This window comes from Caloenas nicobarica, chromosome Z (genome assembly GCF_036013445.1).
Source record: "Caloenas nicobarica isolate bCalNic1 chromosome Z, bCalNic1.hap1, whole genome shotgun sequence".
Taxonomy (NCBI): domain Eukaryota; kingdom Metazoa; phylum Chordata; class Aves; order Columbiformes; family Columbidae; genus Caloenas; species Caloenas nicobarica.
In genome coordinates, this window is record NC_088284.1 from 71,418,281 (window position 1) to 71,490,369 (window position 72,089).

A 72,089-nucleotide genomic window follows, 5' to 3' on the forward strand; every position below is an offset into this window, starting at 1 on the left:
TGGCCCCTTGTATGGATAGTGAAATATAAAGCCAAACATGAGAAGTCTACAAAATTATGGACCTTAACAGGATTTTGATCAAATGTGTGCTTTCCTACGGGCTTTAGCTGGCTTTAGATCAGACTCTGCATGTACTCAAAATGAAGACATATTTTGGAAGGAAAATGTAAAAATCAGCTGATACTGAGTTGATTTTCAGACAGTGTCTTGCAGCTTACTGTGTATTTGATGCTGGAGAAGTCATGTGTCCTCACTTTCTTGGCTAACAAAATGGGAATTATACCAACTATCTTCCCAGCCACCCTCTAAAAGTTGTGTAATGCTCACTAGAGTTCCGTGATGAAAGGTGTGTATTTGTAAACAGTGGTCATTTAACATTCTTATTACCAGTGATTTAATAGAAAGTATAAGACAAAATGATGTAGTACGTTTTTTAACTCAACAGTGACTCAGACATGATGGTGATCAGGCTGTGTGGTTTGTTGTGGGTTGTTTTTTTAGTGGTATCTGCATGGGTAGGACTGGTTTGTTATTTCCATGTGTTGACTTGGTATACCCGATATTTAGACTGAGTTGCTGTCTCTATATGTGTGTGTTTCTGCACAAGGCTGGGGACAGCATTGATTACTGTTATACTGACACCATGGATGAAGCTTTTGAGGGCCTGGTTGTCTGTTCTGAGGTCATCTCCAAATCTGTGGTTACCATCCTCAGTCATGGCTCTGCTAGCAAGGGAATTCATCCAGCTTCATTATTCATGCCATGGAGTAGTTGCTCGGGAAAAGCTATTGGTGGGTGTCACATGTCTTCAGAAATCCATTGCTCAGGAAAGAAAGAAGAGGAGCTGAAGTGCTGGAAGAAGTTATCTGAGCTGTCCATACCAGCACAGACAATATTAAGCATCTAGTTCAGAAGGGCATCCAGAATATGGGCTCCCTATACTTTCACACCAAACACCATGAGCCACAATGCCCTGTTGTATAATTAAGACCTGTCATAAAAGATCAGAAGCCAGTTTCTATCACCTTTGACACAGGTATAAAGAAGGAGCAGTTCTGCTGGCATTACTATGAAACGAGAGGAGACTGCAAAATATCTGTTAGCAATAGTCAAATTTAATTTTACGTGGAAGGAAGGTGGGTGCCACTGTACTACAGATTTCGAGGAGTTATGATCCAGTGTAATACAACAACATTGTTCAGTGTTTTATCTGTGAAGCAGCTCTCTACAAGACCAACTGAGATTATGAAACTGACAGCATTTCTCGTTCTTGTCAGATGAAAATTGTCATGGAAGTGACAGTGATGGCTGGCCAGCCAAATTACATTCTCAGTGCTTTAAAAATATAGGTATTTTGCTCACCATTTGTTGTTCAGGTTATCTGATGTGGTTTTGCTAATGCTATGCGATTTTGAAGCAATTGACAGTACCTGCTCTGGGATGGAATGACAAACCTGTCATCACTGACTGTTGATTCAAACACAATGGAGCAACACGTTGGAAGTCTAATGGTGAATGAGTTCCTGCAATGCCTTAATGATTCAGTCCAAAGCAGAGGAGTGGCCACCCTACCATTAACTACCACCACTTCGTTGCCCAAGCTGTAAACATGCTTTTAGAGCCCACAAACTCTGGCTAGAGCTTTCCCATTAGTTGCAGCCTATGAAGGATCTAAACCTAAAGCGTCTATGTTTAATCTCTGCTGAAAATCAGGTGAGCGTGTTCTTTTGAGAGTAACGTGGAAGCTTCTTTGTTCCAGGGAAGCAATGGTTATGCTGTTGGTAAGTGTTTAGAAAAGCCTAACTGAGCTGGTTGCTTGAGTGGGGGGCATAAGGGTAGCTGTGTAACCTGCAGGAAAGGAGTCTGTTTCAGAAGTGAGGGAGCAAGTCTCAAAATTCTTGTTTATTTCTTCATTCATTTCTGTTAGCTTTTGAGTGAAGACAAGGGTTAATTAGCAAGTAGGATGCAAAAAAATATTTCAGAGAGCTGATTTGTTGCAGTATTTCTGTGAAATTCAGGTCGTATATTCTATTTTTGTATTCTTGCACATGAAAATGCACGAGAAAGCAAGTTCATCCATCCCCTGGCTTTGCGCAGCCTTCGGTCGTATTTTGAGAGAGGAAAAAAAAATCAGCTCTTAGCAGAGCTAAGTCTTGAAGAGAAGTTAAAAAGGGAGTTTGACTTCTGCAGCCCAGCTTTGCAAAGACAGTATGTGGTTCTGTGTTGTGTAGACTGGTAGGAAGATGAAAGAGTAAGAGCCCTGGCTTTCATTGCAGGATGCAGAACAGAAGACTCTCCAGACAGGAAATGTATAGGAAATTCTATTCTGCCCTGGTGCATTAAAGACCATTTTCATCTGGCTGCATAGTAATCTTTTGGATTAGTCCTTGGGTTGAATTTGACCATGATGTATGTGTGCTTCCACAGACAATTTCAACCTGTGACTCCTGGTACACGGAAGATTTGAGATAATGAGTTGTTTGCTGAATGTTTTGGTTGCTTCTTCTCTGCGTTAATTTGTTTTATGCAGACTTACTGAGTGTATGGAGATGAGTAGGAAAGAGTACATATTCAATATGATTAATTATGTTTGCACATTCATTAGAAAATAGCCTATAAAATAGGGCGTCTTCTGTTTTTCTTGGAAGAGGTTTAACAGCAGTGAGTACTGTGCTTCAAAATGTGTCCTTTGAAGATGAGTTTTATTTGTTGCTCAGCTTGTTGTTTTAAATAAAAACTCCTTGCATGTTCTGGTGAATATTTATAGGTGAGGAAGAGAGTCAAAGTAGCCACATAAGAGCGCCAGGTATATTAAAGTGGCGAAAAAAGTACTTACCTAAACTATGAAAGCCTGGAGCTAACATCCATATTATTGCAAACTGGTACATTGGCTCCATGCCATCTCAAAGCGTGTCAGTCACAAGCTCAGTCTGAGCAGTACTCAGCTATTCTTTGAAAGGCTTTTAAATAAAAAGCTGACTGCCACGGAGCATATGAGAGATGGAGGTTATAGGTCTTAGTAACAAACAACAAACTGTAGGGCAAAAGTTGTCTCTTTCAAGTGCCTTCATTCCCTCCCAATGACACTTAACTAAACTGTTCCAAGACTAGTTTTGTTTAAAGTCTTCTTTCCCTGACCTTTGTCAGGTTTCAGGGTCTCTGGATTTGAACATTCAGGATATCTGTGTTCAAACATTACTCCAAGGGTCATGTCAGATATGACAATAGTCTCCCTGGAGTTCATCCCTGAACTTCTCGTATTTTGCTGCCACAGAATGAATGACTGTTTATAAACTCATTGTTGGAGTATCCCTCCATCGTGCCGTTAGTAAAAGGAAAAAGAGGCACTTCTCTGCTGGTTTTGTTTAGCTGCTGCTTGCTTGCTTATTGGCTGGATGATAATCTTTCATCTGTTTGGGAGAGGATCTCTTCTTGGCACTTACGTTCTATTGTGTGAGTATGGGGTCTAGCACACCAGATTCCTCTTTGCTTACAGATGTGTTACCTGTGGTGCTTTAAAAAAAAAAAAAAAAAAAAAAAAAAAAACCCAGACAAACACACCCCCCACCCCACCCCCAGCTTTTTTCTCTTCCTTTCTGCCCCTTAGCAAAGCATTGGGCAACTGTCTTCAGAGGAATTTAATGCTTTCCACACACAGCCTTGTAAAATTTTCAGGGACATTATTTCTGTTAAGGGAAACAGTGGGGTGTATGTAATCCCATTATGAGAATTCATCAGCCACTGATAAGGTAGGATTTTTGTATCACTGTGCAAATTCAAAACATATTGTGTTACTTAATTTAAATAATGCATAGCATGAAATGTTTACTCCCTGTCTTTAATCATAAAACCTTCGGTACTAAAATAAAAGTCTAACTGAGATAGCTATCTATCCTATCACCTACTGATCACCTACGTTAAGTGATGATAATGTTCTTCTGCACGTATATATCCGAACAAATCAGAACTAATGCAGTGATTTATTTTTTCAGCAAACTGTCAAAACCATTCTTTCTTGACAGAGTAGGTTAGATGGAACAACACAAAGTCTATGCTCTTCCTTTGTAGGAATGACAATGCCAAGTATTCCCTTGTAGAGAAGATGAATAGACCTATAAAGTAAGTGGCAGCTTCACCATTGCTTTCTAATCTTTCTGCATAATCCAATAGAAAATTAACACCACTACTGAATTCCTGAAGATGGGTCAAGAAAAATAACAATATCTGTACAGTTCTGTGGGAAACAGGAATTATTTCTGTGCAGTACTGTAGCTTTCACTTTAACTAGGTTCTATGAGGTTTGAAAAAAACAAATAGCTCATTAATTAAAAATAGAGAACAAATATGGAAAAATCTTGCTCAGAGATTTTTTTCCTTCAGAGAAGAGCACTAAAATTATGGTGGATGCTTCAAGGCACCATCAGTCACTTTAGGAGCAGTTAGATAAGACTTCTAAGTTGTCACATAGTATTTTGTCTACTAAATTTGTACGTACATAATGCATGGTATGCAGTCACTGTAAAAATGCAAAAAAAATGAAAAGGTTGATTTAAAAATTATCTAAAGATGAGAAGATTATAAAAGATTTATTGAATTCCCGTCTTTTTGATAAGAGCCTCTGGGTAGATATTTAAAACGAGCAGAGAATTTAATTCCTTAATACTTCAAAAAATGAGGCTTTTTTTTTAGTATTCATCAGGTTAGGGTTAGACAGTTTTTAAGGCTAACTTGTTACATATTAGCTTTTCAGCTCATAATCACTAGAAAATGATGGTAAGATGGTAACAAACTGACAGGCCTAGACTTGGGCTTACCAGTAATGAATATTGTTTCCATATCCTTAGGGACATGAAGCCTTTCGGGAAGGCTTTCAAGAGGAAGAGTTATTAGACTTCTCTGAAGTTGATAAGAGCTTCTCTGAGAAGACAAGAAGGGCCTGGAGCACCTGTGATAGGAAGCAACTGTTTTCAGGTACCTGCACGAAATTTCAGCTCTGCTTTTCTGCCAGCTGCTGCAGAGCCAAGGATTAGCAGACATGTCCATAGCACTCAAGCAAGTCTTTAATAAAGATAAGACTTTCCGCCCAAAACGCAAGTTTGAACCTGGAACCCAGAGGTTTGAACTTCACAAACGAGCGCAGGCCTCTCTGAACTCAGGCGTGGACTTGAAAGCGGCTGTGCAGTTGCCCAGCGGAGAAGACCAAAATGACTGGGTGGCTGTCCATGTTGTTGACTTCTTCAACAGGATCAACCTCATTTATGGAACTATTTGTGAGTTCTGCACAGAGAGGACCTGCCCGGTGATGTCTGGAGGCCCCAAGTATGAGTACCGGTGGCAGGATGATATGAAGTACAAGAGGCCCACAGCATTGCCAGCACCCCAGTATATGAATCTTCTCATGGACTGGATCGAGGTGCAAATCAACAATGAGGATATATTTCCTACGAGTGTAGGTAAGTGTGAGGAAGAAGCCCTGAAGCATGAACTGCTTCTCATTCTGTGTACTAAGCATGTTCTCTTCCCAAACTCCTTTTTAAGGACTGTGAAATTCAAGTCTTTAATCAACAGGTGGGGAGGAAGAGGCTATCTTGCAGGAATAATGTGAAATGTTAACTGTGGATGCTAGATATGGTGGGGTTCGTTAGCCTAAAATGTGTTCATTCTAGCCATTTGTCTCTGGTAGGCCTCCCTGATTAATCACTAAGGTTGGTCAGCATTGCATTATTAGCTTGTTGAAAGCTGATCAAATTTGCTTTGCTGTGCATTTTGCCTGGCCACTTAGGCAGATACAGAATGGAAAGAAAGCAAAGCCTAATTAGAGTGATATCCTCCCTTTGAAGTGTGTGCAGCTATGTGCAGTGCAAAGCAATGGAAGTCAGGAATGCAGTGGACTCTGCCCTCCCACCTTCTCTTGACTTTCCATGCAAAACTGACGAATTGGAAAGCGAATTATTCTCCAGATCACTGTTTCTAAGATTATATATAGCTAAAAAGCTTTGCTGTGGTTTAAACAGAGAGCTCAGATGAGAGAGCTGTTAAATGCAGCAGAATTTTCCTTTTATAATACTATAGTTAGTTTTCCTGAAGAGCGGGTCAAGTAGGTGGAAGTATCTTTGCTGGAATAGTTCCCTCTGGATGTGGAGGACTTTGCAGAAGAGCACCTTGTGGAGGCTAGGCAGCCTAAATCTTTAGCTATGGCTGCAGGTAATAAGAACAGACAGGATGTTATGCCTTACAGATGTCACTTCTTGCAAGCAGGAAACCGGGAGCTTGCTGTAAGAAATGTATATGTAAGTACTTGGCCCAGATAAGTAACAAACAAGAAGAACGCACCTACGTTAAAATTAATTCAGCTGAATATTTCGCAGGTTACATGCAGCTGGGGCCTGTGGCTAACTGGTAGATGATACATCAAGAGGCTGTGTCTATTAGTATTTCCTGACCTTTTAAATACCTCATTCTTGGCTATGATAGCTAATTGTCTGTACAAAGTTGTGGTTTGTTTCCCAGTTCCTATCACTTTTCTATACTAACAGATAGAAAGAAGGCAGTAAATATATCTTTTAATCTGGACTTTGCCAGCGCAGTGAGAAGAAGGAAGATTTCAAAGGAAGCAGTACTACGTATTTTGTGCAGTGAAAAAATGGCTTTGATTTCTCAAGCACTTGTTGTTTTATGTTTCTTCAGGGTGAGTGATTTTTGGAGTTGAAGGTGCAGTGAAAGATATTATTTTGCTTCCATTGGCATTTCTGCAGGCTTTTGTTATACCAAGTTTCCATCTTGGAGTATTTCAGTATTACTGTGTGGTCTTACAGTTTGCACATGCAGAAAATATGGCCTGTCTGCAAGCATGAGGAGCAGGTAATGCACTGGCATGCTGATGGGCTTCACTGAACCAACAATAAAATCTACAACGTACAAGCTTTCAGCTCTAGATGCTCCCCCCTTATGTTTGTAGTATGATACATCTGGAAGAAATTTTATCCTAAAGGCTTACCTATTGTAAGCCTAAGAATGGAATAAGTAAATACCTTCAGTCTACTAATTTTCTTCTGCAAACAGCTCCTGCTGTTGTAGATCAAATTAAATCTGAAGAAACTGAGGAAGGGGAAGGAGTAGTGGTCTCTAAAATGGGACTTGACTCTGATACAACTTACAACAGGAATGCTTGATGTCTGTGAAAAATCATCTCACTCTGAATTGACCCAAAGGAAGGGGAAAAGTCTGCCTGAGCCTTTATGGGGCAGTGGACTGCACCATGGTTGAATTACAGACCAAAATGACTGGACAGTCCCATAAAGAGATTTTATACATACCCTTTGGAGCATTATTCCATAGAGCAGCACATTCATATGTATTCTATCCTCCCCTCTTCTTGAGTCTTTGTTGCAGATACCATAGTGGCCACCTGCACACTTCTCATTATCTTCTTCAGTAACCAATTTGCAGTATGAAACTGTTGGTACAATTGCGTGGGAGGCCTTAGATCTTACAGTTCAGAAATAGGTGCTGTGTTGAAGTTGTTGTTCTGGGTATTTCTTCTCTTACCAAGTCACTACTTAGGCACCCAGAATGCTCAAAGGGAAGTTTGAGTCTATTCCTGGATAAGTTACTTTCCTTTCAAGGAAATCTTTGTGTTTTATTTGCACATCAAGTCTGTATCTGTAAAATGGAGATGATACTACCTGCCATCCTGTCTTGAGTACTACTAATAAAACTGCTGAATGGAATGCAGTCACTCAGCATGTATATTATTACATGTCTTGCTTTTTACAACTGATCAAAGAGAGCAGATTTGTTATTGTGTTGGATACTGTTATTGTTCCTACCTGCTCTGCAGCAGCCTTTGGTTAGATGCACCATAGACTTAGTATTAATGCAAACCTCTGTTTTCGTTCGGAGAAATGAATGAAAGTGAAAATGATGATTGTTCATTTTTCAAAGCAATTGAAATAGATCTCAAAATATGATATACTCAGATGTGAAAACAAAACAGACTTACGTCTTTAGTAATAGTACAACAGTTTTAAAGTATTGAGTGGCTTTAACTTAAAAAGATTAATTTATTGCTTTGTCTCTTTGTAGCATATGGTCTACAGAGAATTGTTCTGGAAAAACTGTCTGTCCAGTGGATGGGATTTGGGCTGACCTTTCCATTAGCAAATGAGTTTGGTGAAGAGATCCAGACTGGGGTTCATAGGAGCTGTCCACAGAACCTTGAACACATTTTCTCAGCTTAATCCTATTAAACATGTCCTCTTTCATTTGACATATGTCATGAAACTATCTAAAAAAGGGACTTCAAGAACTGTGATTAAAAGTACATCTTTCATTGAGGAGTTACTTTAAAGGAAAATCATTTCAGGATAGGGATAGCCAGGCTTGGTGGCCTTTTTTTGTGTGTTGTTGTTCCTCTGTGGTTTAAAAAAAAACATGAATGCAGTTGAGTTATAAATTGTTCTGAATGTTATTTTTAACCATCTCGGTGTTTACGTTGGCACAAGAACCTCTGGCCACTTACCAGTCTCTGTATTTCCTGTAGCCTGGTGCTATTTCCTCTGCTTTCTCAAGTCATTCTGGTCTATTCATTCACTGGTAAATACCCTCTTCCTCTAGCCACTTTCCTACTAACACTGAACTGGCTGGCAGGAGAAAAGGGAGCTGGTATGAGAAGAGAAGAGCTGTCAAGTATTGTATGCAGGTGACAAAACCAAGTGCTGAATATTAGGAACACTTCTTTGTATTGCAAAGCTTTAAGGACTGTCTTTATAAAATGGCCTCACAGCCTGTAGAGGATTTTAGACATCATTATGTCCTTGTTCTTATTTCCATTATTCTTGGTCTCATTTATCCATTTTAAGTGGGTTTAAGGTATGTAAGAGGCTGACAGCTCTGGAAATACGTTCTGTATGTAACCACAGATGTACCCAGACCTGTCTCAGCCCTCACTGAGTGTGAATGCAGGAACAGAACAGAGTTCACTGTGTACTCCTGCTTCACTCTGGTGAAGCTATCGCCAGCATGATTTTTTTGTAGTGTCTTGGAGTTTTATTTAGCTTTAGGGTAAACTCTTTTTCTTCAGTAAATACTGGTTGCTCCAGGCACCTAGTGGTCTCACGATTTAAGCACATTTCAAAGGGTGTATTTCCCAAGCTAATATGGACATCTTAAATGCTCCATAGCCTCAGAAGTGTACCCCAGTCCCCCTACTTTTTTGCTCTCTCTGCTCTTTGGTAAACAGTCTGAAGAAATCAGTGGGAGTGGGATGCAGCAGATCATTGGGACGATTGCAGGTTTTGGTGAACCGCAATTGTCAGCTTTCATCATAGGTGTTTGGGCAGTGTCAAAAAAGGAGCTAGGAAGGCGAGTGACTCTATACTGCTGTGATCCCTTCAGGCCGTGATTCCCAAACAAGACAAGTTCAGCTGCCTTAGGTTTTTTCTCCTCCTCATTGCAGCCTTAAATTGGGAGTAATTCTGCCTTGTTTGGATTTTCAGTGAATGGAATGTTGGTTTGTTGGTTTTTGTTTGGTTGTTGGTTTTTTCTGTTGTAAGGGTTGCTAGGAAAGATATCCAGATATTTAAGGCCATGGGGGATTATTTCATTTATTCTAATCTGACCTCCAGCATAACACAGGCCAGAGAACATCACCACATGATTTCTTCATCAGGTCCATGGTTTGAAGTGAGAAGACAGTCAGAAGACAGAGTTCTGCTGAAATAAACAAGAACGTGAACTTCTTTTCTGACTTGACATAATGAAAAACGTTTCCCAGTTAGGACAATAAAGCAGTTGAGAGGGTCACCAGAGAGGTTGTGCTGTCGTCTTCCTTTGCGGTTTTCAAGACCAGGCTGGATAAAGCCCTGAGCAACCTGATCTGATGGCTATATAATGCAGAAAGCTGGGGTGCGGACCTCCCAAAATCTATGCCAGCCTCTATTATCCCATGATTCTTAATTCTAATTTCAGCACTGACAGACTGCTTCAGGAACAAGAGCTAAGTTGATTAGAAACTGATTAAGCAGTTTAAGAAGCTGCAATTTGGCATTCAGTGGAAGTTAAAAATTGCTTTTAAGCTATGAGAGTTTTTGCAGAGGATGATTTCAAAGGTTATTAAGTTACTGTCATGAAATAGCCTAGTTATGTCTGATCATAATCAAAACATACTTTTAAAGCGTTTAAAGCCTAAGAATTCAGCTGAAAAGTTAAGGCATCTTTAGAAATACACTGCCTGGTCCATGCTTAACTAGTAGGTTTTGGTAGCTGACAGCTTCTGAGTTTTTGCACAGAGCATGTGTGTAACGCTGCTTCCAAAAGAGGAGCCCAATATGTCACCACAATGAACCTACAAAAGGAGACCAAGACTGTGGAGGGCCCTTGTGGATGTGCTTCAAAACAACTACTAAATCATGAACTACAATTTTTCAATTGTTTCTTGCTAATATTGTGGTAGAATTTTTCTGGTTCTCTAGCCAGTTATAATAGTTACCACTTAGGGAACTTTTCTGTAGAGGCAGGGGAGCAGCTGACTGATGGGTGTGAATAGAGGCTCCTCAACTACTTTTACTGAGCAAAGACCTCTTCACAATACAGCCTGTAGAATTGTGGGGAGAGTGACTGACATCACTGACTTTGTCTTACAACTGTCCCTGTTTTATTGCTCTTCCGAAGTATGAGGAGGTGGCCATGGTGTGAGCAAAGTGGTGTTTGCTGGCATTTGCTGCATATACTTTTTCTTCATTCTTTGCAGCCATTGCAATTGCAACATCCAGGAACCACCATTGCTTCATACATACCTGCCCTGCAATAAAAAATGTACAATCTCTACAGCTGGTTTGTTTCTTTCGTTTTAAGACAAAGCTTTGCCAGAGGCTGAAGGGAAGGGTTAGATTACTGGCTGTTAACTGGTCATTCAGTCACCCAGTGATGAATTCACATAGCTGTAGGCTGTCAGCTGAAGACCATTGTAAATTCCAAACAATTGTTTCTGCCTGATCTTTACATCTTCACACTAATGCTGGGTTTGGGCCAAAGAAAAGGTTCATTTTGTAAAGCTTATCTTCTTTTCACTGTTGCTGCCCTTCCTTAGTCTCTCCTTTGGCATGGATGTGCTTGCCAAGAGTTTTGAGTTAATCTCTTGTGCAAATTAAATAAAGAATATTCTGCAAGACATGGACTATTGTATAACTGTAGCTTTCCTCTAGTCATAAAACTTTGTGAATTCTGTGCGTATATGTATGTTACAGCAAAGTTATAGCAGCATCACAGTGATTCTCTTAGAAAGTTTGGTGTCTTGAAATGTGCCTGGAAAATATTAGTTAGATATTTTACAAGTAGTTATGTGTCAGAGCTTCCTCTTTTCTCTCCCCTTTTTCCTGTTGCTGTGGTTCAGGATCTAACAGATGCTTCTATGTAAACTAAGCTGGCAGATGAATCAACCCACAAACCTAGTACACTTCAACATTACCATCAAAGAAGATTGATAAAAATTGTGTTGGCACCATCTGTATAGTAAGTGATGCAATTTACTAGATAGCTATCTATCTGACCTTCTTAGCTTTGCATTGCTTTCTCACCAACTGATTATACTTCGGAGCAATTTGCTTTCCTGTTTTTGTCTGGTGCCTGAAATGCCTTGATGAGTCTGGGTATCCTGCTTGTACAAGAATAGGGACTGAAGCTTAGCAGTAGTCTAGACAATCCTCAAGTCCAGTCATTGTCAACTGACAGGTGACTGGTCCCAAAGCTTTCTTCCCCAGTGTGCCCTCTTGGTCTGATGCTAGATGTGCCATTTGAGGAACATACAGGTCCGCTTCCAGCTCAGACATAAAAATTAATCCATTCTTTAGCCTAGTTCTGATAATAATAGAAAATATGTGCAATAGAAAGGAAGTGCAAATTCTTTAGCACATTCTTTGCTTTTCCATGAGAAGGATTTGGCACTGCTAGTATTGTTTGGCACTGCTGCCTCACCTGGAGAATGCGTGTTAGAAGGTTGATGCCTCGTATGCCAGGTTTTCTGTATTATGGCAATCATTAAGGGCTAAAAAGCATTTTTACTAACATGTAGAAAGGCAGGTCTCAGCAGATGTCTTCTTCCATTCTCCATGCTACAGAAACTTGAAAAAAAACAACCACACAACAACACCACAAAAAGAATAAAAAGTGGTAGCATGAATGGTGAAGGGGAAGCTCAAGTGGAGAGGGATGTGATAGCTGGCTCTGCAAAGGCTGGAAAGTGTCAGGATCTCTGCTCACTCTGATACTGCTTTAGGAGGAAGAAAGAAATGTGGAACACCTGCAAAAAGCAGGTCCCAGGTGGGAACTAGAGTAGTCTGTGGTGTAGCTGCCAGGTCCCTTGTTCTTAAGGAATTTAGGTCTCCAGAACACTGTGTTTGCATACACTGTGGGACATTACTTAAATTAGTCTCTCAGAGGATCTGCTACTCCACAACCAGAGCTTCTACCCTAACAGAACTTGTAATCCCTTCCCTTCAGCTGCCTTCACAGCTTGGCTGGTGTCTACAGATTGTGAAGTCTCTGGCATACTGGGGTTCAGCTTGTGCCCAGCTCAAGTGTGGGAAATTTGATACCTTGAACATGGTTTTGCCTTGGAAAGTGGGATTGTGTGAACTGAGTGGTCTGCATTCCTTGGTGTTGTGTGCATTCCTTTCCTTGATGAACAAGGATAATAGTGCCTTGTTTGAAAACTTATGAAACAGACTTTGTCTGATATGCTGCAAAGCAGAATATGTGTAGGAGTAACATTTACATATCATAATGACTTCAATGGTTCATTTTTTGGAACCCAAAATAAGATTCACAACTATCAGCATTCTTAGGGGCTACTTTTTGCCTGTGTTTATTTTGCTAAATTTCAGTTGTCATTTAAGCTCAGAAATATTGTAGAAAATTCATGGTAGTCCCTACTCCCATAAATTATTTTCATCTTGAAGGTCAATGTTTTGAGGACAACGCTGGTACTTTGAGGTATGTTTTATGCAGAATCTAGCCAAGGGAAGAGGCATATGTCAGTGGGGTCTTCAGCTGCCCCAGATATATGGTGATAGTCATCAGAATAAAATGTGGTCATAGAGGTATGAAAATAAAATAATTTAATCTTGTTTAACATACAGTCTCAGTTTAACTTCACTGTGGAATGGCTGCAGTGCTACAGTAGTGTGGTTCTAAGGGAACTTCTGAAAAGCCTAAAGCCAAGGATAAGGCCTTTGCTTCAGACAAAGGTATGTGCACAAATACTGCCTTTAACTTTGGTCACCTTTTTTCAAATAGAATTTTGGCCTTCTAGATTCACATAGAGTATATAAATTGAGCAAAAATAGAAACCTTAACAGGGAAAACCTGATTAGTATCTTTTAAATAAGGTCCTCATGTCCTTTGTAGATATTTTTTGGAGGAAAGTCAAATATGTACTTAAAAATACATGGTTCTAAACCCCTTCTGTTGATAAACGCCATATGTGAGCCTTTGTATCAAAATAGTGTGGCCAGCAGGACCAGGGCAGTGATCATCCCCCTGTACTCAGCACTGGTGAGGCTGCACTTCAACCACTGTGTTCAATTTCGGGCCCCTCACTACAAGAAAGACATGGAGGTGCTGGAGAGAGTTCAGAGAAGGGCAATGAAGCTGGTGAGGGGTCTGGAGCACAAGTCTGATGAGGAGCGGCTGAGGGAACTGGGGCTGTTCAGCCTGGAGAAAAGGAGGCTGAGGGGAGATCTTGTCACTGTCTACAACTACCTGAAAGGACGTTGTAGCATGGAGGGTGTTGGTCTTTTCTTCCAAGCAGCAACTAATAATACGAGAGGAAATGGCCTCAAGTTGTGCCAGGGAAGATTCAGATTGAATATTAGGAAAAAATTCTTCATGGAGAGGGTTGTCAGGCATTGGAACAGGCTGCCCAGGGAAGTGGTGGAGTCACAGTCCTTGGAGGGGTTTAAAAGATGCATAGATGAGGTTCTTAGGGACATGGTTTAGCGTGTTAGGTTTACACTTGGACTCAATGATCTTAAAGTTATTTCCAGCCTGAATTATTCTGTGATTCTTTGCTCTTTGAACACAAAAGCAAGAATGACATATTCAGATAATGTGAAGCATTTGCAAGCACAGTGGTCACCCTGATAATGCTGCAGAGAAAACCACCAAGCTTTCTTATCAGTATTACTTGTAAGTGTGATTAATTTGTGTGCTTGTAATTGAAGACAACTGTAGTAGTAGATTTCTGCCTAGTTATGCAGAAGTTCTCTGCCTTGAGGACCTTACATGCTTAGAGAAATAAAAGTCATCAAGATATTATGGGATGAAAAATTATTCCCAGAGAAAAGCTGTTTAGCATGGCTCCTGCTAGAACTGATTTTTCTGCACTGTATTAGCTTGACCTCTGTCTTCAGCTGAACGCTCACTGGTAGTGTTGCACATGACATGACTAGCCCTTGTCTGCATGGCTGCATCTTACAGTTTATCTTTTCTTCACATACCATTGCTAGAGAAGAGGAGAAGAAAAAAAGCAGAGGTCAGTCTTTGCACCATTAAGGACAACGTTCGTTTTGTTAGAACAGCTTTTCTACAGCATACTCAAACCTCCTGCTTATTCACTGTCCCTCTATGCTCAGTAGAGGGGACCAAGGCTTGTAGCTTCTGTTCCACAAGATTGCATTAGACTCATCCAGACATTTGTTAAAATGGAATACATTTAAGCTTGATTATCTTCTGCATTCAGGAAATGCTGAATTATTATTGAAAGCAGGTTCAAATTGTCATAGGCTCAGTAATGGGGATTAGTTTGTGAGTATGTTTTGTCATAGGTAGCGAGCTACCATCACCACACAGGATTCACAGTTGGTGGTCTCTGTTATTTTGCCTAGTAGTCATACTTAGTGGTAATGTAAAGCATCCTTCTTGTTTTTACTGATATTTGTGTACTGAGAGTCTTTGGTCAGAACATGTATAACATGAACGGACCTTACTTTACTGTGTCTAACTATCATGTAATATACCTTATAGCTTTTTATCCAGTTAAACCAGGCACGTGGTGCTGATGCTAGCTAGCATCCAACAGCGGTAAAGCACGAAATACTCCATGAAATGGTTTGGGAGAGTACACAAATATTAGTTAGCGACACTGCTGTAAAACATGTTTCTTCATTTTATATTTCTGTATCGAGCAAGTCATTTTTAAATGGATAATTGTTTTCCTGTCAAAAATGGGGTTTGAGCATAGAACTGTGCATATTAGCCAGTTGTGCTGTCATACTCCAAAAACATGTTTTCTGCAATATCCTTGCTAGTGGAAAGCTTCAAAAACCAAGGAGCACAAAAGAAGTTTTTGAAGTGTATTTGTGTGTGTATAGATCCACACTGAAAGGAAGAAAAGACTTGAACAACAGAACAAAAATGGATACTTACGAGCTTATGCCCTATGATTCAATGGGAGTGTATGTGTGCTGCGATTCTAACACGGCCAATGGTTACATGCTGGGCCACCACCTGACTTCAGGAGAACTGAAACAAAAATTAAAAGCTTTGCTAGGTTATTGCTCTCTGTGCTTCTATGAGTCCATCCAAGCAGGGATAAAATGCTTTCCTACACCTTTGTTAATGTCCTGGAGAAATCCAAGCAGAAGTACTGGCTGCTGGCCTTCCACAGCTGCAATGCAAACACTTCTGTGGATATGACCAACACAAGGCATGTCTGTAGGTCGTGAGTGAAAGAGGTTTTTTTCTTCCTTGATAATTGTGAGCTGTGTTTTTTGGTCCACTGGTGCATGCAAGCTTGTCTTGCTGTGTGACTTGCCCTTAAAACAACTGTCCTGTGGCTGTACATGTGACATACAACTTTATGTGTTCATGGTTTTTCAGCACTGTGGAACTCCATCAAATCTCCCATCTGCCCTCAAGGTACATCTACACAGTGCTGTTACCCCTCTGAAAATCTGCTTGCTATTTGGCTGTTGGAATTGCACAGGTATACAACAGAAGCTGGAATTTCATTTATGTTCTCTTTCATTCTGCTCTTAACATATGTAGCTGCTGGCATAATTGTTTAGATTTTTTTCCCTGTAAGCTGGGCAGTTTTGCCTGGAACCGGTAGCCAACATAGTCCAGGAACTGCTTGCAGTGAAACAGGAAACAAAATGTGCGTCCTGCGTATGCCTGTTGGTATTTGAAGCCAAAAGATGAAGGCCAATCTTATCAATGTAGCTGTGACAGGACAAGCACTTGTCCCGTGAAGAGATCTGAAGAGTCACAGGAGTAACGTGAAATAGTTATCTTCACTTTTGCCTTCTACCAGCTGTGTGAACAGAACTGGGTAAGCTGTCTTAATTAAAGCAACAAACTTCCCTTCTCCTCCACTGATGATTAATGCAGCTTCCATGTGCCTAAGCAGTGCATTATGAGATTGCCAGACAACTGTTATTAGGCCGTAGCTCACATTAATGACAGGATCCCCAGAGAAAGGCTCTGCAGCCCGACAGCCATTCTCAGGCCGACTCACAGGGATGTGTCACAGGGATGAACAACTCTTACAGTAAAAATTCTTTGGTTATAGTAGGCCATGTAACCTCATCTGGGTGTTCCTGCTCTGGCAGGGGAATTGGACTAGATGATCTTTTGAGGTCCCTTCCAATCCCTAACTTTCTGTGATTCTGTGATGTGCTACAAAGCTTACATGTGCAGCATAGGGACTGTAGAAATATCAAATAATTTTCAGTGTCTTGTTACACATTTAACTTCAAAGAATTGTTTTCAAGTAGAGAAAACCACAAAGCCAAGGTCTAAATTGTTCCATTTTCCTTGAAGACTGACACAAGGTGTTGTCCAGCAGATGATGCACCACAGCAGTTGGTGCCTTCACGTGTAAATGGATATAGGAATTTCTTAAAACACAGATTTTTTTAGTGTTTCATTAGTCTCCCTTTTCAAAAGTTTTGGTTTACTTGGAGCATCCTTTGAGCCATGCTTAGAATCCTTGGAATAGGGGTAAATGCAGGCTGTGGTACCTGATGGGTGACTGTTTAGTATGACTGAGCAGAAAAACCCACTTACAGTGAAGTCAAAGATTAGAAAAGACCTGACAAATACTCAGAGTATCTCAGCAGCACAGTAAAGAGTGAAACAGGCTTTACCGACAGTGGTGACACAGAAGATTCTTTTCTTGTTTCCATCTCACAGTTAGTCATGTGTCTGAGGAACCAGGGAGGCTGTGCCCTTTCATATGCTTGAAAATATTATGTACAGTGGAAACTTGTATGTTCGTGTCATAACATGAATCAATGGCACTTTGACTCATGAGAAACAAAAGGAAGGTTACCGAGACATCTGGAATTGGAGATGGTCGAGAAAGGAATAATCAAAATCTGGTTATAGTTATAAAGGGAAAGGGAAGACAATTAACAGCTTATCTTTGAAAGACAAAATTCTCATCTAGATTTGAAAAGTAGTACCTTTTCTTTTAAGAAGCAGATGTTCAGCTGAACTGAGAAACATTATAGTTTACCAATAAATGTATACTGTCAACATTAGCATGGTGAAATAACAGTAATTGTTCATACACTGTTGGCTCAAATGAGCCTTAATAGAAAGAAGTCAGCCCTGTAATAGACAAATACCTTAAAGCTTGAAGCTATAGTACTCAGCAACAGAGACACTTCCCAACCACACACTGGATGACGTCAGACCTTTTAGAAAAGTGCCAGTGGATATTTTGGCATTAAAACAATCTGTTTAGAATTTATGTGCTTTAAAATTAGATGCATGCCATGCCTGCCTTTCTCTTGGAGTTTTAGAGCTTGGTTTTGCTACTTTTTTTTAAAGATCTAGTTGCTGAAGAGCCTTACAAAGCATGGTTAATGTTACTATTTCATTTGTCAAGTAAAAGACCAAAGCTCAGGTAATCCAAGTAGTCTACATGATGTATGAGCAGCTATTCAGATAAGAAATTCTAAGTCGAAGTGATTTTTCTTGGATTATGCAGTGGTTTGTTGGTGGATTCAGAAACTGGTAATGTCAGTGGTTCCAAAAATACTCTTGATCTTTTCCTAAACCCCTAGCTTTGTGTATGCATTTGGAGTAAAGGAAATGAAAACTGAAAGGCTTTAGAAGGACTCCAATCCCATACTTTTCTAGCCCTTCAGGAGAATGCTTGACAGAGTTTCTGGAGGAATCAAAACTGCAGCTCAAACAGAGGAAGTTTTTGCCTTGGTGTTTGTTTACTCAGGACCCACAAGATTACAGTCTTTTGAATATTTGGCTCCAGATCTATGACTTTTGAGCACATGGTTTGCAGAAGAAAGGATGTAAGGTTCAAAGCAAGTGTCCATCCAGCCCAACAGAGAATGACTATTGGAGAAGAGTGTAGGAAAAGGAGAAGGTGCTATTTCCCACCTTCCAGCAATACACATGGAAGAGGTTCTCTCAGAGGTGTCAGAACATCCTTTGATGTGAGGGATTCTGGCAAGAATGATGATCTCAGAAACAGCAGTCCCACTGCTTTGTCTACATGGTGACTCCCTGTTCTGCTCATTTCAGTTTTCTACTGGTTTGGGCTGCATTGAGAGTTTTTGCTCATAAATTTTCCTGCTGAAGAAAAGAGCAGTTGGAAGGTTTGTGCTGAAGATACATCCTTCTGTTCTCCTTTGAAGTGAAAATAAGGGATGTAAACCTTTATGCCCGTTTTGTCTTTCATTTACACTTGGAGATCCTTTAAATAATCTATAAATTGTCTTTGGACAGGCATATTTTCAAAACTCTTTATATCACAGTAGCCATCACACCCAGACCCAAAATCAGTGCTCATTTTTGTATTCAGGTTGGGTTGTAACATGAGCTAGTTGATTACCTGTTAACCAATTTTTGCTACAGAGAACATAAACATTTGTAACTATCCCAAGGCACAGCAGACAGATGTCAAGGAACTGAAAAAAAAAGAAAAATGGTGCAGTAATTTAATTGCTTCTGAGAAACCAACAGCAGCAAAAGAGAGGAAAAACGCCACAACTGATGCTTGTTGATGCAAAGAAATCAGGTTTATTCACCCATGTGGATGTTTGCCACCAGGATTGTGATAAAGTTTTAGTTGGGCATAATCCATGCCTCCTGCAGACAACTGGGTTGCAGGACACTGAGGACTTAATTTTGAAGCTGCAGCTGCTTGCATGTGAGCTAAGAAGCTTCACATTAAAGCAAGCAATGATGTAAATATTCAAGATGAAAAAATTGTCACATGGAATGTAACCTTCAACTAAAATGAAGGATTTCCTTGTTATCTCTCCTGTCATCTGCCCAAGCTTATCCTAGCATGTCTCCTATTATGAGGGCTCAGCTGTTAACAACACAAAACTTCTTTGAATTCCATTTAAAATATGTCTTAACAGTTCCTCTTTAAATAAAATTTTAAAATCTTTCCATTCACTGAGTAAATGCTGGTGACAATGACAGGCTTTTCTTTATTTGAGTTTTTATAGGGCTAATTTACAACAGTTACGTTTGTTGTTTCAAGATCTTGTTTTGTTGGTTCTGCATTTTCCCCTGACAATTTTTATCACTAGGTTGGGTTTTGTAACTATTTTGATTTTCCTAATATTTTCTTCTTTAATAAAATGGCAGTGAACAGTATCTTTCTCTTTTTTATATTTTGGCTCTGTTTGGCTGCTACATGTCCCCAGCATTTTCCTCTGTAATGTCTACGTTCACCTGGTCTAGATTTAATCACCCAGATTGGAATTGAAAGCTGTGAACTTCCACCAACAACCCTGTTCTGCTGGGACTGAAGTTTTGATTTATAATCTATTAAACAGAATATGATCCCAAAAAGGCAAGTAGTTTGTGAACTTCCAGTACTGAGCAAAATGGACACTGCTTTCTCGTTTAAGCTTTCTATTGTTACTTCCTGGTGACTGAGACAGACAAAGAAATGAGCCTGAGGACTCTCAGCTGCAGACTTCAGTCCCTAATGCAACCAACCAGCCTCTTCTGGCTTTGGCAGATGGTTCTTTCTTAGCTACATCTTTAATGGCCTACTTCCGCATGTTAGCCAGGGACAAGCTGTAAAATTATCTAATGGTACTTAAAGGTACCTATTAAACTTGCCATTTGTGTACCACATTTGAACTCCACACACTGTCATGTTGCTAACGTGGTTTTCCCAAGAGATGCAGCCACAAAGCTTCCAATTTCTGTTTCGTTTGTTTCCAAACATCATCTGCATTTTGAAATTTTTTTTACTTAAAGATTTTTTAAGCGGAAGTGCAAAACTTTCTGAATGTTTACTTTTAGCTTTCATGGTCCCAAAGGACAAAGAACAGATTGCAGTTGCTTTTAAAATCTCAGAAATTATTGATTACTTGAGGATGTCAGGGTGTGAATGCCAGAAATGAGAGATTCTTTGAAGAACCCTTGCTTTCTAGATGCTTGGAATGTGTAGGAGGCAGCTCATGATTCAATGCAATGGACAATATCTGAATCTAAGGCTATACTCAGCATTAGCTTCCAGCAGTGTGGTGAAGCTCTGCTGCCTGAAAGAATAGAGAGTAGTAGGAAAGTTGTAAGAGTTTTGTGTGACCTGGAAAGTGGCAGGGGCTGTTTACAAAAGTCCTATACTCACAGGGCACCAGATTAGTTCTCAGTGATGCCATACACCTGTGCTCTTAAATTGAAATAGCAGAAAATGGTTAAACTGCCATGGTTGACTGTGAACAACTGCCAAAGAAAATCAAGCAGACCAAAGGATTATTAGTGGGTGAGCTAACAGAATAAGGAACAAAAGCCAGAGGCAGCTGAAGTAGATTATACTCCAGCTTCAGTGGCAACTGAAATTGGTCTTAGAAAGGTCTAACCGTTCCTGTTAATGAGGTGTTACTGCAGGGAATGGGTCAATTAATTTTTCTACTGTAATTCAGTGTTACTCTGTATCTGCCTTGCTGATGTTTTGTTTTGTCTCTTGAATTAATTGACCCAAACATTACTTTTCTTAGGGAAATCCATCTCCTTGATTATCTTTTGTGTCTATATTCATCTCCCTCTCCTCACACCCTCTCTTTTTTTTCTGGTGAGAATTCCCCAGCTTTATGACTGCATTTTGACAACATTCTGGATAACTGGTCACGATAACATGTATGGCTGTGGCCAACAGAAAGGGTTTCAAAAAACTATGTCTTTTTTCAATAGACTTATCACAGAGTCACTTTCCTGTGTACATTAGTTTCTCTTTCTCTGGAAAATTTGTTTCAGGGTGACTTGATTTGCTTTGATTCAGTATTGAGGCCTTGTCACGTAAACAGTCTTAGTTTACCTCCTAATGTGTAGAGGGATCTTCTGTTATCTTTTAAGAGCCAACACAATTGAAGGGCACTGTACATGAAGTTTTTTCCCCATATAGTCCTTGTTTCTTATCCATTTTTGATTAATCCCCTTGAAAAAAGTGGTGTCTTGATTGTGATACAATTGTGATATTTGCATACTAAAAGCTACTTTGCGATGTTGAGGCTGCAGGTCATAAATGCATTAAAATATTTGCTAGAAAAGTAAGCAAAGGATAGGAGTAAATAGTCGAATTCTTCCACTGTGGAAGTGAAGAAGGTCAACAGTAGAGTTCTGCAGCCTGACATGCTGGGACTTCAATTGCTTAACATAGTCATAGGTAAGCTGGAAAAAACAGTGAGCGACGAGGTGATAACATTTGTTGATGTTATGAAGTTATTCAAGGTAGCAGGACAGGGACTGACTTTGAAGGATTGCAGAAGGCAATATTGTGTCCAACTCAGGACTTTCTGTGATTCTGTGATTCTATTCACCTCAACATCTAATTCAGCTTGGACAAACAGGTTGAAAAAAATGGAAACAACATACCCCAGGTTGTTGCTGTTCTGAGTTGTGTGTTGCACCCTTCTGCCAGACAGTGCCTTCCCTCATGGCCTGCTTATAAACCAGGACCCAAACTGCTGCACTTTTTAGCGCATTACAGTAAACCAGCTGCGATTTAACTTTTGTAAGTACATCAGACATACCTATCATAATAATAGCAAAGTATGTGAAGGGAGTGGGATGACAGGTTGAAGCAGTAAGAGCGAATTGATTTGCTGGTGCCCCACAGTTTGTCTGCCTGAGCTGTAAGTTTCGTAGAAGACAGATTTGTGGCTGGCAAGCTGAGAATCTCCATTATGTTTGGCAGCATAGTACATCTTTTGAGTTATTGATATAGTGCTACATTGAGCACTGAATGCAACGGGCTTTTTTCCCCCCCTCTTATTAGCTTTGTTACTAATACTCATCTTAGATTTTCAAGTGGGGGGTAATAGAAAGACAAGAAATTTTGGAACATTGCATTGAGAAATGTTTGTTACACTTGGGCTTCCCGTGTGACTTATCACCTCATGTTGTGTACTGGATTATTTTAAGAAGTTTTACCACTTTACAAATGTAGGAGTTTAGCAGCTGTCACATACTGCAAGTGCAGCAGCTCCTCTAGTTTTGCAGGAACAAAGCAACCAACTTGTTTAAGAATTTTTTTTACTTCTTCTTGACTATGAAGGACCAACGACAATAACCACAGGAATTTTTTTTTTTTTTTTTTTGGTGCTTAGACAAGTCCCAGGAATCAATCACAGGGAATTCTGGCCATAATTTTCCTGGACTTCCATGCATACTGATTTTGTCATTGCAGGAGAAGGAACTGTCCTTAGGCATTCTACGCAGCATCCAAAGGAAGAGTCTTTGTAAAGCTTTATGCAGAAAGTCTCAATTCAGAATAGTTTTCTGTTTCTTCTTGAGACTTGCATATTTGTGAGGAACTACAGTTGACCTTTTTGCAAGTACTGTGATGGAGCGACCTCATTATTTTCCTTTCCAGTTCTGAGCAATGTGCATTTAGCTACATGGGTCACCCAGAAATCAGAAACCATTAATTTTCAGTATATTGTAGTAGAAGTTAAACTTCATGACAATTTCAATATGCATTGCTTATTTCCATCTCATTGCAAGAGTTAGAAGTGTAAGAACAACCTCATGAAATGAGTTACAGTTTTGCCAATCCTCATATTCAAAGTATGTAAATTAGACCCAAAAGTGTCTAAGAAAAAAAAAACTTATTTTTTCTGGGTTTTGTCAGAGTAAGATGTTCAGAGTTTTCTCATCACATAAGAGAATAATACAAGTTTTGGACAAACAAAAATGCTAAATACATTTACAGACATAAGAAAATTCACAAAAATAATCATGCTAATGGAGAAATTTGGTAAGGCATCAAAACCAAATGAGACTGGTAGACAAATAATTTGACTCTAGAAAGTTTTCTTTTATGCAATACATCAGTAGGAGAACAGCCAGCCTTAGAGGCTGGCAGAGCTTAAGAGAGCTTTGCGATCCACTTATTCTGTGGAGCAATATTTTGGTGTTAACATGATAAAAAGATAAAGGAAGTAGAGCAAAAGACAGAATGAAAAAGGAAAGAGAACACAAAGCAGAGACATAACTCTGTGATTCCATGAGGCCCTACTTTCTATATTTGATATTAAGCCTGTGCGTACATCGGCGCCTCTTCAGGTAAACACCCAAGAGCAAAGACATAAAATGGGCTATGGTAGTATTAGGGTATCTTACCTTCAGCTGTCCTTATGTATTTTTCATTTTTACTAAGCCCCCAAGCTTTCTGACAGCAGAAATGTGATGCTTTAATGGAATTACATACTCGAAGAATAGTTTAGGGAGGTTACATTTGGAGGTCATGTTATCTCCTCTTTCCCCCCAAACTGTGGGGTTTCTAAAGCAATTACAAAACAGAATGGCAGAAATTGTCCTTCTTTGTCACACAGAGGTTTTGCCAGAAAAAAACCCAAGGTTTTAATTGTATGTTCTCAGTTGGAACAATTTAAATTTAACTGAAAACAGTGAATTAAAGGTAAGTCTACCTGGAAGGTTGATCTGGATTCTGTCTATGAGGCTACATATTTTACACTTGGGCTTCTCTCTTTAATATTTCTAGAGCTGCTGCATGTTCTAGTTTTAGCACCAGAAAGTTCAGCAGAGATACTTCAGCTGCTCTTAGTGCTTAGTATTGCATCCTGAAAACGTCTGTGCTGTAAACATTTTTTCAAATTGACAGGGTGCCACAAACAGATTCAGGGATTGATGCAGCCTTTATTCTAACCTGAAGTTTACTACTAGGGAGGAAGTGAAAGTATTATGGACTGTACATACTGTTCATGATCTATACTCAGGGAGAGCTTTCATTACATACATGTATCTATATATTCTCTTCCTTTTGCCTGATTGTTAAGCAATGCTCTCCACAGCAGCAGCAACACTTCTCAGTGGTCTGGAGAAGATCTAAAACTGTAGCAAAGTTTTTTGTAAAGGAACATCCATAGCAAATTTTTAATGAATGAACACACAATGTGGACATGGAGGTCAGTGTCCTGTTTCAGTGTGCTCTTCAGCCATGTTGTATGCAAACGTAAACACAACTTAAAAGGCACCTTTTAACTGAACCTTCAGTCTGTCTTAATAACTTAAAAAGAGCAGATTTTTAAATTAATTTACTTTGTTTAGTTTCCTGGATTCTGTGTTTAGTGTTTGTATTTCAAACATTTTTTTTTTCTGGAGAATCAAGAAGGCTCAAACCTTGCATTTAATTTTGGATAGATATTAAAAGATTTTGTATATACTTGTGTATAAAACCAGTCCAGTTTTTCACATAGCCAAATGATTCTAGGCGCTTAAGTGCTGCAAGAAAAAATGTCCATGTGGGAATACTCGTGATAGTGCTATAAGAGTTCCCCATCCTCCCTAAGGCAGCATGACCTCCTTAAGCCATTGGAGAGGCCTGGGCAGAAAGTCAGTCATTTTTTAATGTCTTGCAGCTTTCACAATGTTTGGAATACGCTGACCACACCTCAATACTGGGAATTCTCCCACTGAAAAACTGTCCTGAATCAGGAGCAGGAGGGGAAGACACTAATCACAGTGATGCTTTCGGAGGAAAAATAAACTGACTAACCATGACCTTAAGTGTGTGGAGAACAATGCAGTTGTATCCATTGAGGTCAGGGTAAACTTAACTCAGTTCCCATAAGTAGAAATTGAGAAACTCTTCCAGAATGTGCAATAATGGAGCATCCACACTGATGCAGTGCTGCTGTTGAACATTTTTGCATATTTAGTCACAAAATGTGACATTTCTGGGAAACAATGAGTGGATTCCTATCTATGTTATAGGCAGAAAGTATGACTTGATGTAGAAATGAGTATGTGAAGTTTCGTGCCCTGTATATTGAACAACACTACACTGTAGTATCGGTCTGTTATGGCCAAATGGAGTATAACAGCCATCTCTTTCTTCTTACCACTTCTGTCTAGGTTTTTGCCCTCAGTATAGCATGTTTGTTGGAGGAGGTTTTTGAACACCGTCTGTAATCATTTTTCTTTGAATGTCATTGTATTTTCTAGCACAGACCCATGCTGAATCTGAGTGGTTGGCTGCAGAGCCTCCTCAATACTTACTTTTTTTCTGCAGAGTCATGTGTTAATTCGTAAATGTAATAAATGAACCTGCTGGATCTCAGGGCATGCACAAATAATCTCTTGTCTAAATAATATATTACCTAAGTTCTCAATTGTTTAGCTACTGTTCGCAGAAATCTACTTTTTAGGTTCACAAGCCTATGTGTATTTGCAGATGAAGGCACTGTATTGAAACTGTAGACATGTAACATGTCACTAGATCCCTTCCCAGGTTTCTACTTCTCATACGGTTGCCTCGTACGGTGCACCATCAGTGCATACCGTGCTGTTGTTAAAAATTAATTGTTTTGCTCAGTGTTTTGCTGTTGTCCTGACAGATCTATGTGACCCAAGCAGAGAAGATCAAGTGTTTGATCTTTGCAGACCATCAGTTTTATCTCATCACAGTTACTAGCAATGAACTCCTTGCTGTGGAAATGTGAGAGTTTATTGCCGTTGTTCTTTGATCACTCCCACTTCCATGGCCATGTTTAACTGTTGCTCTCAGCACATTCACAGCTGCTGCTGTGTTTGTCTTTGAGAGAGGAGCAAATAAAAAGGCACAATGCCTTGAGCATGTGAACTCTAGAGTCTCTGTGTATCTTCTGTCACAGGTGGAAGTCTCCAGGGTACTCATAACAAATTGCACCTCATTAGACATTATTTCCATAACATTCAGCTTCCTGGAACATCACTAATGGGTAAGTCGGCAGGTTGGCCTGTTCACTCTCATGAAGATCTAATGTTTTAAGACACAATGAACTGCAAATCCTGAGGGTGAGAGGAGGATTTTAGAGACTAGTATGGATGCTGTCCTCAGGATTTTAGAAATCAAAAATATAAACAGGTCTCATGTGAGTAAACAGGAGGAAATTAGATATCCATTTTCTTTGATTTATTCATGGTTTTTTGGTTCCATGGAACAGCAAGATTGAGCCCTGCACCTACAGATAGATACTCATCAAAATGCAAAAGCAAAACCTTTTTCGAAGTCTGTCTTCGCCTGCCGACACACTGACCTGTCAGAACTCTGCTAGTAACCATGTATCAGAGAAGCGGGCCTGCAGTAGTTGGAAGCCCCCATCTGGTTTTCCTGGTAGTCCTTTTCTCAGTAGTGCACAGGTGACTTCACTTCAGTTGCTAGTACTTAATTTGTCTTCAGCAGCACTGTCTGAGATGCAGGCGCTTTGCTTCTTACACAGTTCATTGGTGCTCAGAGCCTGAAGATACGGACTCAAAGCCTGCAAGCACAAAAGAGGTGGCAACCGGCACCTGTGCTGCCCTGTGCCTCCTCTTTAACGATGCTTAGGGATAGTTGCTGAGCTAAGACCACATTTCACCCTTCCTAATTTACAGACAGGAAATTTTAAGTATCCGGATGTATGCAGCTGCTGGCTCTCTGTCAGGTTTTACACACAAATTTTATGCATCCTTTAGTGTCTTAGCTCTCAGGCTATGTCAGTTACAGTGTGACCATTATGTGCCCACAAGCTTAAAAGGTGATTGATGTTATACACCATATGTGCAGTGGCAGACATCATATAAACTTAAGTTAAACCTATAGATAAAAAGTGTAGACATTAAAACATTAAACATGAAGATAAATTAATGTTTACTCCTCAGATGATTAATGTTAAACATATAGATAAATCAGTCTCTTCAGCAAGAAACTTAAAAGTATATGTTTAGCTCTATTACTGAAGTGGAGTAATTACCCTTGCTAGTTAGTATAAGTGCACTTAGTCTTACTGTAGGTTTCTAAAGCTGTGCTAGCAACAACAAAATATCCCTGTAAATCTCACCTTCAGTTAAATTCTTCTTGCATAATAAAAACAATTTCGCAATCTTACCAGTATTTGGATTTCAGATATAAAGTGAAAGGCAGAAGCATAGATGGTATCTGTTGTGTATCTGAGGACTGGAGTGTGGGTATATACTGTTTTTCTGGCACACATAAAAAAAGTATTTTATTAATTTGTATGGAAAGCAGGCACCCTAAAGAAACATTTTATGATTCTGTCCTTGAAATTCTTTAACCTTTTCACTTATGAAAAATAAGGCATGATCACTGTTTTCTTTTTCTTGGAATCACAGAAAATGTTTATAAGCACTTTTTAAGACCCAAAGAAGAGTTCTTGTAGCTGAAGCTCTTGCAATGTGTAAGTGTTCTTTATGTAACAGTTAAAAGATCTATTGATAAGATAGTGTCAGCCATGACTAGTGGGGCCTGAGATGATTCTTCTAAAGGTAGTGTTTGAGGCTGCGAAAAATCTTTGATATTCCAGGCTTCAGTGACTGGGAATTGGATGATGGATGCTGAGTTAGGGAAGGATTCAGGGTGTATTAACCCTGCAAAAGATCTCTTAAAGAGAAAATTTTACTCTAGCGAAATGAGGGTGCTTCCCTTTCTCAGCTGAATTTGATAATAGAGCAAAACAACTTATTTTTGACTAGTTATATTTTGAAATATTCCTTTCATTTGTTATCTTTGAAAACTTTTGGCCCTGTAGTGCATTTGATTTTTATTGACTTACATTCATTTCAAATTTTTATTAGCACATGAATCTTGCAAAAGTAGTTGGTTAAGGTCAAGTTAATGCAGCTTTTGAAGTTGTTTCCATAATTGTCCTTTGCTAGTGACATTAAAATAATATTGTGCTGCTTAGCTTCATGATACTTTAAAAGAAACAGGATATTCTTGTTCATTGATTTTCCACATGCATTTTCAATTAAATTAGTGATAAAGCTTCTTTTGAGTTCCAGATAACAGATGGAGCCCTAGGCATCTGAAGAGACAGATCTTATCTATTCATGACATATTGGAAGAACCTGTTTAAATGATAGTTGCTCCTTTTCATGGGCAATAGTAGGTTTTGAGTGCCTTGTAAATCCAAAGGTCACTGGCCTATACTTTAACAGTAAAGATAATCTTACAGGGGCATATGCAATCAAAATATTCAAGACCTCCTGGATCCAAAACCTGTCAGTCAATGATAGCTTTTACGCAGACTTCACAGTATGACTGTGTGTGGATGTGTTTGCATGTGTGAATTTGTGTATGTGTGCATGTGCCTGCTGGCATAACCTAAAATCTGTGCTGTGCTGTCATCTGTGAGCGTGAAGTCCTGTGTATTCTGGTTCCTATTCCAGAATGATTTGAAATGAGTTTCCTTTTATGACATGAACACATTACTGCAAAATGCAGGAGCACTTCCAGGAGCAGGACCTTACCCACTGGGCTACAGAGTCATGCTCTGCTTTCTACTACCTTCTGACATGGCAAGTCTTCTCTTCCTTTCAGCACAGTGGCTTCAAGATGGCATGAGGAGTGCAGCTGTCTGGATTCATCAGTTTTCTATTGATAAACATACTTCCCTGCAAAACAGTATGAAGAGATTTGAGTGTTTTTAGCTCTGGAAATACCGTCAAAAAAACCCAAGTGATATGTAAAAAACAGACAACACTAGCTTCACTGGCTTTGCTCTGAGATGAAAACAGTGGCCACTGCCTTTAGTACTGAACCTGAAGCAACCAGTGCATACCAGGCATGTGCCGAGCATTCCTCAGAGGAAAGCTGGATATCTTGTTTAGTGTTTGGACACCAGTTAGTGTTTACATGGGAGGGAAGGACTGACCTCTTCCAGTAGGCCAGTTCTGAGAAAACAAGGGAAGCAAAATGCCTGAGGAGGTCCAGGGTTGAGCAAGGGCATGGATTGGCAGCAGCTGAAGACAGACTAGCTTAGGTTGCAGTTACAGACTTCGGAAGAATGAATCTGGCTTAGCTCTCTGATGTTTGAGAGTGCTTAAGTGTGCTGGCAGGGGGTTGCTCAGGTCTTTTTTCTTCAGCTAATGGATTCATTCAATTTCACATCCCTCTTAACAGTTGTAAAAACAAAGCAGTGAAAAGCATCTGTTATGTTACCCCCAGATCCCATGTTATAAAAGCAAAAATAGTTAAAAATGAAAAAGCAGATTTAAAAGCCCAGACTGGCTCTTGCTTGTCAGCCTGCAGAATTCTCTCCCAGGATACCAGACTTTATTCCGAGCTGTGCTGCTATGAATCAGGATTAACTCAAGCAAAGTCAGGTACCAGGGTTCTTTTTCTTTGTGTTTGGTGTGGTTTGGTTTTGTTCTTGGTTTTCTGGATCTGAACTTCCACTCTTCCCCTAAACTTCCTTTACATGCTGCTATATAATTGTCTTTCCCTGTCTCATGAAAGAGCTATGTTCTACTGCAGGGAAAACTAACTTATTTAGAACTTCTGAGTCACCTCTCCAAGGAACTATCGATATGCACTGACGATATTCTCATAAACATATAAGATTCCTGTTTCCCTGAAAATAAGACAGGGTCTTATATTAATTTTTGCTCTGAAACATATTACTTTTTTACATGTATAGCTGCCTGGACACTATTTAAATTGACTTGTTTATGAACTGTAACTAGGACTTATTTTTGGAGTAGGACTAATGTTTCGAGCAGCCTCCAAAATCCTGAAAAATCATGCTAGGGCTTATTTTCAGAGAAACAGGGTATGTCAGCAAAGATATCAAAGGGCCAGAAAACAGCTTTCATTACAAGACACAAGGGCTGTGATCTGAGGTGTCAGAACTGCCCAAATGTTTCTTCTAGTGACCCACTGAAAAGGAACTTAGCACAGTAATCATCTGAAGAACACATGTTTCTTTTGTATTATTAACCTTTCAGCTACAGTTACTTGTTAATATCATGCCATGAGTTTTGACAAATGGAGGCCTCTGCTTTTAGATTAACTGCTGGAACATCTCTGTCCTGGGGACAGGAAGCTGTTTTTTCTGATCCTGAGTGCATCTCCAAGACCATGCTGCTTGCTGCATCTGACAGTCATAGAATCACAGAACCACTTTGGTTGGAATAGACTCTCTCTTGTAGTGAGAGGCCCAAAACTGAACACAATATTCAAGGATGCTGTTGGCCTTTTTGGCCACCTGGGCACACTGCTGGCTCACATTCAGCTGGCTGTCAGTCAACACCCCGAGATCCTTGTTAAACCTCATTCAGTTTGCCTCAGCCCAACAATCCAGCTGGTCCAAATCCCTCTGTATGGCCTTCCTACCCTCCAGAAGATCAACACTCCCACCCAATTTGGTGTCATCTGCAAAGTTACAAGGGTGCAATTGATCCCCTCGTCCAGATCATTGATAAAGAGATTAAACAGATCTGGCCCCAATACTGAGCCCTGGGAAACACCACTCGTGTTTTGTCTTGCTACATCAGTAAACCTGAGAGGGGCCCTAAGAACAGCACATTTCTTCCAGTGTCCCTGTGAAATTAATGGGGAACCAAAATGTTTGCTTCCCCAAGGTGTCAGAAGTTAATAACAAATATAAAAGCCATGCTGGACAGCGGTGCACTCAGTATGGAAAGCCAAAACCGTGTCATTATCCAGAAACTGTCAGGCCATTGTAGGTATTGTAAGAACAAAGCTATTAACAAACCTCTGCCAGGTGGGGAGGAAAGTTTTTCCATTGATATCTTGGCCAGACTCCAGTATTTGTACATACTTTTCCTGTAAGTTCACTCATCAGGTTAATAAATTACCTTTTGCTATCCTAAGTTGTTATACTGTATAATGGCTACTATATTTTCTGTCCCAGAAGAGGCTGCATTTTGTTCATCTGTAGTACAGTTTCTGCTAAGGTGGGGAGAGCTCTAAATTAATCTAATGGAGCTCCAAGCATATTTTAGACTATGTTTATATTAATGCCATATAAAGTTGTTCAAATGCAATGCTCCGACAAATCTCATTTTGTTAATATTATGAAGATGTATCTTAAAGGGCAGGTGAGTTACACTGTCACACAGCCATGACTCTGCAGCTTTTTATGGCGTTCAGTGTTCTCATTACTTTCAAGACCTACAGATCTATTCTAATGGGTTTATCAGCCTGATCATTGTCTGGGATAAAATTAACATTGCTTGGTACAGACAGCAAGAGTGTTCTACTATATGGCATTGCAGTGTTTCTCTTCTGTTCATCTGCAGCAGCAGAAGCAGAATTAATAAGTAACAATGAGGAGGTCAAATTATAGTAAGGAACAGCCATTGTAAATTTGCTTAAGATCTAAGAGATCTGGCTTGTGCAGTGCAAGGCTTTAGGTCCTTCTGTCCACTGATTTCAGGGAGAGTTAATTCAGGTGCTTTGCATACTTAGGTGTTTTGCAGTATTTGCATTATAAGACACCTTTTCTGATGAAATTTTTAATTAAATGGCAAACTATAGTGCCATCACCGATTTCTTGATATATAGGAGTAGGGAGAGCTGTTGTGGATGTTCAGGTAGTACAAAACCTCAAACAATTTTCTGATCTCTACTCTGTTACATTTAGAGTTCTTTCCAGGACAGCACATGAGTATCTTCATTGAAAATCTGACAGAGTCTGCCTGCTGATTTATTAATTCAAGAGTAACACTGTTAGAGGCAGTCCCACTTGAAAAAAGGGACACCCTTTTGCTTAGAAAGCCAGATAATCTCCAGAGTGTTTTCCTTCCTTCTGCTCTATCTGTAATGAGAGCATAAGGGAGGGCAGTATCAGGAGCAAGTAGGTACATGGTAGTCTAGTTTATCATGAATATTTTGCAGCTCTCTGCTTATTTACATGAGGAACAAAGTCCAGCAAAAGTGTCATTGTTTTCATTGGCCCTTGAGACAGACGCTTCATTGACTAACATACAGAGATAACATTAAACATCCGTTTGAATCAGGGTAGGTGTTTTTTCCAGCAAAGCTTCTAGCAATAGCCGAAGGCATCTTTTGCAAATTTGTGTGCTTGGGGCAGGGATAGGGGAAGGAAAACACCGAGGGAAGAGCAGAGGAAGGGTTTGGTTGAGGTACCTTCTCCTAATTGTTAGTTTCTGGTAGCACTGTTTTCTTGCTTCTTAATATAAAACTGGAAAAACCATCTTCCTTTACCACATTGGTATGTTTTTAAGCTGTGTTTGCAATAGTATAGTGTCAAGCCTTTTTACCAATGAAGAAGGGAGTCTCTATTTTTTCCCACCTGCGTTTATTTAAAAAAGAATTAATTATGACTGTGGCCTGTAAAAAACATTTTCAAATGTGCAGCAAAATTTCTGTGCACAATTGCTAAAGGGTTTACCAGCTTCCCTTGAGCAAAACAAGACTGCACACAAATACAGAAGGTCAGAAGTGCTCATGTGTCTGTCATCACAGAAGATTTAACTGGACAGTTGTTTTCATTGCATGTTACAGTCTGGAATGTAAGCCAGTCAAGAACCACATGTAACATTACAAGAAAAAGTCTGGATTTCTCTCTGGTTCCTCAGCATCAACTTTCTGAGACAATGCACTTTCTGACTCTTGCCTAAAGGTAATGAATCAGGCAACAAAGACAAACTGCATCACAACTTTTCTTCTGTTTCCTCTCTAACTTGTGCAACTGATCTACTTCAGGGGAGATTGTGATACATACTGAAGAAGATTAAAAGTTTTCATATATCAAAGGAGAAAGACTTTTCGCCCGTTCCATTCATTTCAGACCTTTAGTTACCCTCCTTTATCCCCACCTAATCTAGTTTCTTTAACTTTTACTCTCTCTTATCTCACCATTTTTTACATTATACAAAGAATAGGTTTGGATCAGCAGGGTTTAAATGAGGACCTTCATCATGGCATTAAAACATGTGTGCTTTAACAGACTTACTGGTAATCACCATGCGAGATGGTCAGCATACTTTTCCCTGTCATTGTGACCAGTCTTTTGAGCAGGTAGCAGTTGTAATATTCCTTGGGGAGTGTGTTGTCAGAGGAGGTCCATGACACTGTCTGCAGTTGTCATGTGTGTGGAATACTCAAAGAAATAAGACAACAGATCAGTGGCATGATCACTTTGTTAGCACTGTGCTATATGTCTGTCTGAGGATGGATGGATTAGATCTGGGTGCTCACTCTGGTGCAGGAGCAAATCATGTGGTGGCAAATTAAGAAGAGAGCTCTGAGTATAAGGCTGTTTTCAAAACAAAAAGGAAAATCCTTCCATTTTCTGATGGAAAATAACTTGATAAATGGTTTGGGTAAGTTTTGGAAATTGTAGAGAGTCCTACTCATGTTAGAAGTAACCTTTTCTAGAAAGGCAACAGAAGCAAAAAGGTCAGTGGAGCATAGGGAGGCCAGAGCATGGGGGAAATGACATGATCATTTCCCTGTCCTGCTGCGGTGCATCTGTCACCAGGATATATGGGTGCAGCTATTCTTCTTTTTCTTCCTCTCCTTTTTTAACTACAAATTCCCAGGAAAGGAATTATTAAACCTGGGTTCCATGTTAAATGAAGGCTTGGAGGAAGAGAAGGCAAAAACCATGGTGACTGATGAGGGACAGGGAACAGGCTCCTTAACAAGTCAAGTATCTAAGCTAGTCCATTTACAAGAGCCATTCAAAATGATTATGTTCTGTGGTTGATTTATTTATAACTATAGCAGTTGCAGTAGGAACAAAACATTAGGCCAAATTCTGACCTCAGAATATAACTCCAGAATCATTTCACTCTGATTTTTTAAATTTTTATGTCATTGCATTGTATTCATTCTGTTGTAACTGAGATCAGAATCTGTGCTGTTGTATGAGATTTTTTTTTCTTCTAGACTGCATTTCTACCATACTTTTGTCTAATTTTGAACACAAAGAGCAGCAGAGTGTATGTTTAAACTAGTGATGCAGCCATTTCCATATGTTCATCTGCACCGTGAGGCTGCCCAGACTTTGAGCCTCCTCTGTGCTCTGGGGCGGACTGGCTGGCAGGCTCTCCAAGGCTGAGGATCCTGCCTTACTGCACAGCTACCAGTTGCTCTTAGGGGTACAAGGAGGCACTTTTAAACTATTTAGATCACCATGTCAGTTTGTAAAACAGTTTTGCAGGAAGGAGAAGTCAGAGAGCCACTATGGATTCTACCCTACCCAGGTGACATATCTGTGATAGCAGCAATGTTTCACTGTTTAGTTAAGAGTAAATGAAACAGCCCTGCAAAATTAGAGAAGTTCCGCAGTGGTAAATGAAACTACACAGCCTGTCTGAAAACTTAGTGCATGTGAGGAGCAGTGGGAGCACTGTAAGCTTATTACACACCCTAGGCTGCTCTGCACCAGCTATTTTTTTTCTGTCTGTTATTTTTGTGTCCTCAAATTGACTGCCTAACACATCTAAAACAAGACAGTTGAAGGTCCTTGTTTGTGGCAGAAACAGTGCTCTACAGCCTTTGCACTTACTGCACGTAGGGACTTGTCAGCTTTCTTTATTAAGCTTGTTTTAGTCAATTAATACAGAAGTATGGGTTTCTTCATTATAGTAACATTCTTCAATAACAATCATATGTCAGCCCGTGGAAGATTAATTATTCTCCATTTGGGGACATGCCTGTTCCAGATCAGAAAAGGTAGGGCCTTCAAGAATTCTTTTCTCACTTCAGTGAACCAGCTTGCAGTTACAAGTGCCAGCCATTCATCTTCCCCCTTTTTTAAGACTTAACATTTTATTGGGTATATTTTTAAAATTCTGGTTTGGGTAGCTTTTACAAAAATGCAAAGCATGCTGCTGCTGGTATCATTCCTGAATTTAGCCATGCTCTGATGGCTGCAATGTGATCCTCCTGGTTAATAAACAACTGACTGGGGTTTCTTTATGTTTTTCGATAGATTGTATTTATTTTGCCCTTGGAAGTAACAACAGTTGTTTGTTATAATCCAGGTGTTTGGCTAATTGTGTGGAGTTTTGATTCAAATATTGCCAAGACATCTGTATGTATTATCAGTTCTGTAGTACAGCAATGTCTCAGTTCATGGCTTGAGCATTTAGACCTCCTTCTCTGTGACCTTCAGTATTAGCTTCAGCACTGAGATGAATGGATGTGACAACCAAAACCCCAACATTTCTTATAAAGTAGTTGTGCTTGGATATATGCAGCTGTTTCTCCAGTTCCCAGTTTGTACATCAGGAAATAAGAAGGGCTGCACTGCATCTCTAAAGCTACTTGAAATTATTTCAAGAGTATTTGCCTCCAATGAACCCAGTACAGGCCAAAAAAAACAACACAGTTTCTCACATCATCTGCACCTCAGCGATGGCAAATGTAGAGGCCATTCAGGGATACACTGAGCAGGACGCTTCTGCGTGCTGATGTGCTTCCCTGCTCACATGCTAACAGACACAGCGACTGTGCAACAAAGCAAAGTAGCAGCAGAGTTTCAAGCATAGCACTAAAGCCATTGTCTTAATCTCCACAGAAGGAGATGAACCCTGCAGCTTTTTGGTGCAGCTCAATGGTACGCAAAGCCATGCAAGATCAGTCTTTTTATTGTTACCACACTGGGATGCTTGTCTGTCTACTTGCAAATGGTGCTTTTGCTGCTGCTTTGGAGTCTACAGCTGCAAAGTGGTGTAAATTCTAAGGTATTTTGGAAGAGCTGTTCTTGTGTCTTTTGAAGAGTTTTTTATTAAAAGAGCAATCAGATTGATACACATAACTGCGGGGAAGGTGAAAGCAAAGGCATCTGTCCTTCACTCAGTTATTTCAAATTCATTGTTAAATTTGGTGCTGTGAAATGCCAGTGTTGAATAAGATGAGGAGGAGACTGTCTGTCACTTCTAGGATGAGCTCTCTGTGTATCAGTATGGGGAACAGCCATCTCAGGATGTGAAGCTATTAATGTTAATGGGACAGTGTGCACTGCAGTGAAAATCTGAGCATTACAATACTGGATGTTCTTCCATTATATTATTCAGGGAAAAACGACCAGTATCTGTCATTCTTGATCCATTAAAGTTGCTTAAGTGTTTGGTTATCTTTGGTGCTAGCAAACAGATAAATGTATGCATTAAGCGATCTTCCGATTGGAAAAGAGACCTAGGAAGCCATAACCTAGTTTGCAGTTACAAACTCACGCTTTGCTCCAAAGCCGTTGTCTTCGGAGGATGACAGGATGGTAGTGACAACCCTGCCTTCTCTGTTCACAGGTGTTCCCTTTCCAAAGAACTTCCTTCAGATCTGCAAGAAGATACTCTGCCGGCTTTTTCGGGTGTTCGTTCACGTCTACATCCATCACTTTGACCGTATCATCCTCATGGGGGCTGAGGCCCACGTCAATACTTGTTACAAGCATTTTTATTACTTTGTGACAGAGCTCAACCTCATAGACCGCAAAGAACTAGAGCCTTTGGTAAGTGTGGGGTCTGGGAGAAAGCTCTAGGAAATTTTCCTCCTCCCTTCACTGAGCCCTTCCCACACTTTGCAGTGAGTTTCCTCTGGGAATAAGGTCCATGGTTTAACACAGCCAATTTAAAGGAATGAACTCTTGCCTCTATCCATAGACCCATTTTATCTGCTACTGTATGTGTGAGATGCTCAGTAAAAAGAGAAAAGTGCAAAGTATTTTGTATGGAAAAATACAAGGTGGGAAATACTGCCATTTGAAAATAGAAGCTCTTTTGTCTTATGTTTCTTCCTGTACTATATATTTTATATATAATTTCATTCTCTCTTTTTTCATTGGTCAGTAACAGCATGGTAGTCATAGCAGTCACTTAAATGCATGTGAAGGGACAAGTGGTCTATATAAAGGTGATTAAAAAAAAAAATCTTTAAATAGGTGTTTGTGAAGGTACTGAGTGTGCTACATTCAGAGCACACTCTGTGGATCTAAGCGAGATAGATGAGGTGAGACAGCAGTTCAGACAATTAGCAATGTTACAAAACCAGACACTTCCTTTTGGACTGAAATAGACCAAAATTAAATTCATTGTTTCCAAAATTAAGGCTCCAGAAATAGAAGAACATTTGCTGTTGCTTGCAAATGCAAATAAAATAAAAGTATACGCAGAGAAGGAAAAGTAAGGTGCAATTCAGAAAGCAGTTTATGCACAAATCTTCACTGTGATCATTTAGCCAACTTTAAAAGGAATCAGGACAATATTTCTCCATGGGTTAGAGTTTGGAAAATACTGTGTTGTACAGCTTCTTGATGAAGTGCTAGAACCACTGGGATTTTTTTTTTTCTACAGAATCACAGAACAGCTGAGGTTGCCTGGCACCTATGGATATCATGTAGTGCAAATCCCTGCTCAAAGCAGTGTCACCTAAAGAGGGCTGCCCAGGACCATGTCAGGTTTTCACTTGTTCCACCAAAAGGCACATTGCAAGGAATTGTATAGCATAGTTGGTATGAAACACTTCTGAAAGTGTGGCAAAGTGATGTCTGCCTACGTTTCTTCAGGAATTGGAGCCGTTGTAGGTGTCATACACGTACATGCTTATTCTGATTGAAGGCGAGCCTGTAAAGTGAGACAAAATGGATGGTCTTGTTTTCAGCAGTTCACAAGGCTTGCTGAAACACACTGCATATGGCAATATATTGATAACTTGCAATGTATCTGTGGTTTCTTTCTAGATAGGATAAACCAATATGCCACGTAAATGTGTCATAAGGGTTAGAAGGCAGCCCTGCAAAAGAGAACTTCACTGCCAGACTAGTGATGCTAGGTTAGCTGTAGCTGTTAAATGCTGAGGATGTGTCACAAGCAAGATACAAGGCAGGATATCTCAGAGGTAGGAAGAGGGGCAGTCTTAAGGCCCTTAAAAGATCCTTGCTTCCTTTGGAACATGAAGAGCACAAAAATTATTTAATGCTGCATTTGATGGTTAGCAATATTCCTGCACTAAGCAAAGGAAGGGTTGGGGCCAGAGTGGTGCAGAATGTGGTCCAAGTCCAGCAGCAGGGCAAGTTAGGAACATGCTTCAACTGGTATGTGCTTTTCCCTTGCATTCCAGCATTCTCTCCCTTCACAAAATCGTCCTTATGATCATCATATGATGCAGTATTATTAACTTGGCTGGGATGCAAGGTCTCCCAGAAAAATGTTTTCACCTGCACTTGGAAGGCACCATGTCAGCAAACTGACAAAGCTCCACCTGCTTCCATCTTCCTGTCCTTGACTTGGGCGGGTGTCAGCGGTGTGGAAATGCAGAAAAAAAACATATGTCTGTATTTTTTTTTCTCCAGCTGGGCAGAGAGAAGGGAAGGAGTTGCCAAACAAAAGCAGACATTACAAATAATCTTGAATTTTAATGCGGTAGTTGAGGACAACCTGTGCCCTGCCAGGTTCACCATGGCAGGAAATGAACCCACATTATCTCCCTTAATTAGAAAATGGGCCAAGAGCTGATTAAATAAACAGCCTGCAACATGCTTTAATAAACAGGAAAGCAACTGATTTATCAACATAACTTCAAGAAGGGAGAATAATTGGGGAAGCAGGCAGTGGATTAATAGTAATATTAGCCTGCAGGACTTATGCTCTTTGTTTAAAATAGATTTTATCAGCCTTTTGCAGCTCAATGCAGCAGTTACAAAATCAAATGAAGCAAATAAGCCAAATAGGGTCACCCCTCCCATTTGGGAGTTGCATAATTTGTCCTTTCTGCAGTCAAAGAGGGAGCTATAGTTTAAAATGCTGCATATCTTTTTCCCATCCCCATCACTATGCTAATTTGACAGATCCCTGAGACTTTCGTAGAATTACTTCATATGAAGACTATAAAGGAAGCTGGCACAGTCACTGACTCTGAAGGTGGTCCTGAAGAAAAAAATATGCATGTCCAATTGGTTAATTTGGGGGAAACTAAGAAGCCAGAAAACATATCTGCCCTTTTCTGCAACTAACAGGCAGACAAAGCAGTCTGCACTGTGAGAGCTCTCAGACGAGCTCTAAGGCACTCCTCCATGGGGAGGCTATCTGGAAATAAACTAGGGTTTGAATTTTAAGATGTGGCATCCGCTTTGTGCTGGCTCCCTGTGTGGCTGGCTTTATTTTTCACTGGCAGTAGTTAACCTTAATTCACTTCTGAGCCTCTTCCCATGGCCAAAACTCTCTAGTGAAGTGCTGCCTATTACCTCCATCCCACCCTCAACCTATATAGGTGACTGCCTGTGTAGGGTGCTTTAAACACTGCATCTAAATGTGCTTTTTAGTGACATTCTTAACATAGTTGCCTGAGCACAGCAACTTACTGTTCAAACACCAGCCCAGCTACAGTGAGTAATGCCCTTTATTTCCTTCCTGTGTTATCTTTGTCTAATAACAGATTTCATAGTATGTAGGGATTAAGAAATGTGCCAGAGTATTTTATAAGCACATTATGTGCAAACCAGTCTTGATTTGTTGCCCATTAGCAAAACTGTTGATTACAAATCTGGGTATTGAGGAAAAAAAAAAGGCAATTAAACAAAACACTTTGTGAAGAAACACCTTTCTCCCCCAAGCTCAAATTCAGCAAAAAACTTAATCTTCCTGCCTTCTGGGTCTCAGCTCACCTTGGATTTGCTCCTAGTCCCTTCGGTGAGGTGAGGGACAATGCAGGAGACCAGGGATGCGTGTATTGCTTCTTGCTTTTAACTTGTTTCTCTCCACTCCAGCATGGATTTACAGTGGCACACAGTCCCTCCATGGTGTCCCAGTCCTGGTGTGGGTTGCCCATGACCCACAGCCCCTTTCAGGGGTGCACCTGCTCTGGCACAGGGCACTTCCTTCCAAGAGTACGTCTCCAATCACATCCGCAACAGCGCTATCAGCCGTGTGGCCTCTCCTCTTGGTGGCTGCTGCTTTCTGAAGTATCTGTGAGCAGAGATGTTGCAAGTTGTCTCCGCTGCTTTGCTACCCATTTTAAACTCGAATAAGAAAATCACTCAAATTTGCTTTTTGTCTAATATCATTTTCATAGTTTAAAATAAATACAAACAGCAAGTAATAAGTCAGTAGCAAAAAAAAAAAGTGAGAAAAGCACATTAAAATGATGTATAATGTAGATAGATAAACTCACTCAACACAGACAGAGTCTATGCTCAAGAGAAATTTATTGTAGTAGAGTTAAGCAAAGCAGCGCGGGGTGCGTGGGGAATCTGCGTTCCACCTACACGCACACCTGACAAAGCTTATAGTGGTCATTATATACCCCCACTTTGTGATTACAATTCTCTATTTTTGGGAATTATCCCACCTACTAATACATATTCATACTAATAGATACGCATGCTCTGTCTTGGTGTTAGGGTCTTCTCTCCCCATCTGGTGGTCGTCAGGATGAAGGCTGTCCTCTTCCTCAGTTTGTCCTTTATCTGAACTCGGGGGTCCTTGTAGAAAAAAATCACTGTCCTTCTGGCTTTTGCTGACGTTTCTGTTATCTCCCCCATTTGGTCATCTTCTTGTCCTTCAGTCCACGATTTGTCTGTTCCTGTTCCTGTGTTTCAGTACATCTGGTTTCCTCAATGAGACTCAGAACATCCTTATCAATAACATGAGCCATATGCTAGCAACAGGAATCACTAGGTCACTCTGATATTTACTACATATAACGTAATCACATTTATTTAAGAATGTATTCCAATATCAAACAGCAAATTTCAACAATGCAAAAACCGCAATTACTTTTGCACCAACCTGCTTACAGCCAGGATGTCAAAAGTGCTGCCATATGTGTGGAATTGTTTGCGAAAAGACAGTGTTTGCATCTCCAAGCCTTTCAGCCAGTATCTTTCATGACCTAATCACTTAAGGTATAGTTCCAGAATAATTTAAAGCCAAGCTCAGTGTAGTCTGAAACTGGAAATGGTGGTCCCGCCCTTCCTATCACTGCTTAGTGGATAGTCCTCTTCCCTTGTGTCAAAGCTAGTCTTTGTGTTACTGTAGTCAGATCCAAGGATGGATCAGCTGAGCACCAGCTCAGCCGAAACTGTTGTTTTTCATAAGATCATAGAATAGTTTGGGTTAGAAGGGACCTTTAAAGGTCATCTAGTCCAATCCCTCTGCCATGAGCAGGGACATCTTCACCCAGATCAGGTTGCTCAGAGCTCTGTCCAGCCTGGACTTGGATGTCTCCAGGGATGGGGCTTCTACCACCTCCCTGGGCAACTTGTGCCAGTGTTTCACCACCCTCATTGTAAACAATTTCTTCCTCATGTCCAGCCTGAATCTCCCCTGTTTTACTTTAAAACCATTATCCTTTGTTCTATTGCAATGGGCCCTGCTAAAAAGTCCGTCTCCATCTTTCCTATAGGCCCCTTTAAAGTACTGAAAGGCCACAATAAGGTCTCCCTGGAGCCTTCTCTTCTCCAGGCTGAACGACTCCAACTCTCTCAGCCTGTCCTCATGGCAGAGCTGTTCCAGCCCTCTGATCATTTTTGTGATGTCTTTCCTATACTGAGGGCTCCACAGCTTGATGCAGGACTCCAGGTGGGGTGACAACAGAGCAGAGGGGCAGAATCACCTCCCTCGACCTGCTGGCCGTGCTAATTTTGATGCAGTCCAAGATATGATTGGCCTTCTGGGCTGCAAGCGCACATTGCCGGCTCTTGTCCAGTCTTTCACCCACTAGTTCCCCCAAGTCCTTCTCTGCAGGGCTGCTCTCCATCCGTTCATCCCCCAGCCTGGATTGATACCAGGGGCTGCCCTGAGCCAGGAGCAGGACCTTGCACATGACCTTCTCAAACCTCATGAGGTTCACATGTGCCTGCTTCTCGAGCTTGTCCAGGTCTCTCTGGATGGCATCTTCTCCCTGAGGCATGTCACTTGCATGACTCAGCTTGGTGTCATCCACAAACTTGCTGAGGGTGCACTTGATCGCACTGTCTGTGTCATTGATGACTAAACAGTACTGGTCACAGTAGGGACCCTTGAGGGACACCACTCATCACTGACCTCCATCTGGACATTGTGCCATTGACCACTGCTTTCTGGATGTGACCATCAAGCCATTTCCTTATCCACCGAACAGTCCACCCATCAAATCCATACCTCTCCAATTTAGAGAGAAGGATGTTGTGGGCAACCATGTCAAAGACTTAACAGAAGTCCAAATAGATGACATCCTTAGCTCTTCCCTTGTCCACTGATGCAGTCACTCGATCATAGAAGGCACTAGGTTGGTCAGGACTTGTGCTTGGTGAGGCCATGCTGGCTGTCCTTAATCCCCTCCCCGTCCTCCATGTGCCTTAGCATAGCCTGTAGGAGGATCCGCTTCATGATCTTCCCAGGCACAGAGGTGAGGCTGACAGATCGGTAGTTCCCAGGCTCCTCCTTTCTTCCCGTTTTTAAAAATAGGTGCAATGTTTTCCTGTTTCCAGTCACCAGGGACTTCACCTGACTGCCATGCTTCTCAAATGTCGTGGAGAGTGGCTTGGCAACTAAACCAGCCAATTCCCTCAGGACAATGGGATGCATCTCATCAGGTCCCATAGACTTATGTATGTTCAGGTTCTTCAGGTACTCACGAACCTGATCTTCACTTACAATGGGAGGGACTTTGCTCCCCCAGTCCCTGTCTTGCAGTTCATTTTCCACTTGAGAGGTGTGGGAAGAGAGCTTGCCAGTGAAGACTGAGGCAAAGAAGTTGTTGATTACCTCAGCCTCCTCCTTGTCCGTTGATACCAGCTTGGTAGTCTTGCTTATTGGGGGGGTACACTTTCTTTGACCTTCCTTTTCTGGTTGATGTTATCTGTGGAAACCCTTCTTGTTATTCTTTGCACCCCTTGTCAAGTTCAGCTCCAGCTGTCCCTTGGCCTTCCTGACCCATCTCTGCACCACTGGGCAGTGTCCCTGTGCTCTTCCCAGGACACCTGTCCCTGCTTCAACTGCCATTTTCCTTCTCGCCCTTCAGTTTGACCAGCAGGTGTTGACTCAGCCATACCAGCCTCTTGCCCTCCTTACCTGATTTCTTACATCTAGGGATCATGATCTCTTGTGCTCTGTGGAAAGCCTCCTTACAGATCTGCCAGCTCTGTTCTGCTCCCTTGTCCCTGAGGGTAGTTTCCCAGCAGATCCTGTTGACTAACTCCTTGAAGAGCTGGAAGTTTTGCCAGGACACTTTCCTGAACAGTTGCACACAGACTGATATTGGCACAAGGCAGGTGGTAGAAACAGAATTTCTTTTACATTGTACAAATGATGAGAATTTATCAATGAATGGATTTGATCATTAACTGAACAAGAAGCCAATGGCAGCTAAATCAACACCATCTTTTCCATCTCCTCCATTTCCTGTAAGAAAATAAGGTGGAAACAAGAACTCTGGGATTTAACTGTGCTGAAAAATAGGTTTTTCAGCTTGATGCTACAAGAAAGCAGAGTCATAAGATGCACTGCACTGCCAGAGTTTCTCAGTAAATAATTTCTGGCATGCATGTTTTTAATGACTATTTTTATCATATCAGCTGCTTTGCTTGCACTGAACCCAAACACACACTGTTGTGAGAATAGGAGGACAGAAAGACTTTCCTACTGACAGTTTTCTGTGTGTCGTAGACTCATAGGAGGTTTTGAAGTGGTTCTTCTTGGTGCTCTGGATTAGCCGCTCTGCCGTCTCATGCTTTGACACAATTATCTCTCTTTTGTGGTTACATAAGTACAGGTGTCTGTTGCTGGCGAAGAGTAAAACACATAAGTCCTCTTTTAAAGTTTAGCTAATGAATGTAAATTATAGCCTGTTGGATAAAAAGGGCTTCTCCAAATTAATCCACATTTCACTGTTTGCATCACATTTGTACTTTGAAGAAATTTTTAATGCAAAATAAAAAGAGCTATAGTTAACAGTCCAGAATAACGTGAGGACAAGAAATCTTTGAAGAAGTTTATTCCTCGAAATGTCTTCAATTTTGCAAAACATTAAAAGAGCAGAAACTAACTGCAAAATAGCATCTGATACTTTTGCACTTCTTTTCTTTTTTCTTTTTTTTTTTACACCGAACTTCTATAAGATTGCTATAATACGAAAGATACATCACATATTAAAAAGTCTTTTCCATAAGTATTTCATTCATTTTGAGCTTCTGATGAGTTAATGTGATTTTTTTTGCTTAGTAAATAGGTTGTTACTCTGTGATAGCTCAGTGTGTGGGGGGAATAGCTGCCTTGGTTACAGCAACAAAGAGAGAAAACAGAGTAGAAAAGAGCAATTGTGGTTGCAAAACCACAAAAAAATGACAGGGGCATTCCAGATCAAGTGTGATATAAAAAGGGAATTTGAAACTATTTGCTTTATAATGGCTACATAACTGTTTCTTCTACTCATGTGAGCTTCCTGCACATGGAATTCCACTGTGCTGAAGTTCTGAGCTGAATCAGAGCCAAAATTGCCCTTTAGTAACCACAGTGGTGATACCTTACGCTGCCTGTTCTAGTAACACGTGGCTGATGTGAATCGGAGTTGCGGTTCATACCCCATCAAGGAAAAACCCTGGAGAATGCACTGTCGGTCAAATCAGAAAGTGATGAAAACATTAAGAGTTTAATGAAATGGCCTTTTCTGTCTATAATTTGTATGTGTCCATTTACGCTAGCTCTTACACCAGTTAGCAAAAGGCGTCCTTGCTGGTTGTCCATGCTCTGTGTGGAAGGCACAGTAACAGCAAGCGGAGACTGGAAAAAGCTTTTTTGCCAGCATTGCGAAAGGTATCGTGGGGACTCCTCCACTGTGGTTCCTGCAGTGCTTTTGGAAATGCTTTTGTCCTGTCTGCATTAGCTTCTCAACTGTTCTGGTCACTATGGAGAGAACTAGTGCTGTTCATCCTCTTGGGCAAAAATATCTTCTCTCCAGTTTAGATATATCCTGTGCTTTTCTGAATAACATAGATCAGCTGCCCCTACTGGACTGAAACAAGGAGGCAATCCACTGATTGGGTGTTGTCAATCTTCACAAATAAAAGCCTGTGTGAAAAAAAACAACAGCAGCAAAACTTGAGATTTCCTAGAAGTCAAAACAACTTGAAATTTTGGATAACTATTAAAAAATATATATTATTTCTATTTCCTTTCTATAACATTTAATGGCTTGATCCAGAAGTCTAACTGGCATCAGAAGGCAGTTGTGAAGACCTTTATAACAAGTTTCAGGAAAGCTGTTCTACCTAACTAAAAATATGTGTTTTCATAATTTGAACAGTACCTATTGAGTGACTTCATTAGTTTTATTGAATGTTAGATTGGGCTGTTATTATTCTTTCTATGCTGACACAAAACAGAAAAGTTAGAAACAGCAAGTCCAGTTTTTCTGATTGTCAAAAATCTAGTGCCAAATGAACTTGGCAGTTTTGTAAAAAAAAAAAAAAAAAAAGTATTTATTGTCCCATTTAAATAGATCTGTTAGTGGATAGAATTATTTATGTAAAATACCGGTTATATACAACAAAATTGTAGTTCATAGTTGTCGTGGTTTGATTGCGGGGTGACAATAAAACCATGGCAGATGTATTGTTAACCTCCTCTCCCCCCACTTCCCCCTTCAGCCCCATTATCCCAGCATTGGAGCAGCCAGGTTACAATATTCTCGCCTTCATGACGACTAAAGTCTTTTCGCAGATCTCTCAGCTCACCTGGAGAAAAGGACCGAGTGGTGGTCACTTCCTCTCCTTCCTGCACTGATGATGCACCTTGGGTTGATGTTGGCCCTGTGCAGTCACCTGCTGGCCCTTTGCCATCACCTGCAGCACGAGTAGTCTTTCTTGTGACTTTCTTACAACCGGCAACTGATGCAGATATGGGCTCACCATCCTTTGATTTGTTTCCAGAGTCTGAATGACTGTCACTGGCATTGGCATAATCATGGTGGTTGTTATGATTACAACAGCAACAGTGCCCAGTGTGTGAGGAAGGAGGGGCTGCCTTGTTAGCCTTTGAGCCTGGAGGAGTAACAGTATCTGCAGTGGAGGAGGCAGCAGCAACCTTGGCAGCCGGAGCTTGAGCCTGTGAAGCCGACGCAGTGTCTGCGATCAGGGGGCAGGGGCTGCAGCTGCAGCCTTAGCTGCCTTTCATTTCAAGCGACTTGTGCCTTTTGCCTCAGCAGACGCAACGGAAGTCTCAGGACTCAAAAGAGACGCAGACCTCCTATTTCGCCTCATTTCTCTTAACACTAGCACAAACTGACATGCATTCAGCAAGGCAAATAGCACCATCATAGTTCTGCACCATCATGCAGAAGGTGAAAGTACCTCCTTGGAATATGAATCCTTTAAGCAAGTCGGTCATCCAAATGCATGTTCTATGTGTCTACCTGGATCTAACCCTACTGACAGGAGCATCTGGCAGTGTAATTTCCTGGTCCTGTTCCAGTTTGTAGTCAGTTGATAAAATGCCTTTGTCATCAGTGATAAGGCATTACATTTGCAGACAGGAATATTATCTGTGTCCTCAAACATCATTATACAAATTCAGGAGTAATCAACTGGGATTATTATCAGGCCAACCTTAGCTTCAAAATAACTACCCTGAAGCCAAACAGATTGTAGGAGAGATTAATTTAGTCCCGTGCATCATGATTATTGAGACTCATTCAAGTGGAATACATCCTGAAACCAAACAAAGGAAATACCCAAATGATCAATATGACCACTGGATAGCAATTACTAGTCTGCCATTTTTTATGTCAGTATACAGAGACGGGGCGACTAAAGAAGTAAGGGAAATATTTTTAGTAACTTTGGAGAAAACTATTTCTAAATGAAGGTTCAACACATTGCTCTAACTAAAAATGCCAGAAAAAAAAAAAAAAAGACTTTTGCAAACGACTTAACTGTTACAGCTCTGGTTTTGGCATTCCTATCCTGGTCAATTAGCTGTCTGAATATAGATTAATTGTGCAGCACAAGATTTTAGACCGCGTGATCTGTGCTATTCCAGAGTAAAGAGCCTCTTTTGTGATCGGGATACAAAGAGCTTTGTCCACATGATGATTATTTGTCAATTGTTGAAATCTTCGTGAAGAAAACAACAAAAAAAGTTGCAGAAGTCATAGCCATTTGTGCTTTGACGAACAGTATGTAAAATGTTGTTTTAAACCTTTTGCTTCTGCATCTGCTTATTCTGTGATTCTGATTTGAACAACAAAAAGACTGAACTGACTCCATGGGTACATCACTGAGCCTCTCTGCATATATATGGGATTCCTCTTGGGTGTGACTTGCTTTTTTGTCTGTGGGAGCAGGAAGGAGAAAGGTATGTCCCAGTGATGCTTGTCCTGCTCCAGCAAAGCTTTCTAATAATGAACCACAGATCAGAAGGGTTGTTTGTGTATTGCCTTCCTGGCCAACATCATGTATTTATTCACAGGATTGTTAGACAGGAATTAAGTTCCTTACCATAAGAATGTGGCTAAGGCTGGGCAATGCTTTTTTTTGGGTTGCAGTGTTTGAAGATGAGTACATGACAGGCTACATGTGAAAACTTGTTTTCTGTAGTGAATTGGGCATGGTGTCCATTGCTGGCATCTCCTTGCTGTCGGCTACCTGGTCAGGTCTTCCAAGCTGCAGGGTACCTCCGGGCAGGGAGCTTACAAAGCTGATGTCTGGGTTTTTTACGCCTTATGTTTTGCCAACTCCTTATTTGACTTACTCGAGCATAGAAACAGCATTTTCTTAGAAGAACATGATTATTTCTTGTGGAACTAACTGTTCCTGTAACCCATTCAGATTTGATCAGCGTCTCCCCGTAGGTAAGTTTGTCCCGTTAAAAAGAGATTTCTTCAGCTATTCATGCATGCTGTAAGATGTTGGATTTTTTCCATTCTTTGCCTGACTTATTTAAAGGTGAACTCAGGAGAGGAAATTAAAATAGTTAGATATAGATTTATGTGCTGAATGTATCTGACATGCGTGTTAGAGCAGCAGGGAAGGGAGAGGACCAGGCATCCATCAGAGGTAAAGATTGATTACCCTTTTAAGACTGTGTGTTGCCTTTTTTCTTCTTCTGGGAAATCATGTTGGTACTCCCTGAAAAATACTGAAGAATGCATCCTTTCATGAAATCACAAATACTAACAATACAGACAGATTCCTGGTGTTTACAAAGTAGCTCGCTAGCATTAACTCCAGCAAGCGAGGAAGTATTTTAAGGACTTGACAAAGAATAGCAAATGTTTCTCTTTAAGTCACTTAGAAGTTAGTTCTGTGTTACATTCTCCTCAGAGGTTGGTCTGTGGGCTTATTTAACACACAGGTAGGGTCCAGATTTAATTTTCTGTTTTGTATTTTGGCTTTTAAAAACAGCACTTATTTCTGACTTCATTCTTTTAGTTAGTTGCGTAATCTAAAATTGAGAGCAGGAACAAGTCTGAATGCAGTGGTACAGAATAATGCTCTGGAATTTCTTGTAATTCGTTTGCAACAGGAAGTGCATCTGGTATGAAAAGCTCTGTTACGGAGTTCCTGTTAACAATGTTTTGGGTGTTTAGTCAGCACAGAAAGACTTTGGAAGTTTTAAATACATTTTTTAAAGTTTGTGTGTGCCTGTATGTGTCTCTGTGTCTGATTCTCCAACTTGTCTGTCTAGCCTGTGTATTGCATTTAATATGCAGCTGGGGCTGGGTATCCTAGTACCTTAAGCCACAGAGTCAGCATTTCCAGTCTTCCTGCCTTCTCAGAAAAGTCAGTCAACAGGTAGTTGTCATTTCCCATGTTCGAGAAGTACGCTTATGTGCTTTTAATTGATGATTATTAGGCAAGAACATACCCGACACCTTTCAGAAATTAAAATTAACAGTAAAGTTTCAGAGAAGCACAAAATGAGGAAGAATCAGGAAAAACTGAAGAAGACTCAGCTTTGAGTTTGTGTTGGAGGCAATGCCCACCTAATGGCTGTGTACCACCAGGATAGCTGAGGAGCCAGACCTCTGGTAAGGTTTAAGGGGGACCTCTCTGAGTTTACTGGAGTGGGACTGTGTCCTAAGTTCCCTGGTGCCCGTTAGAATCAGTGAGAGATTTTCCAGCAGGCTCTGTGAAGAGTAAGCGCTGAGCTTTTAAAGGTAAGTATCCCAGAGGGAGCGTTTGGTGATCAGGAGCGGTTTGCTCCGTAAAGGGCTCAGCAGTAGGCTCTGCAGCACGCAGCACAGCCCGTGCTGCCCTGGCTGGACTCTGGGGGTATCACCCTTCGTCTCATTCTTCAGAAACTCACATGGCAAACTGGTTTAAAGCCCTCTAGTTTACATTTCTGCCTAGGTCATCTAGGCTCCTACTCTTCTGTTTGTCTGGACACATGTATCCATGTCTAAACTCCTGCTTTGATAGTATTTTTTTTCTTTAAGGTGAGAATGGAGATACATTTTGCATGTTGAATGTGTTTCTTATGAGGTTTTATTATTCTGTCTGGAGGCAGTTTGCCTTCCACTGCTCCTGAAGGAGGGTTGCCAAGTTTACAAGGACTCTGATACTGTCCACATCACCCTCTTTACTGCCTTTCTAGAAGGATAAGATGCTACTGTCTGACTGCAAACAGCTGTTCAGCAGTAGCTGCAGGAAGAAGTAGTGCTGTTTTACCTCACAGACCTATCAGTTATTGGTAGCACAGTATGGATGTGCAGACACTGAGTATGTGCAAATTTAGGGGTCTGCAAAGGTTAACACTGCCTCAAGGAGCATTAGCACCTAATTAATCTTCAAATAAGGGAAATAAAATAATTATTTAAAATGGTGTCAGGCCCTGTCAGTAAAACCCCTGCATGGTGTCAAACCGCATCAGGGCTTGTGGCCCCTTCCTTGCCCTGCCCTCCCCAGGAAGAGCTTCATGGGAGCTTTATATTAAACTGAGTGCTGCTGGATTTTACCAGCTTCTGGAATGCCTGCGATGGTCAGAGCTTGTTAATGTGGTGTTGATGTAATAGTGAATTATCTGCTGGACTTCGTTATTTCCTAGCATAGTTGCTTTTTCTGATCTCTCGAAAGAAGAGGGAGAGGCATTTTGTATCTGCTTATGTATAAAACAGTAGGAAACTGAATTATATTAAGTCCTGCATTTGGTGTTTGTTGCTCTGAAGGAATAAACCTAATTACAGCTATTTAAAAGAAAAACAAAACAAAGCAACTCCTCAAAACCCCACAAGACATTTAAGGAGAAAAAGAGACAGATTCTTCCATGAACATTCACCTTTGTCACCTTTAACAAATTAAAGAAGCAACTGCTAGTTCAGATTATTGTATGGATCACTGTGCAGATCACACATGAATGTATAAATTACTGTACTAATTACCATTGTCTTTGTAACAGCTGCAAATGTCAATATTCCATTCTATTACACACATGATGGCAAAATAACAAGTGGTGCAAGATATCTTATGAATCTACAAGAAACAAAAACTAATTAAAGCTCTGGAAGAGGAAAAAAAGTCCTATGATTCTGTGTGGGATTGTAGGTGGAGGAATTGTCTGTTAAGCACAGAATAAGATACAGTTACAAGACTGCCAGGAAGCCCTTTACATTAGGTATTAATCGTCTTATAAATTACAACAAATTATTCAAGCAAGCTAAGGAGATTTTCAGAAACTTCTGATAACTTGGTAAATGTAAATAGATTTTCCAAGGGAAATGCTGTACAGGCTGGAGACACATGAAAGAGGAGATAAAGAGACAACCTGCTAACTATGGTGACCCTTAGATGCAGACCCTTAGATTTCATCATTGACAGCAAGCGGCTGTTGGACAGATCATCTGATACATCCTTCCAGAAAATCTACTGACAAATATGAAGCATTTTCTAGAAAGGGGCATCCAGTTACCACAGAGTTTGTGTCAAAGTACCTGTAAATCAGATCAAATAAAACCTTATATGGATCCCAAACCCCAGTTCCTGTTGGAGTCTGTGAATGCTCCAAGGCTCCATCCTAGAGACAAATGCCACAGCTCTTGTCAAGTCTTAGAGATTTGTGTTCACATGCTTGATGTGTCCATGTGTAGGCAGGAATAAGTAGGCAAAAAATGTATCTCTGTTTCCTGTTGGCTGCAGGTTCAATGACAACAATTGCAATCCTTGTTCTTACATTAAGTGAAAAGGTCTCCTGCTCTTGCAGGTGATTTATTTCTTTCTTGTGGGATGCAGTACCATTTACATGACACAGCTAGGGAATTAGTAGGGTATTAAAGCTGTCAAAAATGACAAAATGTTGCATGCTAATTGCCAGTTATGTTCATTGTCCTTGAAAGTGACGGAGAGGAGCACAACTGTGGTGGCACACAAAACCACATGCATTTGCAGAGATGCAGAAATGTCAGCTAGGAAAAGGTATGTGTACACTTTACAACAAATGCCATTTGCTTTTTAATCTCCCTTTCTTGTTTTACAGAAAGAGATGACGACCAAGATGTGTCACTAAAAAGTTACCCACCGAAGAAAAGCAAAGTCCAATTTCCTTCTTACTGCAGAGTTCAAGAACGTGACAGCCCTCATGCACTGAGCTTGCTTATTAACCCGTGAAAGCAGGAAAGCTGGGAACCACAGTTACTTTCACAAATGCTTCCCACCAGTGGCAGTGTTCTTAATCCTAGATATGCTGCTAGGAACCTCATCTGAGTTACATGGATTATTGAGAAGAAGAAGAATGAATTTAAGATTAGTTCTAGCTCTAGGGGATAAGAACCTCTTCAGCCCTGAACGATGACAGACTGTGCTTCAGCTGCTAAAGCTTTACTGAAATTCAGATCCCTGGGCTGACCTCCAGATTAGTTTTGAAATAGAATTGTGTTGTTAGCTGCAATGTTTTTTTTTTCTTTTGTTTCTTGGTATATGCTTTGTTTCCTAAGTGCAGCAGAATATTAAGATGCTCTGGAATCACAAAAGACTTTTAGCCTTTTAATGCTCCCCACCCCTCACCAGGCCCTCCAAGGCTTGGCCATCGTTCCCAAATGCCAGCAAGCCTTGTACTTCCAGGATCACAGCTGTGTCCTTCAGCTGATCAGGCAGTTTGTTCTTCATTGTGACTCATAATTGGGTGACAATGGGACAGTTTCTGATCTCAGTTACATGAGTAGGAATCCAGATATAGCTTTGTGGTGTTGAAGTCTTTTCTTTGAATTCATACTGTGATTGAAAGCAAACCTGCTCAGTATCTCTACATTACATAAAAAAACAGCTATAGTCAGCATTCTCCTTAAGTACCCTATGAAGCACACCAATCTATCATGTAATATGATATCGTCCCATCCTCTTAGAATCCCTCTCATTCATCTTAAAATGTAGTCTTTCCAGGGAAAAAGAAATTTAGTTTTAATAACTGAGAGGAAGATATAGTAAAGATGAGCAGTATAATATAAAGGTTAGAGCAGGAGAGACTAAGTGAAAGTCTCTGTTGCATCTAAACAGTGTCCAGCAGCATGGCTTGCTTCCCACACTGGACTGACACAACAGGTTTTTTTCCAGTACTCAGTCCAATTTAACTAACACATGTATGGACAGCCTGGATGGATCCATCACAGTGAATCAAGTGTTTTATGCCAAATATACCCTGATAAGAGGCTTTCTTCTGAAAAAAAAAAAAAAGCACTCTACTTAACAGAGAGATCACAAGAGAGATACAGCTGGATAAATGGGAATCAAGTGGAACACACCTATATATTCTGTGCCTTGTAATGACTTTTGCACATATGTGTTATTGTGAAAGATTACTCCTTCCTGAGTAAGTGCTGAACCCTGTTGCTGCCTTCCCCTCAAGTGAGTTAGGTATGTTTACATCTTCTGAGACAGTATCAGAAGCAAATCTTGTAGAGTATCCAGTGATTGGAACATTTAGAATAGAGGGGTAGAAGACACTAAAGAATAACAGCAAACTTTTTCTAGCTCGTATTGTGGTACCTTCTGATTTGCTTGCCTTCTTGCTTAAAATAGGGCTTGTAAATGTTAGTGATCATGTCCTTGCTGGGACAAAGGGCTTTTGTCTATGAACACTCACTGTAGCTATAGTGAAGGTCTTTCTGCATCTTCAGAATTATGCAAGCAGCATTATCCTTTTCTTTCAAGGGGATGGACTGAAGTTTGCCTACCTCCTTTGGTGATCTTTGCAATCAGGTTAATTGTTTGAGGATTAGAATGCGCACACACATAATTTCTGGCCTTCTGGCACTTTTGTAGGATATAACTAGCTTGTGGAATTAATTGCCAGAGCTACTGCTGAGCTTAGTTGCCTCATTTTAAAGAAAGTGAGAAATGTTACATCTTCATTAGAAAGTACATGGTACTTGTGGGTGACAAGTGCCTGGAATTACAGCATCAGTTGTGTATGAAAGGGTTTCTTGTACTTCTTCAAAGTGCCTGGACTGTTGCACTGTTGGAGATGGAGCTGTATCTGGTACAGTGCTCTTGAATTTCACTGTGGTCAGTTGACATCTGGTGTTCTTATGGCTGAGCAGTCCTGCAGTGCTATATTTTAAAGAGTAACGTGAAGATGCAAATGTGTAGAATTTTGTAGATAAAAATCAAAGTCACTACCTAAATTGAAAATGTGGTATTTAATGCACAAAATAATTTATTCTTCCTTTTATTATGCAGCTTACACTATGCTATTTTGAGTCTATTCACTGTAGCTCAGTCTGATGATACAGCAGAATTTGTTCCAAGTTATTTTAAATGATTTTTGATTAACCTTTTTTGCGAACACATTATTTTTGTGAATGCAGAACTTATCTGTTGGATTATTTTCCTTTTTCTAAAACTGTTTTTCATAAACTCATGTGTTTCCTTTTCTAGTGCAGCACACTGTATGGGGCAAAGGAGGGAAATGCAAAGTTGAACCCTAGAGGATTTGTGTTTGACTTGACCAAAATTCCTGTAACGGGAGAAAGCCCATCACAACCCCAGAGCTGAACCAGCCACAAAGAAATGCAAAATGTACTTGTTTTCATTGCCTGTACTGCTGGGAAGATCATGGAGTTCACTAGGTGATTAAATAAACTTCCTCAAGTGGCAGGGTTTGGCCTTTGGCCAAATATCTCCTCACATGTTCTCTTGCTTCCACCGCAGAGATATTCAGCCTTGGCCTGGCCATCTCATGCCATGGGCCATTTCTGCTTTTCCTGTGCCTGGTATTTGATATCCCAATACAAATACTGTCTGGAATGTGGCATCACTACATAAAAGTACCATATTACCCGTTCCTGTAGAGGAGAGAGGGGCAGCATCCTGTTGGATCTTGTGCTCAAGGATTCCAGGTTCATCAGTAATTTGCTGGAGCCTCATTGGGGCAGAATTGTGTTTTGGTTGTTAATTTCAGGTCCTGATTTATGTGATTCCTCAGGATGTGCAATGAGAACTGAGTTTAAACATGATTGTATGCAGAAGCATCCATTTCACCTACTGAGAAAATCTTTCTGCCTGATCTTAAATATGTATGTTCTCCATCATCCCAGAATTTCATATGGTTCTGGGATTGGGGTGGGGAGGTGTTGCTGTTCGTGTTTGTTTTCTTTTTGTTTTGTTCAAATCACCATCCTAATCTTTCAGATGGGTCTTGTTTTTCTTGCTTAAAAACAATATTTTTTTAGTCTGGTACTTAAGCTTGAAGGCACTGCTAGAGCGATCATTTCAGCTGACTGAAACCACAGTCAGCCTTACTTCAGTGTGAAAGTTTCCTGTGATACCAGAATTGCCTTCAGTGATTAAAGACTTATTAGCTTTCATTGATTGTAATAAGGGATTTTGTAATGAACTTCTGCTTTGTGTGAATGTAGACAAGTGTCATTGTAGTGACAAATGTATTATAACATGAAACAAATCTTAACATAGCCTCCCTCAGGTTTTATGAAGGATGGAGTCCCAGGGTTTACCAAAGAAGGGATTTTTTTGCTGATACACAGCAGCGAAATTGATGATTTCCATCAGATTTGAGAGAACTGGGATACTTAGGAAAACTTGAGTTTTCTCCAAGAACTGAAGCTCTAAGCAGCAAAACTGACACCAGACAAGGTATTTCATTTTCCTGACCACTGGATTCATTAAGAACAAAGCAGGGAGAGAAGAGGAAGGTAAAGTGTAACTTTATGGAGACCTGCAGCCGACTACTCAAGACATACAGAAACCTAAGGAGTAAACATTGTCCCAGTGATCATGTGCAAGAAAACTCCTGGGGCTCAGTGTACAGGACACAGAGAACAGTACCCTTTGTAATTGGGGAGCCACTATTACCCAGTCTCTATTAACAATAGACTAAAAGGGTCTTTTTAGCACCTTTGTGCTTCAGGTTGAATCAATTACACAAAAAGCCATTCCTCCCTCTTGCTTTTTACCTTTTCGGTGCGTTCTTCAGGTTTCTCACATTTTCTGGGAGTGAGGTCTCGGACCTAGCTTCCTGCCTTTTAAGCCCTTTGCTACCCCAAGGGCAATGTCATTACAAGAAGTAGCTCTCTCACCTCTCTCTCTGCCTCCAGAAAGGATACCTCTCACCTGCGCCCTCTGAGGAGAGGCCACCAAGGGTTGGGTTTGAGTTATCTCTTCAGAAAAGCAGGAGTAGACAGCAGGAGGTACCTGCAAGCACTGTGAAACAGGATGCACTATATATAAAACAGGAACATTCTTTCAGTGCTTTAAAAAGGGGATAACACTGGAGGACCCAGTATAGACAAGTGGTCAGTGTTTAGACATTTTTTCCTACATATTGGAAGAAATTGAGGATATTTTTAATAATTGTGGATACTGCTTCAAGGGTAAAGCAAAAGCCAAATCAGTAATAAGAACTTGGTAGTGCTATACACTTAAATCTAAAATGATCAAACTTGATTTTTCATGTATTTCATGCTAAATAGAGAGGCAATGTTTTTCAAGGTTTAGCCAAATAAGTGGGAGCTATTAAAGTAGTTGTTTATTTCCTGTTTTAAAGATGGATATAATATAATAAAGAGTTATAATAATATTCTTCCAGGGAAAACAATAAATTACTTTTCCAGTCTAATACACACACGTGCGTGTATGTGCGTGCATGTATATACATGTGTATGTATAGATGTTTGGATGGGGATATTGATGTGGAAGTATCAATGTGTGCATATGTACACTCCCTGTGTTTTCTCACAGAATACTTTTTATTTTGTTAATTTTTAAGGGGGATGCATCTTTCTAAGAAATAAGTGTTTGATTCATTTTCCTCCTCCATGCATCAGCACTGTTTGGTATGTTAATTTTATTTTAATGATGTCATATGTGTCTTAGGCTCTTTTGATTCTGTTTATTATTAAATGGTTGTTCAATTGTATGGGAAGAAAGACCGACACTAACTGTTCTAGTCATTAAAAGAGAACAAAAGATAACCTTTCAAATCAATCCTAGTGGATGAAGCGATGAAATCCAAATATGAATAAAAGAAACATAACCTTTCAGAAGTCTTGTGAAGTTGTTTGGGTTCTAATTCTTCAGCAGGAAAAATGCATGTGGTTTTCATACTGCAGGGTAGAATTTCCTGGCAAGCTTACAGGAATTAGAGGTGAGTGGGATCCATCACTGCCAATGCACCAACTTCCTCATAGCTCTCCTGACACTGATGCAACACCAAGGAAAATCGACCAAATGTCATGCTAATGAAGACTGGCCAGCCTGTCTCTAACACCAGTGGGATGGGACTAGCCATGCCAGTAGCCTTTCTTTAGCTAAGCTGTCTTAATAGTTCTTGCCTATCAGGTCTTTGAGCTTGGGTAACTCAAGGGTTTCATCATGTTCTTCAGCTGGTTCCTAATGGGACACTCCAAGACATGTAAGTAGGACCGAACTAGTTCAAGGCAAAGTTTCATCATCTAACAACAGAACTAAAGACCCTTGGTTAGAATTTGGCTGCCACAGAAGGAAGTGGAGATCCAATAGGACAACAGAAACTATCTCCAGCATATGGACTAACAGTTCATTGGACTGTTCTCTTTGGTCTGATTCCTGAAACATCTATGACAATATATATATATGTGCACTATTATATGTAAAGCTACTCTATACTGAATGCAAGTCAGTTCCAAAGCTTGATGGGGGCGGGAGTGTAGGAGACAAGAATGGTTGCAGGACCCAGGAGAAGAGCTGATGCTGGACGTTGGGTGTCTCTGGTGGTGGGGAGGAGCTGAAGGTTAGAGATTCTGGAACTAACGGAGTAACTGGAAAACAGCTAGTGAGGGAAGCTGAGGAATTTGTTGGAGCTGAAAAAAGCTCAATGGCAAAGGTAGCAGAGAGTTTCTCAGGGTGGCATGTGTATATCTATACACCAGAGGGCTGTGCTACCATTCAGAGGGCCCTCAAGAGGTTAGAGAGAAGGCCAACAGGAGCGACATGAAGTTTAATAACGGGAAATGCAAAGTCCTGCACTTGAGGAAGAACAACCCCAGGCATCAGTATATGCAGGGAGACACCTAGCCGGAAGGCAACTTGGCCAGGGAAGGTCCTGAGGGTCCTGCTAGATACCAAGCTGACCATGACCCAGCAATCTGCCCTCAAGGTAAACAAGGCCAACAGCCTCCTGGGCTGCAGTAGGAGGAGTGTTACCAGCAGGTCAGGGGCTGATCCTTCCCCCGTGCTCAGCCCTGGTGAGACAAGCCTGGAGTGCTGGGTCCAGTCCTGGGCTCACCAGTACAAAAGACAGTACAGACTGGAGCAAGTGCAATTAGGAGCCGTGGGGATGATGACTGGCCAGGAACATCTCTCACACAAGGAGAGGCTGAAAGAGATGACATTGTTTAGCCTGGAAAAGGCTCATGGAAGATGTTACTCATATATATAGATACTTGATGTGGTGAGCGAAGAAGACAGACTGTACTCAGTGGTATCAAATGACAGAAGCAGTGGACACAAACCGAAGTAAACGTAAAGAAAACCTTTTTCTCTGTGAGGGTGGTCAGACACTGGAGCAGGTTGCCCTGAGAGGCTGTGGGATCTCCAACCTTGGAGATATTAAAAAAACCAACTGCACACAACCCTGAGCAACCTGTTCAAAGTGACCTTGCTCTGATTATGGGCTTGGACTAGCAACCTCTAGCAGTGCTTCCAGTCCCAGTGGTGTGGTGAGCAAGCGATTACAGCAGTGACAAGGCTCTTTGGTCTGCCATTGTCAATCCTGTCTTGGCCAGAAGAGACCTGTGCTGTCAGGGGAAAGACCTGCAGTAACCTCTTCCCTCTCCACCTTTTCTGCATTTCTCACCCTTTTTCCCCAGCCTGAATCCACAAAGCAATGAGAGCTCAAGAGCACATGGAAGGCACCTCCTGTGCCAGCTGAGGAGCAAAGCAGCAGGGGAGAAATGAGACTAGCTGTTGCATCCCACGCACCCTGCTGCACTGCAGAAGTTCTCTCAGTTGTGTCCCTGCCACAACTGGCAGGAGGATTGGAGGAAAGCAAATGTCACTCGGGCAACTATAGACCGGTCAGCCTCACCTCGATCCCTGGGAAAGTGATGGAACACATTATCCTTGGTGCCATCTTAAGACATATCAAGGATAAGAGGGTCATCAGGGACAGTCAACATGGCTTCACCAAGGGGAAGTCGTGTTTGACCAACCTCATAGCCTTTTATGAAGATGTAACAAGGTGGATTGACGATGGCAGAGCGGTGGATGTGGTCTACCTTGACTTCAGCAAAGCATTTGACACCATCTCCCACAGCATCCTCACGGCAAAACTGAGGAAGTGTGGACTGGATGATTGGGTAGTGAGGTGGACTGCAAACTGGCTGAAGGAGAAAAGCCAGAGAGTTGTGATCAATGGGCCGGAGTCTGGTTGGAGGCCTGTATCTAGTGGAGTGCCTCAAGGGTCAGTTCTGGGACCACTACTATTAAATATATTCATCAATGACTTGGATGAGGGAATTGAGTGTACTATCAGCAAGTTTGCTGATGACACCAAGCTGGGAGGAGTGGCTGACACGCCAGAGGGCTGTGCTGCCATCCAGTGAGATCTGGACAGGCTGGAGAGTTGGGCGGGGAAAAATCTAATGAAATATAACAAGGGAAAATGTAGAGTCTTGCATCTGGGCAGGAACAACCCCAGGTTCCAGCATAGGTTGGGGAATGACCTATTAGAGAGCAGTGTAGGGGAAAGGGACCTGGGGGTCCTGGTGGACAGCAGGATGACCTTGAGCCAGCACTGTGCCCTTGTGGCCAAGAAGGCCAATGGCATCCTGGGGCGTATTAGAAGGGGGGTGGTTAGTAGGTCGAGAGAGGTTCTCCTTCCCCTCTCCTCTGCCCTGGTGAGACCTCATCTGGAATATTGTGTCCAGTTCTGGGCCCCTCAGTTCAAGAAGGACAGGGAACTGCTGGAGAGAGTCCAGCGCAGTGCCATAAAGATGATGAAGGGAGTGGAGCATCTCCCTTATGAGGAAAGGCTGAGGGAGCTGGGTCTCTTTAGCTTGGAGGAGACTGACGGGTGACCTCATTAATGTTTATAAATATATAAAGGGTGGGTGTCACGAGGATGGAGCCAGGCTCTTCTCGGTGACAACCAGCAGTAAGACAAGGGCTAATGGGTTCAAGCTGGAACACAAGAGGTTCCACTTAAATTTGAGAAGAAACTTCTTCTCAGTGAGGGTGACGGAACACTGGAACAGGCTGCCCAGGGAGGTTGTGGATTCTCCTTCTCTAGAGACATTCAAAACCCGCCTGGACGCCTTCCTGTGTAACCTCACCTAGGTGTTCCTGCCCTGGCAGGGGGATTGGACTAGATGATCTTTCGAGGTCCCTTCCAGTCCCTAACATTCTGTGATTCTGTGATTCTGTGATTGCCTGCTGCTGCATGATATTATGGCAAAGCAAGACTCAGCCTCCCTTCTCTATTCCATACTGCTCTTCACAATCCTCAGACCTGGCGTAAGATAAAAGGTAATCCCAGCAGGTGGCATGGTGAAAACCAAACAGATCTGCCTGATTAAAAAAATAGTTCTGAGGTATAATAGATGGACCTCGTGACCTGAGCCCTTGGATTGTATTTCCTATATCACAGCAATTAGAGCAATTCAAGTAAATTGACTGGTCATCTGAGGGTGTCACCCACTTGGTGCATGTGTTTTGGTAAGTGTAGCCATTCTGGCACCATTAGTAGCAGAATAAAGGCCACACATTACTCATTCCCCTAAAAGCCATACTGTAGGTAATTACTAGCCATTCACTAATAGCGTGGCACAAGAGGTAGCAGTAGTTAGGAGGGGAGGTGGCATCTCATTACATAAAGAGTAAATCAAGCCCCTCTCCTGCTATAAGCCAAATTATATCATATTCTAGGAGTCGAACAGAAAAGAAAAAAACCAAAATGAAACAAACCCAACAAAACCACACACACACACAAAAACCAACCAACCAACAAAACCCAGAACCGAAAATAGAGTGGTGTAAAATCTGACATTTTTATTGTATCACCAGGAGTTGTGTCATGGAGTCCTTCTAGAGCACTGCAAAATCATGTTAGGCCAGTCAGCTCTGCAAATCAAGACACTTTTTTTTTAGTTCTGTGTTAAGCACTTGTCTTAAAATGTCCAATTTCTGTCAGATGGCAGTACTCATAGCTGTCCTTGGTGTCCATAGCAAGAGGCTGACTTCTAAGAAGTGGTATGGCTCTCATCAAGCAAGTGAAGGAAGCAGCTTGATAAACACCCACCTTCATGGGGATGGAGCAACAAACAGAAAGTGCCTGGGAAACCACTGAACTCAGCTGTGTCTTTTATTGCCAGTAGCCTCTGGCTTAAAGGTGCTGTCTTTTCAGACAAGTCATCGAGCAATTTGTTTTCTACCCAGTGCTATCCATATTCACGAGGGAAAAGAGTCAGTGGATGCAGTGATAGCAGCAGAATTCAGGCCCAGGTTTGGAAGACCTTCTCTACCTGCAAACAGGTCTAAATTCAGGTGTGAGAGGTTATCCAGGCTTTGTGCTGGCATGCTGCACTGAGGAGAATCTCACTCACAGTCCTTGAGCCTTTCAGGCTCACCTGGGTTCAAGCTGTAAAAATCATCAGATGCTTCCACAAATTTTGCCCTGCTCTGCTCCCAACAGACATGAGCTTAGTAAACTAAATGCCTGTGCACTTTATAGTATGTTAACAGAAAAACAAAACAAATAAAACCAAACAACAAACAAACCCCCCAAACAAACAAAAAATGCCACCACCTGTTTTGACTTTCTGAGAATTCCTCTGATCAGAGAAATATGTAACAGTAGTGACACATGTAAGACCTTCACAGTTAAGCCCAAGAATTAAGTCACCTGCCCTCCCAGTTGCCACCATAATAACCACATTGATACTATGCCTGATTAATCAGCCTACTTGCTTGCTTAGTTTTTAGGTAGGTATGACATGATCAAGCATGAGGAGAGATATGGTATGTACTAGCTGAGAAACTCTTCAGAGATTAAAGAAGAATCATAATCATCTAGTACATTGCATTTATCCTTCTCAATCTGGGTGGTATACAATAATTTTCTCTGCTGGTGCATGTAGCCTAAGAAGCAGAGCTGGTTTCCCTAGTAAGCAGGTTTCACTGACAGGACATCCTTCGTTAGGCATTCCTGTGCTAGATTTTTAGCAAGAGAAAAAAAAAAAATCAGTGTAAGAAAAGAAAATTGCACAAACACTGTATTGTTTTGTTTTAGTGGTGGTTGGAGCCCTTCAATTGGCCAACTTGCTGGTAATGCACTTCTAAGCTGATCATCCATGGCAGTGCCATCAGACCCACCCAGCCAATGTTTCTAGCTCTGAGGATGTGACACGCAGTTATGAAAACAGGAGGAAGATTAGGATAAAGGAAGAGGCTGAGCTGACTCAGAAGACTCAGCTTATCAGTGGCATTTATGTGTCACTAGTGCATTATCCTGAGCCTTGTGATTTGCAGCTGACCCTCAAAATGTCTGTTCCAAATACTGCATGGAAAATCGAATTTTAGTGATAGATGAGTGCCTGAATGCCTGTCAGGGTTACTTTCTCAATCAACATGAATTCTTCTGCAGGTGAGCAGGAACTGTGGTAAAGCTTCTGCCTTAGTCTGACACAGCATTTTTTTGTTATTAGCTAATAGTTCACAAGATTATTTCATTGGATGGACCCACATGAGTCATTCTTTATGCCAGCCCATTGAAAAAAACAATTCCAAAATACAAAATTTTGACACTTCAGATACTGGGAAACACGTCTTCAGTTTGTTACTGATTTGTGGGCTCTTGCATTTGCACAATGATGCATGTCATGATGCAAACTGGTCTCCGAAAAACGATCAAACTACTGGAAAAAGAACTTAACGGAACTCAAAACTCACATCTGAATCCAAAGGTCTGAAAGTTTGCCCTCTCTAAAGCAAGTGGTGTAAAAGCCTCACTGCAGCAGCTCACTCATTAACAAACTGGAATAACAAATGGGACTGAACTTTACTGCCATTTCCTGTTCTTAGTTTGGAGGTGGTTTTGCAGAATTCAAAGTGGACCTGATGCATTCATTTAAAACACTTAATTGTTTTAACAGGTTGGCTGTTCCCTGAGGGTCTGTGGCCCAACCAGAAGCTTATTAGAGAGATCCAGCTAGGATTTGGCATGTGCCACATTCAGAAGGATGAAAAAGCTTCAGCTTTGCTCAAAAGGAATGAGAGGTACACAGCAGATCAACCAGCAGCAGAACTGAGTAAAGGAGAAAGCTTTTTGTTTGAACCAATAAAAGAATAAAAGACCATAAGGAGAAATAAGTGTGGTATTTAACTTTTCCTACTGAAACAAATGGAAACTGTTACCAATTAGTTTTTTAAACTCTGAAATAGTATTTTTTCTATTCTTCTAATTCCTATGTGAATATACAAATTTCAGCTATTGCAGGTGTACCTTTATATTTAAATAAAATGAAATCAGAATGTGTATTCCATAGTTGTTTTGACTGACCAGACATCAAGCACTTCAGGTTGGGTCTTCTTATTTGTGGTGGTGTTGTTTTTTTAGTGTTTGTTCGTTTTGTGCTGCTCTGCCTCTGGCCTTCTGGTCTGAGCACAGGGTGATGTGAAAAAAATGAGGTAATGTCCAAGTCCTTTTATCTTGTTCTTTCTGTAGGCTAAAGTCATCGAGCCTTTTTCTTCATTGTCAAACCCAAGGTCATACAAGCAAACTCCTAAAATCCTGCTCAGAGTAAAGCCATGGCAAGGAATCAGCATGCTGCAAATGGCACTGGAGCTGCCAGTGCTTAAGGTTGCTGTGTAATCACTGTGTAGCTTTTTAATTTTGAGATAGAAGAAGTTGTATTTTCTTTCAAAGTGAAATGCAACCAACTGTGTTTGCAAATTTTTACTACAAATCTAATTTTGTGATTGATGGGAAGAATGAAATAGACCTAAGAGTTTTCTCAGTGGAAATTAATTAATAGGTTAGTATGAAGTGCCTCACATTATGTTCTGTTCTCGGGTTTTGATTCCTTGTTTTTTTGCCTTTCAGCTGGTTTTCTGTGTGTGTTTGTGCATTTCTTTTTTTGCTAGTACCTCTGCTGGTACTTGTTTTGGGAAAAATCACGTAAGAAAATGATAGAAAATTACATCATTTGGCCCAAGAACATCTTCCACAGGCAAGAGGTACTATCAGCTCTGGTGAACACTCAGCTGGTCCCCTTCTGGAGCACTCAATGAGGGTAAAGAGAGGAAGAGATAGTCCTAAATACACTATATATTTATGTGAGGAAAGTAATGCATTTTCAAAAGCTGTCACAGGAAATTAACAAGATGGATCTCATTCACTTTGATCCTGTAGCACTGCTTATCCATTAAGATGTCAGGCAGTATAATCATTTTTTGAAAAATGAAAATGGAAGAGAATCTGTGATCTACGGTAAAAGCAGAAAATCAAGTAATAAGACAATTAGGTTGTTGTAAATCAATTGCAAGACAGCTAAGAATTAGTATCCTGAAATTAAACCTGTTATAGATGATCTGTATAATACAGATGTGCACATCTCTTGATTCACTCTGTATGGAAGCAAAATACCTATATAACCAACCTGGATAATTCCAGTGTCCTGTTGTTAAAGCTGAATGGTGGTTTAGGCCAAATAAACAAAAAAAATGTCAGTTTTGAAAATAATTTTGGCCATCTCTAATTAAGGGATCATTTAAATCTGTTGTTGTGCTACCTCAAGCAGAGACCTAAATCATGTGTCTTCTACTTTTGATATCAGTACCTTCTGCAAGAAAATAAAAGGTACCTCAGAATCCACTTTGTGGCTACTGTGCTGTCATTTATTGTTTGCCAGGTACTCTGACTTGGCCGGCCTCGATACTCCAACAGCATTACTGTAATAATTAGTACACACTACACTAAGAAGTACAGTTGTGTTGCTGTAGCGTCAGTTAAGGCAGATAAGATGCACAGCACTATTGCCCATGTGTGTTCTCCAGCAGGCCAGCAATTTAAACAGCAGTGAAGATGCTTACACAGGTATTTTACCATGCATTTGCAGGAGATGGCACACTGCAGACCTCCCTGGCAGCATGAACGGTACTAGTCCAGGGGCTGGACAGGCACCGGCAGTCTCTCTACAATGTCCAAGCCCTGTCAAGGACCAGCTCCCCCAACAGCAGGTCAGGTCAGCAGATGGGGCACCCGTCCCCATGGCGGAGAGGCTCGCACTTCCTCCTGGTGCTGCTGCAGGCTCTGCTGACCTGCCTGCTTCACTGGACACAGCTCCCAGCCCCTCCACTCTTGCTAGAACACTCTACCTGCTCTGTAGCTGAAAATCTACAGTTGGACCATGAGTGGTCATCCTGGTGCAAGAAGTCACCAACTCCTAGCCTTCACCATTGATGGAGTCTCCATTTTCCAGCTTGGTAAGCACAGACTCTGCGTGCGATTCCTTTGAAACAACTGGATGTTCAGGGTCTATTTGGACTTGACCCAGTTAAGCTCTTTCTTGATGTGTCTGGCCTGTTGAACTTTTCTTGCTGCTCCTTTACTTGGCAACAGAGATCCTCCAACAGCACACAAGCTCTGTGAGCCAGGGCACCATCACCCCACACCTGGAGGCTTGCATCCTCCCATGGCAGTTCCATCCACGTCAGGATCAGTTGCTCTGGTGGGTGCTTGGGACAGTGAGTGCTGGTGCATCACTGCCGTGAGTGAGCACATGTGCAGGCTCTCAGCAGAGTTCCTGCTTCCTTCTGCACAAACTGTTGTGCAAATATCTGGACCTCTGGGCTCCCTCCCTTAGCTGCACTCATTGAATTGTTGAAAGAGCATCACACTGACTTCAAGGCAACTTACAGTGTAAAGGGGGAGAATAATTTGAAGCCAGTGGCTTTGGTTTAAACATTGGCAAGGGTTTTTTTCCTTCTCTTTTCTCCCTTCCTCCTCTATGCTCATCATCGCCTTCTTTTTCTTCCATTCAAGATTCCTCTTCCCCACAACAGCAATACAAGGAGGATAAGGAGTACTCCTTCAGTTTGGTGATACATCATTGGACCCTGGGGTAAAAGACTGTTGATGACCATCCAGAGTCCCTTGTTACTTCTTTACCTCAGTCCACTCACTCCAATATCTTCCAAAATGTGTTTGTTTGCTTTCCATTACCTCCATTTTACCATGTGTCCAGTTCTGCTAACTCAACCTCTCAGCTCAAAATCATATTTGCTGATGTCTTGCAGCGCAAACATCCTGGTACCTCTTAATGTTGCTTTATGTCCCTGGTCATTAACTATTCAATCACTTCTAGGCTGCTTTGAATATGAAACTTAATTTTTAGTGCAACCACGCTGTGCTTAATCACAGGGCTCCCATTCTGTTTAACTTGAATTACTATGAACTAACCACAATGACTCTGTAGGGAATTACCGCATGCAAGTCACCTCTGTATTGTTCCTCTCACCTGTAGTGATGGATTTATCACTTGGATACAGCCTAGCTCAGAGTTTGAACCTGTGTGTGTCTCCAGAGAGAGATGCACTTGTCTCTGATGTTAAAAAAGACATCATGTTTTACACCAAAAAGGGCTCAAGTGTCTGAATGAAAGCTTGAAAAAGTAGCGACTGTTACAGCCAAAGCTGGATGCCTCTAGGAAGGGCAATGGCTGCAAGATCACAGTTCATATTACGGAGCCAACATCCATTTTACTGAACTGCCCATGGCTACGGACTGGATCCGTATGTGCCACACCAGAAATGCTTTTCCTTATCGCCTCTGAATTATTCTATCAACTTTAAAATTCTTGCCTATGTGAGTAATATGGATCAACAGCAAGTCGGCTCATGTTAGTGTTGATTAAATAAGTATTTACAGACAAGGGACTTCTAGTATATTATTCTCGGACCCCAGTTCTTCCTCGTATTTTTGTTCTGCAACGATCTTTCAGTGCATGGGACTTTTTACTTTCCAAAAACCTGACTTTTCTTTCTGTAGCCAGCAGAGGGAGCTAGTCACTTATTTAAGTAACATCATAGCGGTTTGTGGTTTGAATCTTTCTTTTTGGCCCTTTTTTCAGTTCAAATCAGCTAGAATGGTTCTCATGCCTTAAAATTTCTTTAAAAGGCTTTGGCACAGTGGCAGTCATAGCTAGTTTGACAACTGTTACAGATCAGGAATAGGATACCTTTCCTACCTCTTTCATTTAAAGTGGACTATGCCAAATATTACTAGAAGTCTATTGTGTAAATAACATTATATTTTCAAGCAGCAAAGGCTTTAAAGATTTTGAACAAAAACCTTGTAGCTGGAAACATGCTTTTGAAACAGCTGTACCTTACAGTAAAGCAAAAAATAACAGGCGAGAACGGAAAGGTGTATTGAATCTCCTGCTTCTAGGTGGAGTCACACAGCACGTGTGCTGCAGGAAGTCTTCAGCAGGAGGCGTTTCATTTTGGATTGATTTTGAACAGGATCCATTACAAATGGCACGTCCTCCCCTGCGCACCCACACCACGGTTTAGCCGTGAGGAGTTACACGGGAGAGGAGCCCTTCGGGCCTTCCGCGCCCGTCCGGCCCTCTGCAGCTCCGCGTGTGAGACTGAACAATAATCACCTTATCCTAAGTACGTGTCCGCTTTACTCCAGCACAATCCGAGGGGGCACCCAGCTCCTCCTCCGGCCGCCCCCCGACAGCCCCCAGACTGGAGGTGACGTCACAGTGCCCCGCCTTTGGGGGCGTGGCCCGCTGCTGGGACCCAGAACAGCGGCCACGGGGACCAGGGTCACCGCTGGAGCAGCCGCGGCGTTTCCACTATGAAAGTCATTTTGCTTGTCTTTTTATCCCTCCTAACTTCAGCAGAGACTACCAGAAAATTTAGTTCACCTTACGGTATGTTCTAATCGAAACTTTATGCTGGTAAAAATTATTACAGAGCTTGTGTTCTGCTGGATTTAAAAAAAAAAAAAAGGCAGAACATATTTCTTAATTCAATTTTTTTTTAGTTGAATGAAGTTTTTCCTCAGAGAGCTTAATTAGACTATTCCCTTCCACTGTGGTGGTACTGTAGTTTTGAAAATGGATTCTACAGTTTGACTTGTTCTGCCTGTGTGCAGGTGCAAAATCCCATAGGAGGCAAAAGTACATAGAGCTGGTCCAGCACCTCCAGCAGCCACACAGCATCCAGGCACAACATAGCCCTCAGGGCTTGCAGCACCAGACAGAACAGCATCTGCTCGCAGTTCTGGGAAACAAAATACGAGTTGAGCTGAGAATTGCCCCTGAGCTTTCTAATGGTGCAGGGACAGTCAATCTTGCACGTACATGACAGAGTCCTGTCACCAGGAACCGCAAACCAGTAGCACTAAAACACTCCCAACTGTTTCTCCATCTGGCTCCTGCTTAGATTCACTGTTTCACAGTGGGAAAAACCACATTATTTCACAAGGTTTAAAAAAAGGGCTGTTGGTTTCCTGACCATTGCAGTCATTATCTTACACTCCAGACCTGAGACTGGAATACTGTTTTCTTAGCGTGTATAATTATTTGCTCTGAGAAATACTCTGATTGGCATGCTGTACTGGGAAGGCTGCAGACCAAAGTGAAAGTGGGAGCCTGATGCAGGAAACAGCTCCTGAATGTCAGTGTATGTTCACAGCCTTTGGAAATGGGCCATGTTTAGAAATACAGTATCATATGACTACTGAGATCTTAATTAAATAAGAACAACATTTTTTAAAAGAGAATAGCATTGCTTATAATTTATTAGACTGGTTTTAGTCACTTGTTAGAGCAAAGATATTTTGCAGCCTGTCAAATCACCAGCAAATACATTTTTAAACAAACAAACATATATTTGACTAAGAAGTTATTGACTAAGCATTTCCTCGATTATTCCAAATTAGCACTACCTGGAGATTATTTGGAAAAGGAGGATGAAGACGATGATGATGATGATGAAAAAACCACAAATGTTGAACAAAGTCCTGGTAAGAATATAATAGAAACTAGTAAAATGAAATTAAGTTGTGTGAAGTATAGATGTTGTCACTTCAGCATCAGGCGTTCAGAATTTTATTTGAAGAGGAATTCTCCCTTTTATACAATGTGAACTTAATGTTTGCAATCCCCGCTCATAATATTGCCTCACAGAGTCACTGTCTCTACACAAACCAACTGAATGGCTTATGCATTCACACAAATTCAGTGGGGGATTTCTAGTAACAAGGTCAGATAAATGCATCTGGGACCCTGTTCACTATGTCCTTGAGCCAGAACCTTGTTCTTCGGTCATGCCTGGTGCTCATAGGTGGGACAGAAATGAAAAGCCTCTCTGCAGTGGGACAGAGGAAAGAGCGGACTATAGAACACTTCAAGGATGAAGTCAGCTTGGCTCTTTTTCTGGCAACATTTGAAATCTATGGATTTGTAATACCAGAGCGTTTTAAAGAATGGAATTATAACATACCCCTGTAATGAAGGGATTTTAGTTAACTGTTTCTTCCTCTAATGCATCAGGAAGGCGAAGATGGAAGAGAGAGGAACTGTGCTGTACTACTCGGTGCTTGAACTAAGCACATTCAAAATTTGCACTGTTCATTCATAAGCATGGTGTAGACTAAAAGCAAAAAAGGGCTATGAATAAAAAAACAGAGGAAGAAAAGTGCTATATGTGACGTTCAGAACCCTCATGTCAACTCAACTTTAGGTAATTGCAGAACAGTGCAATCCAAATTTTCAAATAAGAGAGTGTTTGGTTTGTCTGTAAAAATTACTGCATTTAATAAGCCACAAATCAGTTGAAGTGCAACTAGGTAGTTTGAAATTATCTCCTTCACGTGGATGTGTCTGTTTTTGAGAATACTTCCATTGCGCTCTTTGGAAAATGCCAGACTTACATGCCAAAGATAGGAGTTTAACTTAATATGCATTCATTTAGAAAATTCTGCAAGGACATCTGTGTCCCACCTTGGTGATGGAGAGGATCTGTTAAAGAAGAGTATTCAGAATTTGCAGGAGAAAAGTAAGTAGCAGAAGATACTATTGAAGCAGTTTGAAACTCTATGTATCTGCTTAAGCGGTAGTAAGGTCTGGAAAGAAGAGCCTAGCACACACATCAGGCAGGTATGCATCTCAAATTATATATTGTGTTGCATTCGTTACTGATACAGCTGTTCTAAGAACAAGACAAATTAATGAGAGGTTAGGTCAAGAAATCTTAAATTAGCCCCAAACTACTAACCAGAATTACAGAATGATAGGTGAGAGAGGAGAACAAATGTTGTGCTGCCCTCCCACCTTTGAACAAAACACTTTCATAGACATAATTTGACTTGTGAGTAATCAGATCCCATGGTTTCCCACTTCATTTCACTATGTTTCAAGAATCCTGTTATCCTATCTACTGCTCACTGGTAACCTTTGTGATCACCAACACAGTTTACGGGTCATGTTCAAAGAGACCCCACATCAGAATTAATTGCAGAAAATAAGTAAAACCAGAGTGTCTGTCAACACACATAGGACTGTATACAGATTGACATAGTCTCTTTCCAGTTCTGCCTGAATTCTTCCTTGAAGATATTTCCATTACAATTTAGACTTAAGAATTGAGGATTGTGAAAATTAACTATAATAGTCATGTATTTCTTGCTGCATCGTTAACTGCATATAGAATTCATATACTAGTGCTGGTTATCACACTCATCAACTCTGTCAAGAAGCATGAAAGGTGGTCTTGCGTAAAACCTGTTAATCCATCCAGAACACTACAGGCAAATGACATGTTGCCCTCTATATGTGGCCATCAATAATCAAATATGAATCTGGAAAATGCTTCTGCAAAAATAACTCTGCCTTAAAATTTATATGTAGATTGGGATTTTTGTAAGTAGTTAGTTTCCCTTCCTAAGAGATGCATCCTGCCTAACTTCAGCTTATTCTTACTGCTTGTAGCAAAATTCACCACCACGAGAGGAGCAGAAGAGGAAGAGGGGAGTTCTCAGGAAGAAGAGGATATTTCTCAGGAAGAGCAGGAACTGGGTAACAGCTAATCTGTGTTTTCATTGGGCTTTCCAGGATTATACTTTCACACTAAAAAAATCTGGTTTGATGTGCTGATCTGACGTGATTTTCCCAGTTTCACTGAGCTCAACACCACATATTATTTTGCTGTTTGTAAGTTCATAACATAACTATTTCAAGTTCTGCAATTTTTTAACCACTGCAGAATTGCAAAGTACTAGAGAATAAAACATATGAGGTTTTTTTTTTCCAAAAGAAAGCAGTTCTTACCACTTTTCCAGCCATGTTTGCTAGTGAACTACATTAATTTCTGATTTTTCTAGGTTTTAGACTTTTGACAATAGTGTAGCAGGTTTCCTAGGCATGCTTCCTCTCTTTCCCTTTCATCTCAGATGTTAAACTTTCAAATTTCTCTTTTTCTGCTTTATCTTAGGGATTTTTTTTTCTCCCTCTCAGAATCCAGGTTTGGACCCCATTACCGTAACACTCTCCCATGGAGCGACAGTGACGAACTGCCTTTGGATGGTATGGCAGAGGACTCAGCAAAAGACTAAATATAAGTTTAATTCTCCTAACTAGACAGAATAAGAACAACATCAATTCTAAATTGGGTGGGCTAAAATGAAGCAGAAACTTGAAATCAAGAGACTTTGCCACATCTTCATCTGAGAATCATATAAGCAAAAATCATTAGGCAAGCCCTGTCTTTGAGACATACACTTATTAGCAGGTAAACAAATGAAGTCCCAAGATGATGAAACTTAGCACGGGCCATATTAGCAAGGTATAGAAAAAGTAATGCAAATAAGTACTTTGAATCTGTAAACATGCTTCTGTCCCAAAACCTTGAATAATGCTTTAATTTATCTCTTGTTCTCCTACCTCCAGTTATATTTTATTACTACTTCGCAACTGAGGGAAAATGTTAAACATATGACAAATATACAGATGAAGTTTCTTCTGACATGAATGGGACGTACAAAATTTCTGTGCAATATTTGGCTTCTGAGATTGTATGGTTTTTATCCATATTGATTCCTGAATGAAACAGCAGTATAGCTTTCTGCATCTCTGGCAAAATGAATTAACTTGTTTCCATTTCTGAATAACTAGAAAAATATACCAACCTCATTTCATTTTCTAACAAAGGGCTAATAAATAAAATCATTTCTATAAACCAAACTGTAAGGAAAAAAAATATCCTGAAAGGTTTGTCTGTTTGTTGTGAATTTGCATATAGGATCACAAAAGGTGTAATAAAATGTTATTGCTTAGATGTAAGGTTATCCTTGTAAAATACTGCATTATTACTGTGTCTTGCATTTTTCAGGGCCAAATTTATGAACGTTTATGGGGATGTCTCTGAAAGTAATACAAGACCACAAACAGGGAGTTCCAACTTGATAGA

At 40.8% G+C, this 72,089-nt stretch overlaps 1 protein-coding gene across 1 annotated transcript; it reads left to right on the forward strand.

Moving 5' to 3' along the window:
• Nucleotides 1-4,936: 4,936 nt before the first annotated feature.
• MOB3B (MOB kinase activator 3B) lies at nucleotides 4,937-51,773 on the forward strand. Its single transcript, XM_065656835.1, has 3 exons — nucleotides 4,937-5,453; nucleotides 36,520-36,722; nucleotides 51,655-51,773. Exons 1-3 carry the CDS (start codon nucleotides 5,036-5,038, stop codon nucleotides 51,682-51,684), a joined length of 651 nt encoding a protein of 216 aa, XP_065512907.1. The 5' UTR covers nucleotides 4,937-5,035; the 3' UTR covers nucleotides 51,685-51,773.
• Nucleotides 51,774-72,089: the final 20,316 nt, after the last annotated feature.

Coding starts and splice junctions, on each gene's coding strand:
- MOB3B (XM_065656835.1), top strand. CDS start 5,036: ATGTCCATAGCACTCAAGCAAGTCTTTAATAAAGATAAGACTTTCCGC. Junction 5,454..36,519: donor TATATTTCCTACGAGTGTAG/GTAAGTGTGAGG, acceptor CTCTGTTCACAG/GTGTTCCCTTTCCAAAGAAC. Junction 36,723..51,654: donor GCAAAGAACTAGAGCCTTTG/GTAAGTGTGGGG, acceptor CTTGTTTTACAG/AAAGAGATGACGACCAAGAT.